The sequence below is a fragment of the Haliotis cracherodii genome, unplaced genomic scaffold (assembly GCF_022045235.1).
Source record: "Haliotis cracherodii isolate W230 unplaced genomic scaffold, xgHalCrac1.p SCAF_6, whole genome shotgun sequence".
Classification (NCBI taxonomy): Eukaryota; Metazoa; Mollusca; class Gastropoda; order Lepetellida; family Haliotidae; genus Haliotis; species Haliotis cracherodii.
This window is the reverse complement of record NW_027266319.1, coordinates 39003843-39071898: the sequence shown is the minus strand read 5'-3', so window position 1 is coordinate 39071898 and position 68056 is coordinate 39003843. Positions and strand designations below refer to the sequence as shown.

The 68056-nt window shown below is 40.0% G+C and overlaps 1 protein-coding gene across 1 annotated transcript; it reads left to right on the top strand.

The window, feature by feature from the left end:
- The first annotated feature begins 18228 nt into the window (after positions 1-18228).
- LOC139444671 (sacsin-like) lies at positions 18229-66832 on the top strand. The gene is given in 10 exon segments (XM_071225602.1): positions 18229-18321; positions 19273-19340; positions 30941-31047; positions 31563-31682; positions 33678-33825; positions 38621-38857; positions 38860-40140; positions 40506-51391; positions 58530-58824; positions 62567-66832. Coding segments are annotated over 8 exon segments (13083 nt in total). The 5' UTR covers positions 18229-18321; positions 19273-19330; the 3' UTR covers position 58824; positions 62567-66832.
- Positions 66833-68056: the final 1224 nt, after the last annotated feature.

The window sequence follows — 68056 nt, the reverse complement described above, 5'->3', positions numbered from 1 at the left end:
GTCAGCAACCCAGACAGACATATTTTATTTTTGTCTCACTGAGTGTACAGCATTATTGACAACAATGATGAAGGTACATATAAAATAGTACACACACCATTCCTTACGGAATTATGAGAGACTAAAACAATTTAAAAGACATTTATACAACGTTGAGAAGATAAAAGATATAGTGTAATACTTGAGATTTATAAACAAGGTTTCGACGACGTTAAGTCATGATAAAATAAGCGTTTTTGGCGACATGTTTAACAATAGCAACGGTGGAGAATAAAAAGCATAATTTATCTACATCATACAGATTATCACATTCTTCTTAAACGTCTCGAACAATATTTTCGAGAGAATTGCGGAGATTATCATACACCGGGCATTAAAAAAACACATGTATTTCATTTACTACATCATCACAACACATATTCGCTGTTCCAACGGCAGGTTTTCATAACGCCCTGTCTCAAGTTTTGAAGAGGCAACTCCGCACCTGAATTTAGTTAGTGCACTACGATGTGACTTTGGTAAGGCTGAGGTTACATGAGATTCTGCACAATATACATTTTTAAACCTTCAATACGTGCGTAATTTTCCTTCATAATGTTTTACATTATGCTCCCATTCACACACGACTCTTGTACAATATGCATTTAAAGCGTCAGGCACAATAGATTGTGGTTAAAACATATTGGTACTATGGTACATAGAAAAAATGCTTATTTAAGAAATCTCGTACACAATAGCTCCAGTTTCTACAGCTGCGTGACTGTTGGCTATCACTCCATATATAAACACACCTGTTTAGGCTTCCTTCATCCATGTTAACAAGACGTCTCCAGTGGCCGAGTGCAGCACTCCATTTACTAACCGTACAAGGTGTTCACCCGATCTCTCCGTTTACAGCGTTATTCGGGGTATAATTGGTCACTACACGATAGTCTTTGGTTCCCCATGGCCGCTCCATACGTAATATCTGGAAGGACGACAGATTCATAAAGTTGTATATGCTTTGTAACGGAGACCACCAATAGCTTTGCTTTTTGAAATAACCAATCCTTGAAATTCTTTGAGGATTTCAGTACTTTCTTTTTCTTAAATATTTCCAGTTTCTTCTTATTTGCTGACTGCCGTCTCTCTACCTTGGTGAATGTCACATTGGACATTTTCATACCGCCCCAAGATGGGACATCGCTTTTTGCAATGCTCTCTCCGCTGGTTTCTTGAATGTTCATGAGCACGATCATTAAATGTGTGTCATCTGTTACTTGCTCACTTACAGTTGTTCACGCCTTTCCGCGTCTTTCATTCGTTGATCGAGCTCGCCGACCTGTGTTGCAATCTCTGCTCGCACGATTTCTCCACGTTGTGTTGTTGTGAGTCTCTGTTCTCATGAGTAGGGGGCACGGGTGGCCTAGTCGTCTAAGGCACCGCAATTCGCTGTGCAGGCTTGCGTCCCTTGGGCACGCCAGAAACCTATGATTGTGGGTTCGAATCCCGGTTCACCCCGATTATGTTTCTTGGTTTGTCAGCACCATGCCCTTGCTCGTGGGTTTCACCGAAGTGGTAAACGTCTGAGACCTGCATCACTTCGGGCTTTCCTCTCACATTAAGAATACTGTTAAAAACGGCGTTAAACTCAACTCACACACTCACTCACTCTAATGTGTACAGCTTGACGTCGAAAGATTTCCTGAGATCTTCAATGGCCGCCAACACAATACCCGTCTGTATATATGCAACGCCATTGTTTTGCGTCACAGCTCTCTGACCACAAAATATTTTCCTTACATTAGTTTCTTCATCAGAAAAATGTCTCTTTCTACAACCTTGAGGTTGCTCTGTCTGTTTCTTTGCCTGTGGCTGAACATTGTAAATGTCCGCCATTACAAACTTCACGTAGTCTGAACTATCTTTCAGGCTGTCGATTACGATTTCACCCTCTATCTAGATGAATGTGGCAATAAGAATGCAACTTCGTTTAAATATATCACAAAATTCAAATATTTCCCATTTGATCTTGTTCTTGTCTTGTATTGCCTCGCTAAAAACCGCATAAAAAATCGAATTTGACAGAGCACCCGAAAACACTTCTTGTCTACGTGAGCGTTGCTGTAACGCCAACACCAGCGCTTTTATAACAAGACGCGGTTGTATAAGAGTTATCATTCGTCTTTAAAGTAGTGTCTTTAAAGCAGTTCTCGTGTTCCCATGGCAATATGGAAACCTTCCAGAGGGGCACTAGAATCAGCGATCCCACCCACTCACCCACCGAGACTACTAGCCGCCTCACTCTGAAAGTGTGGGCTCGAGTCCCGGATGTGACTCAACCCCAGAAAGTTCTAGAAATTGCACTTTACTAAGAAAGTGTTATCCCAAATATAACATTTGCTACACTGACAGAGAATATTATATAGAGGTAAAATGACTTCCCTTCAGCAACGTGTTTACTTTAACATGATGAAGTGACGACATTGTCACTGGGTATTTTAGGTACATATAACGCTATGTATATCTCTCCTTGAAAAATCTAGGAGGTTTTAGATGTTTTGTAGTTATGGTTGCTGACATTGGAGTTATAAACTGATAATAACGTTGGTCTGTCTTGCCCGGCTCGGGGCGACATGTATGCAATATCGTATTCTTTTTATGATTCTTGCCATTTCGTTACAAAAATTAACCACGCTCCGATAACCGGCTCTTCCTGCAGATCTGTAATGCTAGGTCACACAGAGACACCTTGACATATACAACTTGACATTCCCGACTTCACCTTAAACCATACAGGTTTCCAGGAAGGACTTAATACATGCAGGCGCCCTTGAATGGGAGACTTGAATTGAATTGAATTGGGCTATCGCGAGCTGTATGACAAACATTTCTTGGAACACCAGCCCGGTGTTCGTGGTGCAAATGGGCTTGTTTCGTTATTCGTGTTGTGATCGACTGCCGAGTTGTGTTTGATGAAGTCGTCACGAGCAGACCCGTTATTGTAGGGTAGTGATGGTGAATTGTAATGATGCACGTGCACGGTTGTTTGTTGTTTAACATATTTTTACTCCAGCTCTATGACGACAGTTGTAAAAATTAGTCTTCCGCAACCTATGCTTTTCATAATATGCGATTCCCGAGATGGGTGGTCAGGATCGCTTATTGCGTCATATAGCTGAAATATTGCTGAGTGCGGCAGTAAACAACAAACAAAAGAAACGGATCGCTTAGTTGTTTGACGCATGTCATCATATCCAAATCACTGGATTGTCTGAACCAGAATCGATAATTCATTACCGCCATCATATTGCTGGAATATTAGTGAGTTGCGGCGTTAAACAAACAAAGAAACAAACATTGTTGAGAGTTGATAATGTCTATGTTGTAAAATGTTGGTTGGATGGACAAGTAGGATAAGGCCGACTAGGAATGATAAACCTATTATGTTTGCTTTAAATACCACGATCTGTGATATTATAAAGAGGTAGTTAGGCAGATACAATACTATTCTAGTATGTACTTTGAACTGTGAAATGTGCAGCTGAATTCAGCGTCGTGCACGTATATGAGGGGCTTTTGTTCGCTTGGATCACATCCATACTTGTTGAAAGGCCTCTGAAACTAGTCACGTGGTAGGCCGCCATAACACGCGCAGATGACAGGCGTTAAAGTCGTTGCTCAAGCTGCAATGCACCAGTGCGCCGATGTGTATTGACAGGTTGGTTCTGGTGAGTACATTTAGTATTTGTGATAATGCAGTCATTTGGTTTACATCTGGCGTTGTAGTCTAATACGGAAATGAACACTGCAGTTACAAGAAAACCAGTCGTGACATGCGTTAAAGAGAAAGTATACCCACTCAAGTGTACACCTATGACATTGTACCAGTTTTATCAATACTTTCAATAAAATGTATATTGGTTGGATTTAACCAAGTGTTTTGCCCTTAAATACGAAATAAAGTAAAAACATATCGTCACTATTTATACGAAAACATTAGCTGCATTAGAATGCCATAGGTTTCTAAGTTACGATATGACGTGATATGTTATAGCATATGATATCAGCATACGTATAAAACATGTCTAAAGCTAGATATTAAACCAGCACAACGTGTTTATATTAATACCATACCGCTCCAGCAACAACAACATTACAAACGTGATTACAGATAGAAATTCACGCGGGACACGCCTACTCAGCGACTGTCTATTAATGCAAATCTGTAACCAGGAAGTGCTCACTTCGTAAACAATTTCAATTTCCTCGGAATGTTTCGTCTGCTGTAAGTAAGTTATTAATGTTTTGATACTTACTTCTGGCATCTTTTTTAAATTTTACCCCCGTCTATCAATGGCCAACGATATAACCCGCAGTTCCCCAAGTAAACTTTTTCTATCGACCTGAACTAGATCATCTGCATGTTCATGGCGACTAATAAGGTAACGGAAAGTGGATAGTATGCACATTGTTTCCCTGCTCTGTGGCCAGAATCTATTTAGGAGTGAGTATAGTTTTACGCCGCTTTAAGCAATATTCCAGCAATATCACGGCGGGGGACACATTGTACCCATGTGGGGAATCGAACCCGAGTCTTCGGCGTGACGAGCGAACGCTTTAACCACTAGACTACCACACCGCCCCGAATCTATTATGAGATCATAAGGGCCGTAATGCCATCATCAGAAAGACGTTGTTCGCTAGTAGCCAAATGATAAATACATACTTTTGGCATACAAGGACTGCTTTTTATATATCTATCGTTAACTTTTAACATTTTTTTCAACTTTGAGACAAGTTAATTGTCGTTCAATGTTTTAATCAAAATGTTAAGTATTATTTCTGATATTTTGTTTCTGATTTTTTAAAATGTTTTTTTTCTAACTTTTCGGTACATATTCTTTGAATACCTAATACTGATAACACATTCAGAATTTTACTTGTGCTGTCTTTGCACTTGTCTGGACAAATCACTGAGGTCGTTTCTTGTGCCCTGAGTTGGGCGTGGCTTATTTATGCACGTGACACTATCTTCCGCAAAGCTGTTGACGTCTAACGAACGCATCGCTGTCGTGGCTGTCTTTGCATGATACCATGTTTCACTCACAATCTGCACATCAGGTATATAACATGTAGTTTAGTGTCTTTGAAGATTGTGCTGTACTGTATTTGCGAGCTTCGACTTCGGACATATTTTCACATGAAAATTCTGGTACAGAAATTCGTTATTCGACACTGTTTTGTGTTCTAATATCATTAATTTTGATGTGCAAGGACGTTAATGTTTTTTGGATCACGTTCGTGACTTCAATAAAGATTATATAAACTTAAAACTATTAAAACTGGCCGCGGTGGTTTGAAGAGTAGTCTCCCTTTGACCCTTAACGCCTTAGGTTGTAAGTGTTACGTTTTGAGTTTTAAGTTTTGACATGACTTGTGCGACAAAGAAACCAAATAGTGTAAACCTTTCGGCATAATATTCGTTATGGTGTCTTTAGTTACTGTATACAGTGTCATTTTAGGTTAACAAAAGAATATGACATCGCATACGGCAACCAAAGACCATAACTAATAATATCTAACATAATAATCATTTAGTCTGCCTCATTGCAATTGATATGGGTTAGAACAGGAGGACCCCAGCACTCTATTCTAGTCATAACAGGCGACTAAATAGATTGGGCTGTCAGATTTGATGATTTTATTGATTGTGTGTCATCGTACCCCGATGGTGTGGATCGTTGCTCATAATAGGAATGGCTGATTTGTCTGGTCTTGATTTACATACACGTGGCTGGAACATGGCCGAATACAGCTTTAAACAAGAGTGAAAAGATATCAAATATAAACTATCATGTAGTATGCATATGTTGCTGTTAGCTAACAATTTCTTATATGGTTTTTTTTTCTTATGTGTCTTGGGTTTATCATCAATAATATACAAAGGTTGTTGTTTTTGTAATAAAACATCTTCAATGAACCTCATTTCTTTTGTCACGCTATGCTGAAATGTGCCCTGTGAAGTGAATACATCAACAACTAACCCCAGGAGGTGATGGATGTCTACATTCTGACTTCTCAGAAAATGTCCCCCATGACAAATGTACCTTGAACATGCTTATCTATGTTCAGCTATATACACTTCATTCTTGTATTAAGTTATCATTGCATGAATGTCCAATCGTGTGTCACAAACAAAAAGCCAATGTGAAGCTTAAATCATCTCTAATTACACTATTAGAGACACTATTTAGTTCCTACATAGGATTATTCTCTTCTTTCTTCAGATTTGAACACACAATTTAACAGCAGACAAAACGCATGTATAATCTGATGTCAAGAACGTGTTCTATTCATGGTAATACATGTGCTTCACAGCCAATGTATATTTGTGAGTGTAAAACTAATAATATACACAGATGTAGGGCACTGGTTCTGCTGACTGGTACTATCATTAGCTTGTGACACCACCCCGCCCACATGCAAATGTGTACACTTGGTGCCCTCTACAGTGATGTGACTGGCATTATGCTCATAGCAGCATTAAAACAAACTACCTCACTGCTGCCACACTTTACTTTATTTATGTTTTCACGGGATGTGGGGGAAACACTTACATAAACTAATGATGTCTTTTAAACAAACTGATACATGTGTGCTGTTTAATTTGCGTAACCTGTACAATGGGTAGCATGTCAGGTTTGCACCAGTCCCTCAGGCAAAAATTATTAGATTTAAATATTAATTTCTAGATCATGTAAAGAGTAAGAACATGTTGACATTGGATTCATCTAGACTTGCCCATTATGAGTATAGAATTACTATACATCCATGGACTTTTCTTTCAGTACAGCCTTGGAGCAAGGCTAGTAGCCTGTATACAATACTCCTCATGCATACCAAAAATGCAAAACTAAATTCCAGTTTATTGATTAAAAAACATTATACTTTATCTGACCCTGACATGAACCTCAAAACATAAACACCAGTTCCAACTGGGAAGACCTGCAAACAAAACGAAAACGAATTCAATTTATTTTTTTATGGATTTACAAAACTGATATTGATCAATCATCTTGTGTGTGGGTGACACATAACTCTTCCTCTTTCAAACTATCTGATGGGGAAGGAAAACCACTGACATTTAACCATAATTAATGTAATAAATATGAACATTATTAGCCTGGATTAGAGTTTGAAATTTTGAATTTAATGTTATACTGGATATGTTTTTAAGAAAGTTATTGTGTCCATATTTAGCCCATCTAAACACACCACAAGTTAGAACGCTGAAGGAAACAGGGAGTGCATGAGAAGTAGTTGATATGGAACTTGATATATACGTTGCTATAGGGGAGTTATGACACACTGCTAACGAGAAGGAATAATTCCCATTTTAATGCCCAATTCCCAGTATTTATTTTCCATGACACAATGGCAAAGTGAAAGGTGATACTGAGAATTAAATTCCTTAAAAAACACAATTGCTTACAAATACACCAACGTTTTACAAACATTTTGAGATATTTCCTCATACCTTTGCATAACATAATGATAGTTTGCAGACTGATAAAGAAGAAACGTTTCTTCAGGTTATGATGTACCGCAAACAATGCAGTCTCACCGCACGCTGTGTGCTGTCACAACTCGGCAGAAGCACGATGCACTTCCGGGTTCAGGTGAGAAGCAGTGCGTACGAAATAAGTGTCACTTGCACATATAAGCCACGCCCACTCATGAATATTGTAGACTTAAGACCATTGTAGGGTTAAGAGCACAACAGACGTTGTTGACGTGTAACGTGTTTGAAATGTTCTTTTCATATTGACTTTTGCTTATTGAACGGCTTCTGGCTTGACATTTTCGAGCCTGTTATGTTCACACAAAGACGCATATATACGTCATTAGTTCACATGACTTTGCTCATACTTTCATGGATAGAGTCTGAACGGTCGTTCTGAACAGCGAGTTCGTTTCAAAATGTGTTTAAAAAAGAATGAATGTACAGAAGACTTTTATGGCCTCTTTTCGAAAAAGAAAATTCTTGAAATTTCAAGATACGCAGTTCAATAAATTGCAACGTAATGTCTGATAGGCGTTTCTTTGAAGTTGACCGATGGCACAGTAGACACGATTTATGGACAACAACTTCTTTAATGTACTATTATAGCGACGTTTTGGTATGATCCATTTGCCTTGGCATTTGCATGACTCTACCGAAACGTCGCACCTGATCGTAATGCATTCACCACATCACACCTGGATAAACACCCAATCTTAGATTGAATAATTACCCCCCTCCCCATCCCCCCACCCCCCCCCCCCCCCCCCACCCCCCCCACCCCCAACCGCCAAGAGAAGGGGCTATTTGGTTCATTTAAATTGCTATATATCCCAAACTATAACTCCCGCACACGCACACACACACACACACACACACACACACACACACACACACACACACACACACACACACCACCACCACCACCACTACTGCTACTCCAGTTCTAGCATCTTGTTCCTCTTGGCCGCCGTTTCATCCTCTGCTGCGTCGTCACCTTCAACCTGTGTCGCCGATGGGGTCATTTTGCGTGGCCGGTACCCTGTGAATCTCAACTAAAATCTCCCAGACATCAGATTCTGGCTCTGGCTCTGGCTGGGTCTTCTTCACATGGCCCTTTGTTTTCTTTGGAGGCATAGCGATTAAAAGTTCGACGATGTGTACTCCTTGAGCGTTATTAGATGACTACTGATGCTGTTACACGATGGTCGCAGACCATCACGATTTATCGTACGATCCGGTGTGACTGTGGCTTAAGTCACACTTCAATACATGCCAGCTTGTCAGTTGTGAGTAGATATGCGGGGGCTGTGATCTCGATACGTAGAATGATACCCATTGCAGACACACACACATTCAAAGATACTGTTTGTAAAACTTCAAGTAAAGTACAGAAACTTCAGTAAGAATGTACAGGTTTCTGATGCATCGATATCATGTTCATAAACTGAAGTTTGTACATATATGTTATTTTGCCAATTGCCAATTGCTATTTGTAATCACGTTTGTAATTTTGTTGTTGCTGAAGCGGTATTAATATAAACACGTTGAGCTGGTTTAATATCTAACTTTAGACATGTTTTATACGTATGCTCATATCATATGGTATAACATATCACGTCATATCGTAACTTAGAAACCTATGGCATTCTAATGCAGCTAATGTTTTCGTATAAATAGTGACGATATGTTTTTACTTTATTTCGTATTTAAGGGCAAAACACTTGGTTAAATCCAACCAATATACATTTTATTGAAAGTATTGATAAAACTGGTACAATGTCATAGGTGTACACTTGAGTGGGTATACTTTCTCTTTAACGCATGTCACGACTGGTTTTCTTGTAACTGCAGTGTTCATTTCCGTATTAGACTACAACGCCAGATGTAAACCAAATGACTGCATTATCACAAATAATAAATATACTCACCAGAACCAACCTGTCAATACACATCGGCGCACTGGTGCATTGCAGCTTGAGCAACGACTTTAACGCCTGTCATCTGCGCATGTTATGGCGGCCTACCACGTGACGAGTTACAGAGGCCTTTCAACAAGTATGGATGTGATCCAAGCGAACAAAAGCCCCACATATACGTGCACGACGCTGAATTCAGCTGAACATTTCACAATTCAAAGTACATACCAGAATAGTATTGTATCTACCTAACTACCTCTTTATAATATCACAGATCGTTGTATTTAAAGCAAACATAATAGGTTTATCATTCCTAGTCGGCCTTATCCTACTTGTCCATCCAACCAACATTTTACAACATAGACATTATCAACTCTCAACAATGTTTGTTTGTTTGTTGTTTAATGCCGCAACTCACTATTATTCCAGCAATATGATGGCGGTAATGAATTATCGAGTCCGGGTCAGACAATCCAGTGATTGGGATATGATGACATGCGTCAAACAACTAAGCGATCCGTTTGTTTTGTTTGTTGTTTAACGCCGCACTCAGCAATATTTCAGCTATATGACGCAATAAGCGATCCTGACCACCCATCTCGGGAATCGCATATTATGGCAAGCATAGGTTGCGGAAGACTAATTTTTACAACTGTCGTCATAGAGCTGGAGTAAATATATGTTAAACAACAAACAACCGTGCACGTGCATCATTACAATTCACCATCACTACCCTACAATAACGGGTCTGCTCGTGACGACTTCATCAAACACAACTCGGCAGTCGATCACAACACGAATAACGAAACAAGCCCATTCGCACCACGAACACCGGGCTGGTGTTCCAAGAAATGTTTGTCATACAGCTCGCGATAGCCCAATTCAATTCAATTCAAGTCTCCCATTCAAGGGTGCCTGCATGTATTAAGTCCTTCCTGGAAACCTGTATGGTTTAAGGTGAAGTCGGTAATGTCAAGTTGTATATGTCAAGGTGTCTCTGTGTGACCTAGCATTACAGATCTGCAGGAAGAGCCGGTTATCGGAGCGTGGTTAATTTTTGTAACGAAATGGCAAGAATCATAAAAAGAATACGATATTGCATTCATGTCGCCCCGAGCCGGGCAAGACAGACCAACGTTATTATCAGTTTATAACTCCAATGTCAGCAACCATAACTACAAAACATCTAAAACCTCCTAGATGTTTCAAGGAGAGATATACATAGCGTTATATGTACCTAAAATACCAAGTGACAATGTCGTCACTTCATCATGTTAAAGTAAGCACGTTGCTGAAGGGAAGTCATTTTACCTCTACATAATACTCTCTGTCAGTGTAGCAAATGTTATATTTGGGATAACACTTTCTTAGTAAAGTGCAATTTCTAGAACTTTCTGGGGTTGAGTCACATCCGGGACTCGAGCCCACACTTTCAGAGTGAGGCGGCTAGTAGTCTCGGTGGGTGAGTGGGTGGGATCGCTGATTCTAGTGCCCTTCTGGAAGGTTTCCATATTGCCATGGGAACAGGAGAACTACTTTAAAGACGAACGATAACTCTTATACTATCCGCGTCTTGTTATAAAAGCGTTGGTGTTGGCGTTACAGCAACGCTCACGTATTCCTGATGAAAACGTATTGAACCTCTCTGTAAGAAAGATATTCTTTGCCATTCAATTAATTCATTCTCAGCTGTTCATCTTTTTTTGCAAATTAATAATTTTTTAATAAGATGTAAAACTAGATGAAGAAAAGTGACAAGACGAAGGTGGTTTTCGGCTTTAAATAATTTCTACAATGACTTAATCAGATACATTTCAGTTAAGAGTAGCAATTTTGACTGTGCAATTTCAATGATTCAAAAGACAATTTTTTAAAACTGAAATTTATCACTGAATTTGTCCTTTCATTGACAGAGATAACAAACAGTACACACATTTTATATCGGATATTACAATGAAATTAAGGAGAAATGCCATATAAGTATTTCTAAATATATACCAACAACATAGTGAAACCATTTTTACATTCAAACACTGAGGGATTCCCAAGTAGTACATGCTTGTCGTAAGCAGCTACTTACAGGTTGGAGTGCTCAGGCCCTCAGTAACTTGGTTTATTTGGTACCATCGCACCTCCAAGGCGTGGACCGTTGATTACAATATCAGTTACCGGTTTGCCTGGTCCAGATTTGATTATGTGAGAGCGGTGGTCACATACATCCGATGCGTCAACTAGACAAGAAGTGTTTTCACGTGCTCTTTCAAATTCGATTTTTTATGCAGATTTTTGCAAGGCAATACAAGACAAGAACAAGATCAAATGGGAAATATTTGACTTTTGTGATATATTTAAACGAAGTTGCATTCTTATTGCCACATTCATCTAGATGGAGGGTGAAATCGTAATCGACAGCCTGAAAGATAGTTCAGACTACGTGAAGTTTGTAATGGCGGACATTTACAATGTTCAGCCACAGGCAGAGAAACAGACAGAGCAACTGTAAGGTAAACCGAGGGCACATCCTAATTCCTAAACACAAGTTGTAGAAAGAGACATTTTTCTGATGAAGAAACTAATGTAAGGAAAAGACTTTGTGGTCAGCGAGCTTTGACGCAAAACAATGCATTGCATATATACAGACGGGTATTGTGTTGGCGGCCATTGGAGATCTGAAGAAATCTTTCGACTTACAATCAGCCAGTGCTGTTGGAATATGATCCTCAATGCTGTTCAACATTGCTTCGGTGAGTATCCTAATATTATCATGTTTTAATGCTTTCTTTTGCAACTTACGAGAAATAAATTTTATCGCTATTCCTGCCAGTCCTGAGACTCCGGACGCTACTTCCATGCCAAGTACGATAGGCGCGGCGATTATAGTTGATAATAAACCAACACCAGCTACACCGAGTCCCATTCCAGCTGTTACAAGTGCAGTGTCAACTCTGTCGAGAGCATTCACAGCTCTGCCTTACGTTTTATACAATCCAAGTCTCAACTCCCTCTCCTTCTCTATTCGATGTTTTATGTCGCTTATTCGATGTAATCGAAATCCATCAACAGTATCCATCTTTTCAGGTACCTTATCGAGCACGGGATATAAACACATAGTGTATATTATTATATCATATAATAATCTTTAATTGGTCTTGCTTCAATGTTTTGAGAGTATACATCGGCCTTATTAAATGTATATTATGTGGCATAAATATCTCAGTAAGCGAAATGCTGTCACTTTTATTAATTTGGACCCCCTCAAAGGTTGCAACGGGTGACACACCCATATAAATAATACTGCAACGTTGACGCTCGTGCTTCTTAAGCCATTTAATTGATAGACCTGGTAATATTTCAAAGGCATCTTCTGGTGCATCTCCAAACAAGACTTCAATAATAATTGTAGAAAGATCAGGTAAAGCATTCAAGTTATCTTTTATATCATTGAATTCAGTAACCAAATTTAAACTAACATTTTTTAATGCTGGACGACTCAATAACATATGACCTGGGTTTTCTGGCAGGGGAGCGACTAACACACTTTTTCGTTTTGATGGGATATAAGCCCCGAGTACGACCCCACTATTTATCATCTTAGTTAAATTATGTCCCTTACCCATCATCACATATGATGGGGTAATGACCATATTCAGTAGCCACTCGATTTTTGCTTCGACCAATAGTCCATTTATTATCATCATTGCCAGTAAGATTGTATGAAGTGTTTTTATTGAGTCTACTAACATCGACATCACTTAAATCTCCTAGATTAGCTGTGAATGTAACTTCTTTCCGCTTGTATACATTATCTTGTAAGTGTAAAGCGTATAACTTGCCATCGTTACCGGGTTTACCGATTATCCTTCTGTGTCTCCTAGATCGGAAAGCGCAATTGTACTACATTGTTTAAGGTTATGCAATCCAGGGCCTGATGAATCAACCATTATTTATAATATGGAGCGTTACACTCAAGTATCCTATATGTACAGGTTGGTGTTTTACATCTAATACAGAAATTTTGAGGTCTGAAATAATACCCCGCTTTAATTTTTTATATTGTAATGGTGAAAAAGATTTCCTTCTACCGCTATAATATTTTTCATCTTTGACTGGAATAGCTCTTAGCAGAGTTGAAGGACTTTCTAGTTGTATATTATCCGTTGTACTGATCTGGTCAAGATGGATGCACAACTCTTTATAGGGAACTAAATCGGGCAATTTAACTCCATGCAATGTATTGTTGGGTGGTATTATTATTACTCCTACTCCGCTGGCAAATCCAAGTGTATCTGCTAAGCCCCATCAAAGAAATACTTCCTCTTCTCCAGGGCTTAAAATAAGCATCCCATTCGACTCATTTTGTGTGAGACTCATTTTGTGTGACTCCCAAAGGCTTAAAAATGTTATCATTGAGTGAGCATACGCTGTAATACCCATCAGATATAAAGCGATTTTCTACATCTCCACTTATAAAAAACTCATTATTTCGTCTCGCAGTATTTATATTGGTCCACTTTCGCCCCTTTCGTAAACACATTAAATGGCTTGGCCGGCCCGTGTGCGAAATACGCATCAGTCGGAAAGCGCACGTTAAATCTCCAAAGTAAGTAAGTAAGTAATATTGGTCCACAGCGGGTAATACATTACATCGCATAGATCGACTTCAAGTTGACCAGCCGAGTTATCAATAGTATGAAGCAGTTGAATAGACTGGCCATTTGTTATTCCTGGGAGTGTAACATACATATTAAATATACAAAGATACTATACCATAACTTAAATATGAAATCAACTTACATTACGAATCAGTCGATTTTAGTAAGTGCCTCTGGTGCTATTTTTTTGGTTAAATTCCCTGATATCTTTGAAAAATACAGGGTCACCTCAATTAGCGATAAAATGGTGCATGATTGGTTCCACAATCCAATGCAAGTTTGACAAAACCAGTTATACTTTGCCGTATGGTGTGCCACAACAGGATGTGGTGTATCTCTTTATGCCCCAGGATTTGAACTAAATAAATCTGTTTTATTATTTCATGTGTACTATCAGATTAGACGTATAGATTCACTTAGGTGGTCGGCTAGATGCAAACTTTATGTAAGATTACATAATATTTTCTTAAAAACTCATAATTGGTATCACAACTGGCAACTTTTTAATAACGATTGGAGGGAAGATATTATGAGTTTTAAGAGTGGCTTGCCTTATATTGTTACAAAGTTTGTGCAACTGAACGATACAACAGACGCTTGGAATCAATTTCTTAATGATAAAACAGAAAATAATTTTACTAACCCAGGAGTTGTAAGAGTTAATGAATCAATAAGAACTTATGTATGGGCAATTCTTGGTGCACAATCGCAAACACGAACGGGAATAATTGGTACTGGGACAGTGCTCGATGCGCAAAAACAGTTTGTCGCAAACGTAGAGGATGCTATTAATTCACCAGTTGACATACCATCTTCTATAAAACGTTATCAAGATGTATTACAGTACATGGTCCGTATTATTATCTAGTATCGAGATCAAGGAAAGTAATGTAAAACGGAGACAAGCCTCGTCCAGCTTGTTTCCAGTTTGTTTCCAACGGCCCTTTTCAGGGCAACCCATCTCTCCCGAAAGAAGGCTTTCATCCTTTGCTTTGCCAATACAAACAACAACCCAAAAGAACCCACACCCTCCTCAGTCCTCTTGGAGGTAATCGCCTACGAGTGACACCACGCCTCTAAGTATGTATGTATGTATGTATGTATGTATGTATGTATGTATGTATGTATGTATGTATGTGTACACGAGTGGCATCACGTTTGCATGGAGACACGAGTAAAACAGCACGTATGTCTATCGATCTCTCTCTATCCTTATAAATATAAATATTATAAATAAAAATATTTATAAACGTCAGTTTGAAGACACACATGACACCCCGTTTGCATGGAGACACGCGTGACACCACGTTTGCATGGAGACACGAATGGTAGCACACATGTAGACATACACGAGTGCCAACACCTAGGCGTGGATGAACGAGTGACAACGTCACGCATGTCTATCGATCTATACCTCTATTCTTATCCATATAAATATTATATAAACGTCTGTTTGAAGACTAGAGTAAAACACCACGTTTGCATGGAGACACGTGTGACACTACGTTTGCATGGAGGCACGAAGTACATCACGTTTGCATGGAGACACGCATATGACAGTACGCATATAAACATACACGAGTGCCATCACCTCAGCGTGGATGAGCGAGTGACAACGTCATAATCATATTTATAAACGTCTGTTTGTAGTCACGCGTGGCACCACGTTTTGCATGGAGACACGCGTGACACCATGTGTGCATGGAGACACGAAGTACATCACGTTTGCATGGAGACACGAAGTACATCACGTTTGCATGGAGACACGCGTGACAGTACGCATGTAAACATACACGACTGCCAACTCCTCGGCATGGATGAGCGAGTGACAACGTCATAATCATATTGATAAACGTCTGTTTGAAGACACGCGTGGCACCACGTTTACATGGAGAGACGTAGTACATCACGTTTGCATGGAGACACGTAGTACACCATGTGTGTTTGAAGACACGAAGTATACCACGTCTGTTTGAAGACACGCGTGACAGTACGCATGAAAACATACACGAGTGCCAACTCCTCGGCGTGGATGAACGAGTGACAACGACATAATCATATTGATAAACGTTTGTTTGTAGTCACGCGTGGCACCACGTTTGCATGGAGACACGAAATACATCACGTAGGCATATACCTACATCACGTTCATGTCTGTGCCTGTCGATTCACCTTTAGAATTCAGGCGTCCGTTCCACAACATGATCGTAGCGCTAAGGTGATCGCAACTCACCTACTTTAACTTAGACGAACGACTGTCATTGCGCTACGATACGATCGCCTTGTGGAACGAAAACCTTGCACCTCAAAGTTTACAATCACATCATGACATGATTTGTGGAATTTTGTTGCAAGATCCTTCGCCGATGTGACGTCAACCTAGCAACAAAGTTGCTGGGTCTTCGACTGTGTATAAGCTCGTCTCAGTGATCTATCATCTCCACACGCAATCGCCACACCAGTAAGTGTCCTGTCAGATTGGTTGGTTGGTTGGCTTGTTGTTTTACGCCGCACTCAGCAATATTCAAGCTATATGACGGCGGTCTGTAAATAATCGAGTCTGGACCAGACAATCCAGTGATTAATATCATGAGCATCGATCCACGCAACTGGGATCGATGACATGCATCAACCAAGTCAGCGAGCCTGACCACCCGATCCCGTTAGTCGCCTCTTACGACAAGCATAGTCGCCTTGTCCTTTTAGGAGACGGGTGGCAGGCCATCCGTGCCTTTGCACCACAGCACGTATGTGGTTGAGGGAGAAATCTTCTTCTTCTTCTTCTCCAAAACGGCACTTTTCAGGGCCACCCATCTCTCCCGAAAGAACGCTTTCATCCATTGCTTTGACTACCCTCAAGCCAAAACATAGAACCCATCTCCTCCTTCCTCCTCCCTCCCTCCACCACCACCACCACCACCACTACCACCACATCCACCTCCCTAGCGCCACCACCACCACTTTTCTTTTAAAAATAGAAAAAAAATATGAAAGAATGATTTTACGTGCGCTTCTTATGGCCTCCTCCCCGGAACTGGATGCGCCGCCCTCTTGGAGGTGCGCACGCCTCCCTGTCCTGATGTAGGGCTACCAACTACTATACTCACCGATTACGATATGCACTTGTTTGTTGAGAAAGGATTAAGAGGTGGTATATGGCTAATTATAAATTTGTAGAAGGATATGATCCGAGTTAACCCGATACGCACATATTATATCTCGACGCCAATAATTTGTACGGATGGGCTATGAGTCAACCATAACCCACGGGTGGTTTTGAGTGGGTCGATGTGAATGATATCAATGTGAATAAAGGGTACATACTAGAAGTTGACTTGGAATATCCAAATTCGTTGCACAAAGACCATAACAGTTATCCGCTAGCTCCCGAAAGATTATGGTGAATAAAGATTGGATGTCGTAATATCAACACTCCTTGATGGGTAATACTAAGTTAGCTAACGTAGAAAAACTCGTACCAAATTTGATGGATAAGACAAAAAATTATAGTTCACTACAGAAATCTCCAGTTATATATATCGTTAGGTATGAAACTAAAGAAAATACACAGAGTTCTAAAGTTTATATTTGCCACATCGCTTGTTTCTTTAACCAATCCTTGGCCACATCTTTAGATACCTTAGCCGCGGTGGCTAAGTTTTGTATTGCTCCTATACCTTTCCAATATCCTCGTGGGCTATAGTAAATGTTATACATTATTAATTAAAATTGATGTTTTTTTTAATACGAATCATGACGATCGTGGAATAGCATTATCATTTTTGCATAAAATATTCCCTCTGTAGTAGCAGTATAGGTATATAAATCTGGCTCCAGTGGAGTTGCGGCAGAACCCCCATTACCTATACTACTCCTTGCACTGAAATAGATTTCTAAACAGCCTGCACACTCATCATTCATGACCAACTCGTGTTATTCCGGGACAAGCCGAATAGCGAATGATAAACTCATGTGTATTGCGCATGTATGGTTACCGTGAAGAACACCCGTATAAGGACTTGCTGTTGTTTCGTGGAAGTGCCATTCCTTTTCCCGGAATTTCGACTTTGGAGCTTGTCATGTGATATATCGTATTGATTCGGGATTTGTTGTGACTACGCTGTGAGTGCTAGCTGCGAAGAAGCACCTACCCATGTACCCGACACGGAAGTGAATTAAATTGATGCACGTTTGATGCGGTAGACAGGTAAGATATCATGTTGGGGGCACCTGGACATTGTAACGTTACCCTTTTGTTCATGAGGTGTTGTTTATGATAAGAAACAAATTGTCCCTTGGGATTGGAATCTGTCCTTCAGACATGGTAAGGAACAGCATGTACCATTGCCTCAGGAAGATGGTCGAAGTGTGTGTAGATTATGATACCACGATAGTATAGAGCATGCGATGATATAGAGTCATAACTATAATTCCTGAGGCATGGGTGATTTGGGCATTGTGACATGGTAGATATGTCAGTGTGACATGGTACATGTCAATGTAACCTGGTAGATATGTCAGTTATACATGGTAGATATGTCAGTGTGACATGGTAGATATGTCAGTGTGACACGGTAGATATGTCAGTGTGACACGGTAGATATGTCAGTGTGACATGGTACATATGTCAGTGTAACATGGTAGGTATGTCAGTGTGACATGGTACATATGTAAGTGTGACATGGTAGATGTCAGTGTAACATGGTACATATGTCAGTGTGACATGGTACATATGTAAGTGTGACATGGTAGATGTCAGTGTGACATGGTACATATGCCCGTATGTGATAGAGTTGCACCGGATATGAATTTGTGTTGATGTTACAGAACTTTGCAATATAATCATTTAGAGCTTCGGCCCTCAAGGCTGATATGGGAGTCTCGGGTTGATATGGGGGCCCGTGAAGATCCAGGGTAGAATACATGCTTGCAGTAAAAGGCGACTATGCTTGTCGATCAGGTGGTCAGGCTCACTGACATGGTTGATGCTTATCATCATATCCCAATTGCATGGATCGATGCTCATGATGTCACTCACTGGATTGTCTGTTCCAGACTCGATTACTTTCAGACCGTTGTCATAGAGCTGAAATATTGCTGAGTGCTGTGTTAAACAACAAACAAACAAACAAATCTTATTTATCTGCTTTAATTTCAGATACAAGGAGTGACATTTTTGATGTAGTACAGTGGTGAGCCATCCAGGGAGGCTAGCCATGAGTCAAGGTAGGTGGAAGTCTAGTCAAACTGACAGCAGTTTTAGACAGGTTATGTGCCAAACATTTATTGTGAAGTGTATATTTCAAAAAGCAACCTATGTATCAAAAGTTTTTAGTTGACTCATAGTAAGAGACCCGCTATTTAATATTCTGCTTCAAAACACGCAGTATTTTCTGTGAAAAGTGGAGCTGATCTATATAATGTTTTTCGGATACAGGGCATGTCAAATTCACAATATATTTTGTGTCTAAAATCTATGTTTTAGTCTGTTTTCAGTCGTACAAATGGGTATCTCTCATACCCTCATGTCTAGTCGCACGTTTAAGAGGAAGCCAGAAGCTGGAATGTAAACATTAAACTTGTTTCCGTCCGGTTGCGCACGCACCTCCCTATGACATGTCACAAATCTCTCAGCGCGCCTCTGAGCTGGTCGCTCGAGAAAGTCTTTCACAGTAGACTGCTAGTTTGTATTCTACTAGTACTTATCGCTTATCTACAGTTGTTCTAAAAAAGTAATAATAATCATATGTCTTACCTGTAGACTCCTGGAATGTAATCCTTGGTAATCCATTGTTGTGTTCAACGCGTGTTTCGCTGTTTGACAGTGATTCTACATGTGGCAATATGTCGGGCATTTGTGCTTCGTGTCAACGAAAACTGTCTAAAGTGGACCCTCACAAGTATTGTCCTTCCTGCATCATTAAGGACGGGTTTTCAACGTGTTCGTGGGATAAACGTTGTAAAGAATGTGAGAACTTGTCTTCAATAAACTTTAGCTTGTATCTTTGTGCGTTGGCGAAGCGGGCCGCTGACCAGCGCTACAAGCAGAGACGGACATCAGTTGGATCCTTGGACTCTGCACCCTCCACATCAGGCCCTGGGGGTGGCAAGTCGGCCACACCAAAGAAATCAGTTGATAAAGACCCGCCTCAGTCAACTTCTGTTTTCGACAAGACACGTGACTGCTCGCCTGCTGATGATACTACCCGCATGACTGCTCTTCGTCAATCGGTTGATCGAGAGTGTCACTCAGCCTCCCTAGTTACGACGAGACCGGGTGGTGACGAGGACCATGGGGGGACTACGGTCCCCAGTCGGTCCGTATCTCGTTCTACCAACGACGATAGGGACGTCGTACGGGACGACAGAGGACACAGAAGTCGTTCCCGTTCAAGTCGGGACGACAGGTCGAGTGCCTCGTCGAGAGACAGTACGCGACACGAGGGCGTTCATCGCCATAGTGGTCGTCGTAGGTATGATTCGGACGATAACTACGATGGGGATCGTAGTACTTCTACAGTTAGAGTTCGTAGCCCTCGTCCCCACGGGGTCGTGCGACTTTCTCGCAGGGAGTTCAGCTTCATAGTGAAGATAGTGACAGAACGATGACCTCGTCTCACTTTCATATCAACCCGGCTTTGATAGCCCAGATCACGGCGTCGGTCCTCACCTCGACGGCGTCAACCAAGAAGGATACGACTACGTCGAGGGTCCATGGCCCGTCAACTAGTACACCAGCTCTTTCATCTACGCCTCCACAATCGACGTCGATGATGGATTGTGACGACAGCCCTCCTAGGCCTCCCAAAGACATTGAGTTGTTTGCTTGGCTATCTAACTTTCTACCTGAGTTATCACAAGACGATGACAAACAGACGCGTGCAGGCTTTACGGTCGGAGAAACACCGCAGTCTCTTCAGTTTTCTCCTCCCGATGTCTTCAGAGCCATGGCTCACGATATTGACCAGAACTTTGCCTCTGTTCTGCCTGGGCAGAGCTTCTGCAAGCCGCCTTGTCGATCTCGTTACCCGATCTATGGCATGCCGTTTTCGTCACCCATGACTAGGGATTTGGATTGGGGGCTACTCTTCAAGAAACCAGCGCCCTCCAAAATTCTTGTAGAAGACAGGCATTTTGAATCCATGGACACTGCTGTTCGTCACCAACTACAACAGCTTGCTATGCTGTCGACAGCGATAGAGGCCCTCTCAGTGTACTTTGAGGAGAAAGAACCCCAGGACGAGGACGACAGGACGGTGCCATCGGTTCTCACCTGTATGCAACGGTGGATCTCGGACATCCACGCCCAGTCCCGATATGTATCGGGCCAGATTACTACAGCACGTCGCCATGGTTACATCGACTGCACTGACCTACCTGATCGTCATGACAGGTCACTCTTACGGGCCCGTGGTCATCGCAATAGTTGTTTGACGGTCGTACCAACGACGTTCTGGACAAGTACTCCAGGGAAGCCGAGCGTGACATCATTATTTCGACTTCACACAACCTGTCCAGACGGCCGCCGGTTTCGAACGCCCCACGACGACGTTACCGAAACGAGAATGTGCAACGGGCCTTCCGTAGGGACGTGCCTCGACAGCCGTCCCGCAAGAGAGATTCCGACAGGAAAGGTCGCCAGGTCTCCTTTTCCAAGTATCCCAGAGGGGAAAGTGCCAGCGGGGGAGGAGGTGAGGTCCCTTCCCCTGCCGTCGCCGTGGTTGGAGTCTCTCCTTCCTTCCTATGGCAACGAGAGTTTCGGAAATACATGCCATTGACGTCGGTCGGATTACGTTCGATCAGCGTAACCATGGCAACGTCCATCTTGGTCTCAGATGGGATTTTTTAGCGAAAAATCAACTTCCTGGCCAAGATCCGAGAATGTTCCACATTCCTTCCTTGTCTGCCATTATGGGCCCTCATGATCACGCTGATCTCACCCTGTGCCCAGTTCGTGCGCTTCGTATTTACCTGCAGCGTTCTGAACAGCGACGACAACATTTTCGACGGCTGTTCATCCCGCTCTCAACCAATGCAAAGAAAGAGATTACACGTAATACTCTCTCCTTTTGGTTGCGAGCGGTAATTCTCAGAGCTTAAGAGGCGCAAGGACTTGCACCTCCGGCCTCTCTCATCCGCACGAAGTTTGAGCCATCGCTTTAACATTAGCACTCCACAGTAATTGTTCGCTACAAGCTATTATGGAGGGCTGCTTTTGGAGATCTACATCAGTGTTTGCTTCGCATTATCTTAGAGATATCTCCACAGAAGGTGTTGAAGGACTCAATCAGTTTGGTCCACTCGTGGTGGCACAACTGATCTCTCAGAAAAGACAGTGAATTTGTGTTTTATTCACTTTGGAGTTTTTGCTCGACACTTCGTGCCATATGACATGTTACAATAAAAACTGTTGGTGAATGTACGCATTCTTATGTTTTTTTGTTGCGTGCAGTACTTGTGGTTTTTTTTATTATGGTTATTTGGTGTATGCATCGTCTTCCCATACTTTATAGTACTGCTCGTATTTTTTAGTTGCCTTGTATACTGCGAGTTGCTCTGTAACTAAATTATGCGCCGACCTCACTTCGATCCGGGTGCAACTGATGTGTGCAGTTGTCCTGACGCATCGATAATTAGTTGTGTGTCGAGGAGAATTAACCATGCTATTTTTAGTTACCTTGACTACGACGAGTTGTTCTGTAACTAAATTATACGCCGACCACATTTCGATCGCTATTCAACTGACGTGTGCAGTTGTCCTGTCGCTTTGATAAATAGTTGTGAGTCGAAGAGCATTAAACATGCTGTTTTAGTTACCTTGTATACTGCGAGTTGCTCCTGTAACTAAACTATTCGTCGACCACACTTCGATCGCAGTTCAACTGACGCATGCAGTTGGCCTGTTGCATCGATAATTAGTTGTGTGTCTAAGAGCGTTAACCATGCTGTGCGTTCGTGATAAACAACTTGTCTCGTCCGTGCATCTGGTCGAATGTTCTATTGTCACTACAGGGGTGAGGAACTTAGTACATTCGACATGCAAGTGGTCACTGCCTGATTACTTTCCGGAACCCTCCTTCCAGTGTTCCGTTGAATTCTACCCATTTGTACGACTGAAAACAGACTAAAACATGGGTTTTTCAGATTAAAAACGATGTTTTATTGGTCTGTTTTCAGTAGTACGTTCCCACCCAGCCATCCCCACAGGGAAGTAATCCAGTCCAATCCTGCTTGTTGGCTTATTCTTCGAGATTTGTGACATGTCATAGGGAGGTGCGTGCGCAACCGGACGGAAACAAGTTTAATGTTTACATTCCAGCTTCTGGCTTCCTCTTAAACGTGCGACTAGACGTGAGGGTATGAGAGATACCCATTGTACGACTGAAAACAGACCAATAAGACATCGTTTTTAATCTGAAAAACCCATATATTTGTTTTCAACGTTTAACTGGGCCATCATTTTTTTTTATAAATGTTGTGTGTGCGTGCATTCATGCATGTTGATACCAGTGAAGACTTTGCTAAAACTTGTGAGTACAAGTGTCTAGTGAAGGGGATTGTGCTGAGTTTGGTATCTCAATTTATTGCAATAATGATTTATGTATTGTGATACGTACCACAAAATACTGCATGTTCGTTCATCTGTAATTGGTTATGAACCTGAATAGAAAATAAAATACACTCATTCTTTTACAATTTCATATTTTGTTGGATGTTGCTATGGCCACAGATGAAGTAATAGTCACACTATATATAGGAAACAAGTCGTTAAAGTTTCACTTTTTCGATGACAGTTGAAGAATTTCATAATTTCATTTTGACTTGTCCATTGTTGTAGATATGCATGATTTTAAAAAACACAGCATTCCATTTTTTTCCAAACATATTGTGATATGTTTTCATTGGTATTTCATATCACGGTGTATATTCTGAAGGGGGGTAGATTTTGGCACCTTACACCGGTATACCGGTAATATTGTGCACATCTGCAAGTGACATGATAGACTTGGCAGAATCAGACATTCATGATTCCTTCTGCTATCTAAATGGTTTAGTCCAGTCAAGTGAATTCCTACGACAGTGAGTTTTCGATACATGCCCCTCCATGTACGGCCACCTTGGATGCAGTGCAGGGCATCCCTTGGTAGGGCTGGGACAAGTCCAGATTTACTCCCCGGGTACCCAACCCCCTATTATCCGACCCTACCCGGGTACCCGCTGTAGGTCTCAAGAGATAGGTCCAAATGTTCGACAGGGAATAGTTTGACTGTAGATACGCGTCATGCATAAACTGAAGTTGACTGAAGTTTTATTTTTATTCATACATATAAAGTCAGAAGGATTGTGTGCATAGTCAAAAGAAATGTAAACATTAGTCAATTATACTGTAACCATGGAGTACTAGATAATTTTTTGTCATTAAACAATATATCACATGACTAACCACGGGTCCGGGTAGTCCTGTGGGTACCCGGCTCCTACTCAGTACCATCCCTACCTGAGTTACCCGTCCCAGCCCTATCCCAAGGTCTTCAGCAACCCATGCTTCCCTTAAAAGGCGACTATGCTTGTCATAAGAGGCGACTAACCGTATCGGGTGGTCATGCTTGCTGACTTGGTTGATGCATGTCATCGATCCCAAATTGCGTGGATCGATGCTCATGATATCAATCACTGGATTATTTTGTCCAGACTCGATCAGTTACAGACCACCTTCATCTACCTTGAATATTACTGAGTGCGGCGTTAAAGAACAAACCACCCTTGGCACCCCCAAATTCATCAACAATTCCCCTAAAATGTGTGACCATCCAGTAAAAGTGAGAAATAAACTAATGAGATTTTACTCCCAGTCGCAGTAATTGTAAAACAAGTACATTTGTGATGTGCGGCTGCATGTGATCATAACCATTCTGCAGTTTGCTTTGGTTGTGAAACACATAAATCTGTATATACTGCAATAGAATCCAAAACAACAACCAAGCCTCTGTTACGAAGGGCCTCACACAAATGTGTATATACTGCAATAGAATCCAAAACAACAACCAAGCCTTTGTTACGAAGGGTCTCACACAAATGTGTATATACTGCAATAGAATCCAAAACAACAACCAAGCCTCTGTTACGAAGGGCCTCACACAAATGTGTATATACTGCAATAGAATCCAAAACAACAACCAAGCCTTTGTTACGAAGGGTCTCACACAAATCTGTATATACTGCAATAGAATCCAAAACAACAACCAAGCCTCTGTTACGAAGGGCCTCACACAAATGTGTATATACTGCAATAGAATCCAAAACAACAACCAAGCCTCTGTTACGAAGGGTCTCACACAAATCTGTATATACTGCAATAGAATCCAAAACAACAACCAAGCCTCTGTTACGAAGGGTCTCACACAAATCTGTATATACTGCAATAGAATCCAAAACAACAACCAAGCCTTTGTTACGAAGGGTCTCACACAAATGTGTATATACTGCAATAGAATCCAAAACAACAACCAAGCCTTTGTTACGAAGGGTCTCACACAAATGTGTATATACTGCAATAGAATCCAAAACAACAACCAAGCCTTTGTTACGAAGGGTCTCACACAAATCTGTGTTGGTTAGTCTTGATAATTTCAATAAAGGCAACCACTGCTACTAAATATAAGCGACAGGCATGCATTATTCAAGACAAATTAGAGGTTTTGAAGCAGGTCAGAGAAGGTGATTCCCTGAGGGATTCCTGTAGGGCCCCTGCGGGGATTGATGCTCATGATGTCGATCACTGGATTGTCTAGTCCAGGCTCAATTATTTACAGACTGCCATCATATAGCTCTAATATTGCTGAGTGTAGCGTTAAACAACAAACAAACAAATCTTTTTTCATCATACTTCCCTGTGTTTGAGTTTGATGCATCAGTAGAGCCCATTAGACCCAGTGTATGTACTGTACAGTGCTACTGACTCTAATCTAGGAATGACTGTTCTTTGCTAGTCAGATGTCTTATAATTATATCCTCCAAATTTAGCTCTCCTTCACATCGCATGAGCTTGTGTCTCTGATTAGCGTTCGTCCATCAGTCATTCCGTCTGAAAACTAACATCTCTTCACATAAATTTACTACTGAACCTATCAATAGATGTTCACAGTTCATGTTCTACATATCTTTGGCTACTTAATTAGAAGACATTTCATTTGGAAAAAAATATAATATGGCTAACAGAGCAGCAATTTTTTTAAAAATACAGCCTTCACACCAGCCCCTTGTTCTCAGAAGCCATGAGACATATTGTCAGCTAACCTGGTCCTCAGGACCAAAGTGAGCTTATGCCATAACACGACGTCCGTCGGCGTCCATTGTCCGTCCATCGTCCATCCATTGTCTGTCTGTATGTCAACAAATTTTTCAAACGACTTCTTCTTCTGAACCACTAATTGGAAATAAATGAAATTTGACTGGAAGCATCCCTAGGTAGTGAGGATTCAAAATTGTATAAATGGAGGGGCTGACACCACAAGGCGCTGAGGGGCGGGGCCAAATAAATAGTGGTAATTTGGCTATATTGCTTTAAGCGACTTCTCCTCTGGAACTAAGAGATAGATATCAACCACATTTGGGTGGAAGTATTCTCAAGTGGTGGGGATACAAATTGGAGAAATGGAGGGGCTGAACCCAAAACATAAAAACATAGCAATAACATATGATCCCCACCCTATAATAAACAGATACATTGTATACATTTGTTTGTTATGAAGAGAATAATACATTTATGCCAATAGGATTCGCCCTGGGGTCCAGCCTTGCCTCTGGAAACTTAGATCCTGGATCATAATATGGAAATGGTTCAGATCTTTATAAATATTATAAGAAGTACATTTTCATGCAGTCTGATTTGCCATCCACCCCTTTTAAATGCTGACAGAGTCCAAATTATGAAATATTTGCAGTATTGTATACATGTACAATGCGCATGTATATTTTGTCATGATTGCGTAAATATCCAGGAGAGCCTATGGGCCTCGTGTTTTCAAGTGTTTACAATGTTCCATTATATAAATCATGAGTTAAAGTTGAGAACATGACTGCAAAAAATAAATAGAGATTATGGTATTAGCAATCACAATGGTATTATACTAGGCTTTGGGGAGCAAAATACATATTTTTTATGATTATGATATTTATGGTATGGAGGCACATATTAGGGTATTATTAATCTCTTTAGCAGTTAATGTGATTCTTAAAATAATTTTGTTTAAGACGTAATTTTGCTCAGTGAATTAACCTTAGAAATCACATATGAATAGAGCGGTGCCAAATGGTTTGCATCCATGTTTGTCTGCAGGAATACCCACACAAGGGGAAACTCCTATCAACACTTACTGGGAATGAACTTAGCCAATAGTTTATTGAGCAAGCAGGCATTGCATCTCTGTGTGGAGTTTAAAAGTTGTTACATGCAAGGTGACCTCAGTTGCATGTCTATCGAATCATGCCACTAAGTATATATGCATCACTATCCATTACATGCTAAAAGCAATTATTGTTTGGCAAGTGTTGCACAATGGTTGGTTGGTGATTGTCAATTACTGTGGCTGTGAAATAATCACCAGTTGTGAATAAATAGCGATAAATTGCATAATCAACTGCAACCCATGAGATTTATGACGATCACTAGCATTGTTCATAAGAGGTTATTTTAACCTTTGCATCGATAAGCCTGACTTGTATGTTCGGTGCTGTACAGTTTTGTTGGCCTTAGCAGTAGTTCCCATGACAACAAGCATAATGGCTGGCATGAAAACAAGGGACAACATGTCAACAAAAGACAAATCTGATGAAAATGAAAAGATGAAGATGAAATCTGCCCAGCAATGAAACTAATGTGCAAAGATGTGCATACCTTTGGAGATATGTGGCTGACAGATTTTAACTGGCAGTGCTGTGATTAGTGCAGACATTTCATGACAGATTGAGGGTCAATTGTGCACTATGTGATAAAGGAAGAAACTTGGCACAGTTGTAAGGAATGACATTAGTGCATACGTTTCATGACAGATTGAGGGTCAGTTGTGCACTTTGTGATAAAAGTATGAAACTTGGCACAGTTGTAAGTAATGACATTAGTGCAGCCGTTTCATGAGAGATTGAGGGTCAATTGTGCACTTTGTGATAAAAGTATTAAACTTGGCACAGTTGTAAGTAATGACATTAGTGCAGCCGTTTCATGACAGATTGAGGGTCAATTGTGCACTTTGTGATAAAAGTATGAAACTTGGCACAGTTGTAAGTAATGACATTAGTGCAGCCGTTTCATGACAGATTGAGGGTCAGTTGTGCACTTTGTGATAAAAGTATGAAACTTGGCACAGTTGTAAGTAATGACATTAGTGGAGCCGTTTCATGACAGATTGAGGGTCAATTGTGCACTTTGTGATAAAAGTATGAAACTTGGCACAGTTGTAAGTAATGACATTAGTGCATACGTTTCATGACAGATTGAGGGTCAGTTGTGCACTTTGTGATAAAAGTATGAAACTTGGCACAGTTGTAAGTAATGACATTAGTGCAGCCGTTTCATGACAGATTGAGGGTCAATTGTGCACTTTGTGATAAAAGTATGAAACTTGGCACAGTTGTAAGTAATGACATTAGTGGAGCCGTTTCATGACAGATTGAGGGTCAATTGTGCACTTTGTGATAAAAGTATGAAACTTGGCACAGTTGTAAGTAATGACATTAGTGCAGCCGTTTCATGAGAGATTGAGGGTCAATTGTGCACTTTGTGATAAAAGTATGAAACTTGGCACAGTTGTAAGTAATGACATTAGTGCAGCCGTTTCATGAGAGATTGAGGGTCAATTGTGCACTTTGTGATAAAAGTATGAAACTTGGCACAGTTGTAAGTAATGACATTAGTGCAGCCGTTTCATGACAGATTGAGGGTCAATTGTGCACTTTGTGATAAAAGTATGAAACTTGGCACAGTTGTAAGTAATGACATTAGTGCAGCCGTTTCATGAGAGATTGAGGGTCAATTGTGCACTTTGTGATAAAAGTATTAAACTTGGCACAGTTGTAAGTAATGACATTAGTGCAGCCGTTTCATGACAGATTGAGGGTCAATTGTGCACTTTGTGATAAAATTATGAACTTTGGCACAGTTGTAAGTTATGACATTCAGCCCCCAAAAATCCAATATGGCCACCATGATCAAATGAAATTCTAGTATAGCTTACACACAACCAAAGGTTTCTCATAGGCTTCTATAGTAACGTTATGTTTTTGGTTGAACTAACAGAGGCTTCAACAGCTGTTACACGTACATGTGAGCACAGTCTGGCCTTAAAGCAGCAATAAAAACAAAAACAATTGACTAGATTTGTCAGCTCCTTTTCCAAGTACAGGAAGCTAAACACACCACCCCCAGTTCCACTCTAAATGTCACTTGCTTGAAAATATCTCTGGTCACATTCATCATAAGTCATCATTACAAAAGACAGCACTAAATATAGAAAAACATGGTCAGTGTTAATTATTGTATGGATGTACATTTAGAAAACATAAAAACTTTACACAAAATCATCCAATCACTGCTCCCAGATGATTAAATCTGCACTGAAGGCTCTACAAAAATGGCTTGTCAAACGACTGATTCTGATTTGGCGTTGTAAAACCTGTATCTCGTATGAATATGATCCACAACCTAAATATATAAAGAAAAAAAGAACATTCTGGAATGTATTTACCCAACACTAGATTTGTTAAGTAAATAACCTTATCATAATAGACTATGTATCTTGATTATAATAGGTAATTTAACGTGCGAAGAAATAAAAAAAATATGCATTTCTTTCTTCTTCAGCATTTCTTTAAGACATGCTTCATCAAGGCCAATTATCTATTCCAATACTTTATTCTCATATGTTGAACGCAGTGACAACAACAGAATAAATATCTAAAGAACAAAATTTTATATTTATTGAAATATGCTGTAAATGGCTAATTGTTTGGTTGGCAAGGGACAATTAAATGTGATCACAGTCGCCGCTACATTTGCAAATCGGCATACTAATCAAAGGTGGCACAACACAGATCCTTCCACCTTGCTCTGCATCCTCTCTCCGATTTACAACTGCATCTCAGAAGCTAGCCTTGCTCCAAGGCTGTACTGAAAGAAAAGTTCATGAATGCAGAGTAATTCTATCCTCCTCAAATAGGCAAGTCTAGATATGTTGACAGGGACAACTTGTTCTTATTATTTTAATAATCTAGAACTTATGATTCAAACTAATAATAATAATTGCCTTAGAGACTTGTGCAAGTCTAGTCAAAAGCCCTTGGCATGAGGAAGAAGCTTGTGATAGTGATCATAATGATAGGTCTGCAAATGGAATGGTTGGTGAATTGATTTCAAAAGTTTTTCCAGTCCAATCTGCTTAATTCTTAAGTCATGCAGTTTGTGGCAAAGATTAAATCTCGTCATTTATTTATTGTTTGAAGGAAGTACACAACTGACTATTAACAAATCAAAATGTGAAATTTAATTACAAAGCATTTCTATTTGTTTAATGATGGTGATATCTACAGGATCATCAGTACTTTCATCCTTATGGCCACAAATACTTACAATCCAATTCATGTCCCATTGGATGCAAAAGAGGTTGGGTGTTGCAATGATTGAAACTATTTAAATAAAAACATGATGATGTTTGATTTATCTAACATTTCTCTTGTGACAAATAGTGTTGGGAATTTGTTGTAAAAACATGACTGATTGGAAATAAAGCACAACAGTGTCAATATGTTATTCTAACTTGTATATATTTCAGACTCCGAGTCTGATGATGATGGGTATATGTGCATGGAGCTGCCCACCCTCATCAAGCAGCTCAAGTCTGTGCTGGACCAGTACCCTGATGACGGGCAGATACTCAAGGTGAGTCCGTGCTGGACCAGTACCCTGGTGATGGGCAGATACTCAAGGTGAGTCTGTGCTGGACCAGTACCCAGATGATGGACAGATGCTCAAGGTGAGTCTGTGCTGAACGAGTACCCTGATGGTGGACAGATACTCAAGGTGAGTCTGTGCTGGACCAGTACCCAGATGATGGGCACATACTGAAGGTGAGTCAGTGCTGGACAAGTACTCTGGTGATGGGCCGATATGCAAGATGAGTCTGTGATAGACCAGTACCCAGATGATGGGCAGATACTCAGTGTGAGTCAGTCATGGACCAGTACCCCGATGATGGACAGATACTCAATGTGAGTCATTTATGGACCAGTAACCTAATGATATAATCAATATGAGTAAACATTTTAGGATGACATGTCATCTTTATGTGACTAAAATCAAATCTTGTCACACCTGAAACTTTAAAACGCATTTATCCTTAAAGATGTCTGTCTCTACAACATCAATATGGAGTGTGACTTTGTTATTTTTACCAGGAGTTGATCCAGAATGCTGAAGATGCCAAGGCCAGTGAGATGAAAATACTGTATGATGTCAGACATATTGACCCTGATCCCAGACTACTGAAGAAGAAGCGTTACCTAGCCTCATTACAGGTGAACTTACTTGACAGAATGTCAATGCAGTATCAGACTAAATCCATAGGGTAGCTCTTACCAGCTTTTGAGCATACGCCAAGTGACCATTAAAAACCAAATGGATGGAAATTTAACTACAGAATTAGAAGAATAAATGTTTTCAGTTTCAAAAGAAAACATTCCTATTAAATCATACATAGATGTGAAATGAAAAGCTGTAAAATATGACAGATACTAATAATTGCATCAATGCCTTGTTCACAGGTAATGTACTGAACAATGTTTCAGGGCCCAGCCCTGTGTGTGAACAATGACATCCTGTTCACAAGTAATGAACTGAGTTATGTTTCAGATCCCAGTCCTGTGTGTGTACAATGATGCCTTGTTCACAAGTAATGTACTCATCTATGTTTCAGGCCCCAGCCCTGTGTGTGTACAATGATGCCTTGTTCACAAATAATGTACTGAGTTATGTTTCAGGCCCCAGCCCTGTGTGTGTACAATGCTGCCTTGTTCACAAGTAATGTACTTAGTTATGTTTCAGGCCCCTCCCTGTGTGTGTGTACAATGATGCCTTGTTCACAAGTAATGTACTGATCTATGTTTCAGGCCCCAGCCCTGTGTGTGTACAATACTGCCTTGTTCACAAGTAATGTACTGAGCTATGTTTCAGGCCCCAGCCCTGTGTGTGTACAATGATGCCTTGTTCACAAGTAATGTACTGATCTATGTTTCAGGGCCCAGCCCTGTGTGTCTATAATGATTCCCTGTTCACAAGTAAGGAACTGAACAATGTTTCAGGCCCCAGTCCTGTGTGTGTACAATGATGCCTTGTTCACAAGTAATCTTCTTAGTTATGTTTCAGGCCCCAGCCCTGTGTGTGTACAATGATGCCTTGTTCACAAGTAATGTACTCAACAATGTTTCAGGCCCCAGTCCTGTGTTTGTACAATGATTCCGTGTTCACAAGTAATGTACTGAACAATGTTTCAGGCCCCAGTCCTGTGTGTGTACAATGTTGCCTTGTTCACAAGTAATCTTCTTAGTTATGTTTCAGGCCCCATCCCTGTGTGTGTACAATGATGCCTTGTTCACAAGTAATGTACTCAACAATGTTTCAGGCCCCAGCCCTGTGTGTACAATGCTGCCTTGTTCACTAGTAATGTATTGAGCTATGTTTCAGGCCCCAGCCCTGTGTGTGTACAATGATGCCTTGTTCACTAGTAATGTACTGAGCTATGTTTCAGGCCCCAGCCCTGTGTGTGTACAATGATGCCTTGTTCACTAGTAATGTACTGAGCTATTTGAGGCCCCAGCCCTGTGTGTGTACAATGCTGCCTTGTTCACTAGTAATGTATTTAGCTAAGTTTCAGGCCCCAGCCCTGTGTGTGTACAATGATGCCTTGTTCACAAGTAACGTACTGAGCTATGTTTCAGGCCCCAGCCCTGTGTGTGTACAATGCTGCCTTGTTCACAAGTAACGTACTGAGCTATGTTTCAGGCCCCAGCCCTGTGTGTGTACAATGATGCCTTGTTCACAAGTAATGTACTGAGTTATGTTTCAGGCCCCATCCCTGTGTGTGTACAATGCTGCCTTGTTCACAAGTAATGTACTGAGTTATGTTTCAGGCCCCAGCCCTGTGTGTGTACAATGCTGCCTTGTTCACAAGTAATGTACTGAGTTATGTTTCAGGCCCCAGCCCTGTGTGTGTACAATGCTGCCTTGTTCACAAGTAATGTACTGAGTTATGTTTCAGGCCCCAGCCCTGTGTGTGTACAATGCTGCCTTGTTCACAAGTAATGTACGGAGTTATGTTTCAGGCCCCAGCCCTGTGTGTGTACAATGCTGCCTTGTTCACAAGTAATGTACTGAGTTATGTTTCAGGCCCCAGCCCTGTGTGTGTACAATGCTGCCTTGTTCACTAGTAATGTACTGAGTTATGTTTCAGGCCCCAGCCCTGTGTGTGTACAATGATGCCTTGTTCACTAGTAATGTACTGAGCTATGTTTCAGGCCCCATCCCTGTGTGTGTACAATGATGCCTTGTTTACGGAGAATGACTGGCGCGGAATCAAAATGCTACATGACAGCGTCAAAGAGGAGGAACCTCTCAAAGTTGGACGGTTTGGGCTTGGATTTAAATCTGTGTTCCATGTCACTGGTAAGACCTTGGTGATTGTTATATTTGATCAGATGTTGGAATCAGAAAGATAACATAAACAAATGTTAGGATTTAGATTTTTGAAGATTCTTTGCATGAAATGAGTGTCACTTGATAAGTCATTGGCTTCTTGACAAGTAAATGAACATGAACATTGTGTCCAGATTAAACTTGTTCCCTTTCACAAAATTTAATGTTCCCGTTTTTGATTTCAGTTGACTGTTGTGCGCGACCTAATTCTTGTCCGTTTATTGAAAACATAAACACAATTCTCTTTCAGATTAAATCCTCCGTGGGGCACTTATTGCATTTCCCTTGCTCACGAAAATCTACATGACATAGTTGTAACTATTTTCCTTAATAAAACATGTTACCACACAAAAAACTTTGTTTTTGTATGATATAGGACCACCCTTACGGGGCCTCACCCTCCACGGCGCCTCACGCCAGGGGGAGCAACTCTTACCCAAATCACTTTCCTTATGTCATCTGTAAGAGACAGATGTGCTGATTTTTCACACAAGACAAAATAAGAGAATAACTATCGTTCGAATAGAACCATGGCTGACCAAACTGTATGTATGGTACATTTCTTTCATTGCAAAGGCGTAATACCTCGCATTGTAAAGTAATAGAGTTGTAATTATACGCCACGTGTACGGTTGAATTCAAATGGCCGTAATGGCGTCCATATTGTAGTTACATGTAACACCAAGGCCATTGGAAAAACAGCTTGGGGTTTTGTTATATCATACAGCATTGGTCTACACTTACCTTTTTTACGGGTTTTTACACCTTCGCGCGTAACACGCCCCCTTTGGTGTTATAACTATACTACGACATTGGCTATTAGTATCGCGTTACAAATCGCATTCTACATTACGTCTTTGCTTCTAGATGCACGTATCTTTCCGATCTTTATATCGCACTGATACACTTTAATACCCTTCCCGCCAACCTCAGAAATTGCGGTCTTTTTTACAGACCTTCAAACTGTGTACAGCTACCATCATTCCCTTCCCCCCCCCCCCCCCCTCCAAAGACCCCCCAAAGACTGGCACGAACGCTGCCTAAAATGTCTGGTCTGTCTAAAATGATGGGTCATGCCCGATATGCATTGCCTTTACCCTCGGCCCCATAAAAGAGACAAGTTGACTTGCTCCACTTTAAAGGTCTCTTAAAGGCGGGGGTAGATATCAGACCCCCCCAACTAAAAGTGTAAAAAGAGTAAAAAAGCTGCTGAGACTGTCTCCCCCACTCCCTCTCTGGGGGCCGGGGGAGAAGGCTCGAGGGTCCCCATAGTAAGCACTGCACCCTCTCCTGCACCGTCTTTGGCAGACTTTTCTGTCGGCGCCGGACGCGGCTTCGAAACCTTGTGTTATGCCCGGCATCCGCCAAGGCAGACCACTTGGTCTCGGGGACGATCCGAGACTGTGCTTCGGCTCCGGCTCGAGGTCGGAGGGGTGGCGGGCGCAGGCCCGTGCACTACCGACGCACAATTTTCCCTGGTGGAGCCAGACGCCTCTTCCGAGGCCGAGGCTTCCTAGTGGATACCTAGCCCAGAGCCAGGTGGGTTCCCTTGAACCCCCAGCACCTCGACACCAGGACCTATGCCAGAATCAAGCAGGGGGGGTGGGGGGGTCGGGTAGCCAAGTGGTTAAAGTGTTCGCTCGTCACGGCGAAGACCCGGGTTCGATTCCCAACAGGGGTACAATGTGTAAATCCCTTTAAAGGCCGGCGGTTGCCCCCCTTTCCCGTGTGCGGTGCGGAGTTGAAGGCTGCTTACATATGCTTCGAGGAGCAATATCGTAATGCATGCCCGTACACTCAGCGTATCTGTCGGCTGTACAGAGGGAGTTAGCGGGAGAGGGGATGGCCGACTCTTCGGAGTTGGCCGCGCAACTAACAGAAGTTCAGTCATAATGTGCGGGACGCTATTTATAGCTGTGCCTCGCACATGATGTGCGCTGGTATGGTCATGCGCAGGCTGTGGATGTCGGTATCTAAATACTCGACTTCAACACGCCAAGACCTCCTTGCTTTGCCGTAAAAGATGGGTGCCACCCTCTTCCCTGGGGCTCAGCAGGTGGTCCGAGAGGCTGCTCAATTGTATCCTTCCTTATAAACCTCTAGTGACGTCACTCTATTGTCTCGCCAGGGTCTTCTTTTACTGACTAAACCTCTACTGGTAGTTTACCGGGCATTCCCAGAGTAAGCCCCGGGCATTCCCAGGGTAAGCCCCGGGCATTCCTAGGGTAAGCCCCGGGCTTTCTGCAAGAAATCCCGGGAGATTTTCTACTGAAAGCCTGGTTTTTGTCCCGAAGAATACCCTCTGTATTGAATTACCTTTCTGCATGAAAAAACAACAACAGAACATGGCTCAACTATTTATTGATATTAGTTGAAATTGAAATTGAGCGTCACAGTTCGATTTAGTTTGTCTTCAGGTCTTTGGTCATCTGCTTTTCGGATCAGCTTCTTCATGTGATGGCGAGTTCATTTTTTTTTACATACTAAGTATGTCAGAGACCGTTGCCTTTAGGTTGTCAGAAGTTCTCTTGTAATTTCGAACGGCGTCGCTCCGATGTCCTGAAACAGATTGTTTAGATGAGTGAAAGTATTACACATACAGCATACAAATACACTTAAAAACTATTACAGATTCCAAAAACACCAATATTACCATATATATCATGAATAAAAGACCATCTTACTGGTTTTGGAAAAAATATTTCTTTGATATGTTATGACTTTTGCTGAAAAACAATTTCTTATTACAGCAAGGCTAAAATGTTTGTCAACCTACCGGTAATTTCGCAAATCATTTGTTCATCAACGTCACCTTGATACAACTGAGTGGCTGCCGTGGCTCTCAAGGAATGGTTTATCTTCATGCCCTCAATACCGGACGTCTTGCACAGTCTTTTGACGGTAACTTGTAAGGTTATTTCACGCTCGGAGAGTGGATCTCCTAAACGGAATTTAAAGTCATCACTTTCCTTGTCTTCTTCAGCACAGGATGCCGATTCTTTAAAAACTGACTGCGTCAGAAATATATCGTTGTTGTCTGCGTCCATCCTCTTCAGTGGAATTCATTCCAACGTGCACCGTGCGGATGTACTCCCCGCGTATTGCAGTTAAACTCTAACAGTAAATATCAATGAAGTCATGTTAATACCAATTAGTAAAATTATTTCTAAATCATATTATTTGATCAGTTCATAAGTGAGATCCAAAACTTGCCCTCGGTTTTGTTTGGGAAGTATGCCCTTGGCCTCGGGAAAGGGGGTCGGGCCTATCGGGCACACTTCCCAAACAAAACCTCAGGCGCGGTTTTGATCCTACACACCAAAGACTCTAAGGCCTTGTTGGAGGTACCAAGCGTTAAACCCCGTAAGCGGACCTCTCCACTTAACTCCTCCTACGCTGATGCGCCGGGTTAGAAGTCCACACCTGCTTGGAAGCAGCCGCTTCCTTCAGGTAAGGGTGCCGGGAGGGGCAAGAGAGGCAGGGGTCCGTAGGCGGCCGACTGGCTCTATTCCTGAAGGAATGGGAGACAGTTACATCACAATCCCTGGACCCTGTCCACTCTAAGGGATGGCCATATGCCTCGGTGGAAACATCATCCGCCCTCCTTCTCCGGGATAAAGCACACTCCAGTGCCTGCTACCCGAGAGAAGGCGGAATTTCTCCGTGCCAAGGTTGACGCACTTCTTATGAAAGCTGCGATCGAACGGGGTCCCGAGGGACAGGAAAGCGAGGGCTTCTACTCGACTTATTTCCTAGTCACCAAAAAAGACGGAAGGTTCAGGCCTATTCTCAATCTGCGGTCGATAAATATCAGTCCTTACTACTCGATAATACTCGTGTTTTGCACACGCACTCCTTCGATTGTTGGTGACCCTCTGGCCTAGCTCAGCGCGGGTTATAGTCTATCGTGATCTACGCCCCTATATCACTTGTTCAAAAAAGTGTGGGGGGTTGGGAGGTGTTTCGAGTTCTCAACTTTTGACAAGCCGCAAAAACAGGCTTTATCATAATATATGGTCGACCACGCCCTGTCTCTAGCCCCCGCCTTTCGACGGTGGTGCCTCACGATAAGGTTGGTTCCATTTATTGAACTCTATATTTTATTCTGTTGAATAATCAAATACGATGTATTTATTTACGCCTGTTGCTGATGGATGCCACTTCCTAAATTATCTTTAGGAGTCTGTCTTGATACAATAAGTGCCCCAAGGAGGATATAATCTGAAAGAGAATTTTACAAACCTGTAGAGGTTATGAATTCTCTGATGAAATCCTCCTTGGGGCACGACCACCCACCTCCCCACATTCCGTCAGCATTAGACATATGGAAAGTGATTTGGGTGAGAGTTGCTCCCCCTGGCGTGGAGTGCCGTGGAGGGTGAGGCACCATAAGGGTGGTCGTATATCATACAAAAACGAAGTTTTTTGTGTGGTAACATGTTTTATTAAGGAAAATGGTTACAACTATGTCATGTAGATTTTCTTGAGCAAAGAAAATGCAATAAGTGCCCCAAGGAGGATTTCATCAGAGAATTCATAACCTCTACAGGTTTGTAACAATTTATGGCTTCGTTAGCCAATCAAATGTCACAGAATCACTTGTAATATATTTTTGAAGATATTACCACAACTTTTGCAATTTACATTTTGGAAGATTCCTTACAGATATTTGAATCTTCAGTTGTTATGTTGTGAAACATTTGACATGCAAGTGACATCACAAACATTATTTCATCATTAAACTTTCTTTCACATAACTTTTCAGATTTCCCATGTGTCATAAGCGGGGACACAGTGTTGTTCATCAACCCTCAGGAGAAGAATAGTGACCGAGTCTGCTACATGAAGAAGCTGAGAGAACTTCCCGGTGAGATCAAGAAGATGATCCTAAATGTCTTCAGTGGCATCTTTGACTTCACATCAGACACAGTACACAAGGGCTATTACAGTGGAACCATCTTCTGGTTCCCTCTCAGAACCAAAATCTCAAAGCTGTCGGACAACCTTACACAGAGGAGAAGGTCATGGATCTTTTCCAAGCGTTTAAGTTTGAGGCGTCCATCACTCTCTTATTTCTGAAATCAATAGACAAGATACAGTTGTACCAGAGACTGAGCGGAAAGATACAAGTCCAGTTCTCACTGCAGCTGTCTCAAGACTGTCTCCAGCATGTGAGGACAGAGAAGCAAGATTTCATGAGAAAAGTGAAGCAGGCACAGGGAGGAATACCAGCAGCATCTGTAGAGAGTCAGTTGACTTTAACTGTGGAAACAGTGGATGTTGCAGGGCCTAAGTCCTCACAGCAATGGATTGTCATCAACTTCTACAAAGGAGGAACTATGAGTCCAAGGTTCAGAGATCTTTGCAGTGACAAAGCTCTTTCCTACGCCCCCTATGTGGGTCTGGCTGTTCCTCTGGGTCAACAGTGTAAAGGTCATGTGTTTTGTTTCCTCCCACTCCCCCTGGAGAGTCGCAGTCCCACAGGGCTACAGGTTCATGTGAATGGTTTCTTTGCTTTGAATCAGAACCGGAGACACATCAAGTGGCCAACAGCAGATCAGCTTCAAAATCAGGCTCACATCGACAAGGCTATGGAGTGGAACAAGTGTCTTGTGAGTGAAGTTCTGCCTGAGGTGTATATCAGAATGCTAAATAGCCTTATTTTGTACAACAGCACGTATGGTAATTCAGATGACCTCATTCAGCAAATCTACAGAATGATACCAGACGTCGAAGAAGTTGATGTGAATTGGAAGCCGCTTGTTTTAACATTGCTGGAGCAGCTACACAATATACCTTTACTGTTCACACCGAGTGACCAGAGGATGGGGATCAAGATGAAGGATGCCTTTCTTGTGGATGTGGCCAGTGACGCTTATTCATTAATCATTGAAATATTTACTTTGTACAAGAGATACATCGTCCCAGTACCTTCGAAACTCATGAGGACTCTAGAAAAAAATTTCAGCTCACACATTCACAAAGTGACACCTAAAGATGTCTGTGACACACTGAGATTGAACAACCATTTTACAACATTACCAAGACAGAAGAAACTCATGCTGTTGAAATATCTCCTGGAATCTGAACAGTACAAGCACCTGGAGGGTCTGTGTCTTCTTCCAGTGGCTGATGGCAACTTTGTGGCGTTCGGAGCACCTGCTGCTGTGTTCATCTGTGACCAGCCAGAGGATGTCAAACTCTTCCCAGGGCTGGAAAGTCAGTTGGTTTCACTGGACCTTCCTGAAGATTTACAACAAGCTCTGATGAAACGGGCATCTGGCGGTAGGTTGCTTTTATCACTGGATTGTCTGCTTCAGACTCGATTATTTACAGACCGCCGTCATATAGCTGGAATATTGCTGAGTGCGGCGTTAAACAACAAACAAACAAACATAATATTTTGGTGCCCATAAGTTATTCTCTCCATATGCATTCTGTATGCTGTGGAGACACAAGTCCAAGGAAGATTACATTTTGCAAACATGTTGCTAGTACTGATTGTTCATTAGTTCATATTTTGAAATCTTGTCTCATGGTCTGATCTTCCACATATTCCAGAAGAAATCAGCGAAACTACACTCAACTTTGAGGCTCTATGTGTGATGACACTGATCTGATTTGACTGATTTTTCATGCTTTCCTTTTAGGATGGAAAGGCCTTTTCGAGATGTCATCTGCTGCCTTCCCTGGCCTGCTCCAGAAATGTCTGTTGAGGCATTTCCCAGAAGGTAATGCTAAACTCCCTTCCCCATCCTTGGATGTCAGCTGGCTCAGGCAAGTGTGGACCTATATTACAGCCCATGGATTTGATGTTGAATCTGTGTTCAGTGGTTTTCTTATTGTGCCAGATATTGATGCTTCTGGAAGAGGAAGACTCCGCAGCATCGATGATGTCTTCATTGCTCAGTCAGTGAGGCACTCTGAATCTTTACCTCCAAATGTAGGTGCAGCACTGCAGAAACTAGGCATTGTCCATTTAAAGTATGTTCCTGACTTTGTGCTGAAAAATTCATATGTTCTTGGGACAATCATTCAGTACTCAAATCCAGTTGGTGTCGTAAGAGCATTAGAGAAAGTATATGGAACAAAACAGAAGAACACAGCTGTACAACTGTTCAACTCCGAATCCTCCAAACAGGAAAGGTCTGCTTTGGTGGCCTACATGAGAACCTGCCAGCGCCAGTTGTCCAAGGGAAGTAAAGCAGTGTTGAGGAAGTTACAGCTATTTACTGCGACAGACAACAGTGATTGTTCAGTGGAAACCTTATGTACTCTGGCTCCTGATGAACAAATACCTGTACCCTACCCAGAGAGGTATATTCAGTGTTCATCTGCTGCAGTGAGACACCTGGCCCTGACACTCGGTGCAACAGAAAGGCCATTTCTTGATGTCAGTCAACGAATCCTTCAAATGATGCAGGATAACAGAACAGAATATACAGAAAGTCATATGGTAGATTTTATGGAGTTTCTCATGGAGAATCACCTTCATATTGTGAATGAGACCAGGCAAATTGCTTCAGAGATACGGTTCCTTTCATCCAGTGGAGAGTTGTCTGGACAGAGAGCTTGTGATCTGTTTAGCCGAAATGATCCATCCCTGAGAGAGTTGTTTCTTGGAGAGGACAAATTCCCAGCAGAGAGGCACACACGGACAGACAGACTGAGAAGAGGATTAGAAGCAATTGGTCTTAAAACAGCGAAAGAAGTTTCAGAAAGTGATGTAAGAACATCAGCAAAGAAAATTGAGGAGCTTGTAATCAGGGGAATGGAATCTAAAGCAGGCCGTAAAGTAACAGCATTCATCACTTTCCTGGAAAGGAGCACAGACAGAATGGAACTATCTGACCTTCAGCATGTGCAATGCATCCCATGCATGCAGAAAAGAATATCAGGATATCCCAAGTCTCTGTCATGGAAAGGAGAATCAGGACACAATATCTTATCGTCAGGAAAGGTTTTCAGTTTAAGATACTCATCTATCATTGGGTCTGTTAGTCCAGTTGCAAAAGAAACAACAGCTGCTGTTGAAGCAATTTTAGGACTTGATAGAGTTCCTCCAGTGTGTTCAGTAATGGAACATCTTCATAATCTTGGGACATCTTATGACAGTAAAGAATGTAATCCTTGTATGGACTTACTAAAGGACATTTACAGCTTCCTGAGTTCTCAAGATGTATCAAGTACAGAGAAGAACATGATGGAGTCATCACAATCTGTGTGGGTGGGAATAGAAGAAGGTTTCCACTCTCCCCGGTCAGTGTATTGTGAAAGATCTGATGCCGACCTGGACCTGAAGCCTTACAGATACCAGCTGCCATCTCTGTTGCATGGCTGGGGTTCATTACTGTGTAGCTATGGCTGCCACCAGAGACAAACACCTGACATGTTGGCCACTTTCCTGGAAGAAATAAAAGAAAAGCATGATGAATTCAGAATTGCCAACTTAAAAAAACCAACAGTTGTGCGACAAGATCTGAAGCTTGTTCTTCAAATACTGAATGAACTACAAGAACACCCTCAGAGACCTGACCATGTGTTGGTGCCAGTGCACCAGGCATCTGATGATTTCCTTCTTTTGTTGCCAGCAGAATTCTGCACCTACTGCAATGCAGACTGGCTTCAGGATCAGACATCTGATGATTCAGATGACGATGATGAGGAAATATTCTTTGTTCATGCCAGTGTATCAGAGCTTACTGCAAAACTGCTAAGTGTTAGCTCTCTGACTGACCGTGTAATGGGTGACACTGAAGACTTTGATATGAACTATCAGCAGACTGAACCATTAACGCGAAGATTGAAAAACTTGCTCCATGAATACACAGATGGTTTTTCTGCCCCGAAGGAGCTGATTCAAAATGCAGATGATGCTGCAGCTACAGAAGTTTGTTTTATGTATGATGAGAGACAGAATCTGAATGCTAGAACCTCTCTTATGAATGAGAATATGGCTGATCTGCAGGGCCCTGCTTTCTGGGCCTACAATGATGCAACATTTCAAGAGTGCGATTTTGATCACATAAAGAAGCTTAGTGGAGCAACAAAAGAAGAAGACACAACTAAAGTTGGCAAGTTTGGTTTAGGATTCAATTCTGTCTACAATCTAACTGATGTTCCAAGCTTTATTAGTGAAAACAATGTGGTGATATTTGATCCTCATAAATCATACCTAGGGAGACCTGGATTAAGAGCAAACCTCAAAAGTGTGAAAAATGGGAAGATGTTGAGGAAAATGAGTGGACAGTTTAAACCATTCGAGGGAATATTTGGTTGCAATTTTAGTGGGAATGCTGACAAAATATGTCCTGGAACACTTTTCAGGTTCCCTTTAAGGACGCAAGAGCAAGCTGATAAAAGTGAAATAAAAGACTTAGTCTACTCAAGGCATGAGATGGAGAACTTTTTCCGAAAATTTGTTGAAGGATGTGGAAATCTTCTCCTTTTCACACAGAATGTGGAGTCAGTGAAGTTCTTCCATATTCCACCCAGAGGAGAACCCAGCCAGCCAAAACTGCTTGTTCATGTCCGAAAGACTATCCAAGATCAAAAAGTTCTCTCGCCTTCAAATTCCTTTCTTAATGGACCTAACGTGCTGTCATATGCAGCTGAAGAATGGATAAAGCAATCAGGGCTGTCCCTGAAAATAAGTGAAAAAAGTGATGTCCAGCTTGAAATATGTGACACAGACATGACGAGAATGCAAAAGCTTAAGGCTGGTGTGACCATTGTGTCATGGCTCATAACATGGGTAACTGGTCAGGGAGAATCTGAGCAGTTTGCTCGGTCTGGAAAGCTTAAAGGACTGCTTCCATTAGCAGCTGTTGCAATTCCACTGACTTTGGAAGATGGAAGACAATGTATATATAAAATGGACAAATGTCCTGAAGGGTTCTATAGAGAAGGACATTTCTTTTGCTTTTTGCCTTTACCAGTGCACATTCCTTTTCCAGTACATATCAATGCACCATTTGCCTTGACATCAGACAGAAGACAACTGTGTACACAAACAGAAGATGACAAGACAAACTCTGAAGCTGAGTGGAACACTGCTTTGTTTAAAGATGCTACTTGTAGAGCATATGTAGCTGGTCTGGAACAATTAGAGATCACTGACCCTTCCACTGTTGGTCAATATTATGACTTGTGGCCTACCATGCAAAGGGGGCAGGACTGTATGGTACGAAGTTTCTATGAGCTTATAACACATGAGGCCCATGATGTGTTTCTGCATGATGACAATGGTAATCTGGAATGGTTGTCATTTCAAAGAATATATATTCTTGAGCCAACTATTTGTGGCAAAAATCGAAAATTGGCTTACAAGGCAGCAGCCAACTTTTGGAATAGAACTAATGAGAAAATTATTGATCTTCCACAAAACCTTCTTGAACAGTTTTATTTGTCTGGGCTAGAATCTAAGGTTAGTTCCAGACTTATCAGAGAATCAGAGTTTTTTAAGACAATCTTCTTCCGAAACATACATGACAGTTACTGGTCCAACAGTCAAACAGAGAGAGATAGCTTGGTATTATTTGCTCTCAAATGTCAGGATGAAAGTGTTCAAGACCTGATCAAAAGTACAAGATGTATTCCAACAGAACCATCAGGCACTCTGAAACTGCCAGGTGAAGTAATTCACCCAAACAGTCCATGTGCAGATTTGTTTTCAGAAGAAGATGAATGCTTCCCAAGAGGATTTAAGATTGGGGAAACTCAATTCTGTGATTTGAATGTGATAAAGATTCTCTGTAAGCTTGGAATGATCCAAGACAAACTCCCATTGGAAATTCTTGTTGAACGGGCAAGATCAGTGGAAAAACTAGCTGCACAAGATGCCAAGAGAGCCCGTGAGAGAAGTGGTAGGATTCTAAGGTATCTTGTCATCAGGGACAAGCATGGAAAGAAACTTTTTGATGATTTTAATGAGGATATAAAATCTACATTACAGGGTATTCCCTTTTTGCCTATTCTGAAACATCCTACATCTTGGCATTTACGTTGGAAAGCAGATGAAATTCCAGAAACATTGTTTGCATGTCCAAATGAACTGCATGATACAAAATTGTCAAGTCTGGTAGCTTGTTCCCAGTTAATGCTTGATGACTCATTTGACTGTAACATGCATGTTGACGTGGAAGTTCTGTCCTGGCTTGAAGTTAAAAGAAAAGAAGATGTTGTTCTTGAAGACGTAGCCAAACAATTACTGTTTGTTTCTGAGACCATTAATTCAGGGACTACACCATTCAATGAACTGGAGAAAATGTGCAAAGATCTGTATGCATGTTTGAATGAGCAGTGTCATAAAAGTAAGTTCAGTATCATACGTGATATTTTGAAAAATTATGACATTGTAGTAGCTGAAAAAAGATTGCTTAAACCACAGCAAGTTGCTTTTTCTCTTCCGTGTGACTTATCACCAGATTTGTATCAAGTTGACAAAGCATTTGATATCTATAAACCATTTTTGCAGAGCATAGGAGTAAGAGAGAGATTTAGACTGAATGACATACTTGCTGTTATAGGCAACATCACAAAGGAAGAAGGTACAAAACCCCTTTCTCAAAGCAGATTGAAATGGTTTGGGTTAGCTGCACAATACATTCAACATCTTGATCATGTTGATATATTTGATTTTAGACCAGAAGACTTTGATATTTCACTTCCAAATTCAGAAGGGATAATGTCTAAGGCAGTATCACTTTGCATTGATGATTGTGAATATGTTGTTCATGATGAATCAATGACGTTTGTTCACCAAAATATTCATCCAAATGTAGCCAAATTGTTTGGTGTCAAAGGAAAACGAGAAGTTGATTTAAAAAATCACATTAGTTCATGCTGCTCTGAATTTGGACAGTGTGAAAAATTGACAACCAGACTGAAAGGACTTCTGAGTGGATACCCATGTGATTCTTCACTGATGAAAGAACTGCTACAGAATGCAGATGATGCTGGAGCTACTGAACTGATGTTCATAAAGGATTTCAGACATCTGCCAACAGAAAAATTGTTCTGTGATGAATGGGCTTCCCTGCAAGGTCCAGCACTGTGTGTCTTCAATGACAGTTTCTTCACAGAAGATGACATTGAAGGTATTCAGAACTTAGGTGTAGGAAGTAAGAGTGACGATCCTGTAAAGACTGGGCAGTACGGTGTTGGGTTTAATGCTGTTTATCATCTCACTGATGTGCCCTCCTTCATCACTGTTGGCCCTGGGATGGAAAAATCTATATGTGCCCTTGACCCTCATATGCAATATGTACCAGGGTGCAAACCTGGAAAACCTGGAGTGAGAATATCACAGCTTGACAGGATAAGAGACACTTATGCAGATAGCTTCTCTGGCTATCTGGAAGATATAGTCAGAACTGACACAAAAGGAACACTGTTCAGATTTCCCTTGAGGACGCAGGAAATGGCAAAACAGTCAAAGATCAAAGGCCAAGAAGTTGACCCAGACGATGTCAAAAAGCTCTTAGAGGAATTCAAGAATGATATGTTTGACTCTCTCCTATTCCTCCACAATGTTAAGAAGATATCTATTGCCAGAGTCAGCCGAAATGGTATATTCAAAGAATACTGTGTTGAAGCAAGTATGAGTGAAGCAGATATGTCTAAACATAAACAGTTTCTCTCTCACTTGAGGAATCAGACAAAAACGATTCAAGATTGTTCATCTCAAACAGGCCTCAATGCTGTTTCTCCATTAAAAGTTCAGTTATCTCTCAGAGTCAAGGATTCTCAAGGTAAACAACAAGATTGGATAGTGAGTCACCAATCTGGTTTTGTAAAGGAAAAATCTATTCCCGATGTTATTACAACAACTTGGAAGAATGGAGACATTCGACTTTTACCAAGAGGTGGTGTTGCAATGCCTCTTGCTGATGCAGAGAAAAACTTCCAGGGTAAAGCATTTTGTATTTTACCTTTGCCAATCAGCACTGGGCTACCAGTTCATGTCAATGGCCACTTTGCCCTTGATCATGAAGCAAGAAGAAACCTTTGGTATGGCAGTGATGACTACAGGTCAGCCTGGAATCGCCATGTTGTTGATGCAGTCATAGTTCCAGCCTATATTTCAGCTGTGAAATTAATAAAGAAGAGTACAGAAATAAACCATAAAACAGCTTTCAAATGTCTTTATGACAAAATATATCACTCCTATTATACTTTCTTTCCTGATAAAAGCTGCACAAAAAGTGAAGTTTGGGGGGACCTTGTGGTTTCATTTTACACAGATGTTGTGTTGAATAAAAGAGAGATTTTCAGTGTTATTAAGCCAGCAAAAGGATTGTTTGCTGAAAGAACAAAAGGGACAAAGGAGAATAGGATGTGTAAAGTCGAATGGGTTCCAGCTGCATGTTCGAAAGGATTCCCTGGCTATTTCAATAACCTGGAAAAGGAAACAACAGATGGTGTTCCCCCAGGATCATCGCAGTGCTGGAAACAGGAAAATGAGAATGCAGTTCGGTTAAAAGAGATCCTTAAGGACTTGAACATGAAGGTTATAGATTCTCCATCAAGAATTTATAAAGACATTTTGGCAACATGCAAAGAACCAGTAAGTGAGGTAACACCAACAAATGTTATGCATTTTCTGAAAACACATTTCTTGAAAGTTAAAGATGGATGTAGTCTTAGATTACCAATGGAGTTGGCCCGTACATCATTAAGGAATGTCAAATCACTTCAACGGCTGACACAATTCTGCAAAAAGCAGCAGAAATTCTGTTCTGAATTGCAGTCTCTGCCACTTTCGCTGACTGCATCCATGAATCTGTACAAATTTGATCCTTCTAAGCCTTTCTTTGTCACAAAGTTCACAGAGCTCCTCGCTGGGACTCCGGATCAGGTACTGCACAAAGATATTGTTGACTTGTATGAATGTTATGAATCACCTTGTTTGAAAGAACTTGACATTTGTTCACTTGCAGCTTTACTTGGACAGACACTTTCTGCTGGTGTTTTACAGACAGGCAAACCTGTATATTGGAAAGACAACACAACATTTCCTTCAAAGCAGTGGATTTTTTGCTTTTGGGATTATTTAGCTACACAAATTTATGGTAGTAAATCAAATCAGACTTTAGGGACAAAAGCAACTTTGACTGAAGTAGAAGACTGGTCCCTGTTACCTGCCACAAAGCATGGGGATGGCAGTCTCATGCTCTACCCAATAAAGGAGAGTTGGTGTGTCATTGATATGAAGTCTGTTAACGAGAAAGCACATCAAACAGCTTTGCATCACATGAACGTTCCACAATTTGAGAGAAATGTTCTAAAACATAAATATAGTTTGCTTTTTGACAATCACGCATGTGCAGTTGCTTCATCCATTCTAGCCAGTTGGGAGAATCCTGGCACAGTTTTAAAGTTGATATCAAATTTGGATTTTAGTTCATGGAATAATGTAAGTCCACAAGACTGTCAAGCAATTTTGGAGTTCTTTAGTAGAAATGTGGACAAACTGAATGACCCACAGGCAGCAAAACAGTTAAAACAAATTCCATTTTATGAGTCATTGGGTGGACCACTGGTTGATTTACAAAATCATACCACTATATTTTCAGTAGAAATTCTCATGACTATGCCCAGTGAAGGTTTCGATGATTGGACCTCTGGTTCTAAAATGTTACTTCTAAAATTCTCTGCTTCATGCCGGAAGCTTTATCACTTCTTGGGTGTACAAGAACTTACAAATGAGAAATTGTATGTACAATACATTCTTCCAAAATTTAACTTTTTGCCAGACTCAACCAAACCAAAACATCTGAAATACATCCGTGATCAGATGTTGAAAAAAGCTACAAAGTTTAGCCCAGAACAATGCGAACTTATAGAGCAGTTAAAAGAACTAAAATTCATTAAAGCAGGAGATGGAATGCTTCATTGTGCTGGGAACTTTTATAGTTCCGATGTTGAAGTTTTCAGAGAGATGTGTCAGCCAAATAAGTTCCTACCACCACCATATGCTGCAAGAGAGTGGCAACAGTTTGTGAAACTTGCTGGCTTGAAAACAAAAGTTACTGAGGAGCTTTATTTGTCATTTGCAAGGAAAGTTGAACGTTTGGGTCAACAAGGGATCACTGAAAATATTGAGAGGAAGTCTAAAGCTTTGATATCGTACCTAACAAGGCATTATAAAGATTTCGGAAATTTAACAGAAATTGGGAAGTTCAAATTTGTGTTGCCGTACTCTGTCAATGAAGAGTTAACAAGTATATTCCCACAACCTAATGAAGGAAAATATCTTGTGTCCTACTCAGAATCACTGTCCCCTTGTCACTGCCACTATGTTTGGACAAGCTGTTCTATCTTCAACCAAGATGCAGATCCACGTTCATGGCTCAGTGCAGACAGGATCCAACACTTAAACTCTCTGCTTGGTATTCAAACAGTCCCTACCTCAGAAAGAGTTACAAGGCATTTACAAAACATTTGCACATCTCTCATTAATATTCAAGACCAAAATGTTGGAGATAAATTATCTAAGCTAGATCACTTCATACAAGAGGTCATGAAAGCAAATTACAAGCATTTACTTGATACTTGTGTCACTGATGAAATGAAGATTCAGCTTCAAGACTTTTCCATCATTTATGTGCCAGCTGACAAGTGTATGGTTTCAGCTGACAGAGTTGTTAAAAATATTCATTCTGATGACATTATGAAAGGATATCTTTATGCAATTCCAGATGAATTTTTTGAATTTCATCAAATCTTTATTGATCTTGGAGCCTCAAAGGATGTGAATGCAAACCTGTATGTGCGTGTGTTGGAGAAACTGTACAAAGAGACTAATGGCAAAAGTCTTCATCTTAATGAACTATCCGTGGCAAAGAAGGCTATTGACCGTATGTTTTTTTTTATGCAAAGGGAAAGCATGCCAGACACACGCTTAACGGAACAACCCTCATTGTACCTACCTGACAATAGCTTGGTGCTCACAGACTCTCGGAATTTGGTATATAACAATGACAAGCGTCTGTCTGAAAGAATTGAGTTCCTTGAATTACCATATTTCCTTGGATTTCAGAAGTTGGAACTGAATATGGATGAAAATGCTCTCCTTTCAATGCTGCCAGAATGTTATAGGTTGAAGTTGCTGACTTCTTTTGTAAAAGAACATGTTACTGAAGAGAGCAAACAGAGAGCATACACTGGTGATTTAGCTCAAAAATACAAAAATATTGTACAGGGATCAGAATTTGTTAGTGCAGTTGTTAGACTTGTCAATCATGAAAATACTCAAGGTTTGGGTATTTCAGAAGCGAAGGACATTGAACAACGTCTAGCACTTCTAGAAATTCAACAAGTGAACAATTTGAAAACAGAGCTATGGGAGAATGAAAATGTTGTTCCTGAGAGCCAACGCAAAAGGAAGTTTTTACGGGAAAGAAACAAAAGAGACAAGAATGTCTGTCTATTCATTGATAGCAAAATTAACTCAATCACTTTATTAAGTGCATTAGTAGTCACAGTGGATAATCTGACATCAAGAAAATTGGGCAGTTGCATTTCTTATCTGCATCATTTGCTTGGTTCTAAACCAGAAATATTTAATGGTTTTTTGGATGAATTTGAAATAAAACCATATGGTCATGTTGGCCAACAGAGAGAACAGACAGCATTTCCTCCTCCTGGGACATTGATCCCAGAAGATATGCACTGGCTCTTGGACAACAGTTTCCATGTCTTTGATGAAGGGGAGTATGTTGGCCTGGAGGTGTATGATCCACTCGTTGACACAGACTCTCAGGATGAGGAGGATGCAAATGCAAACCCAGTTTACATTTATGCCATTGTGAAAAAAGTTGTTTGTAAGGAAGATATGTTATTCAGACAAAAGTATGTGGTTAATGTTGGAGATGACCGAGAAGAAGAAATACTGGGATTAAAGCTGTACAAATTTTGGAGAGAGAAGACAAATAAGTGTAGAAGTCTTGTAACCACTGAGACATCAACATCCCAGGATGAACTGCAGAATACTGAACAAAGTGATCTTGAGTCAGTTCTGAAAGATATTAGACAGATTCTTACGGACACTTGGAGGAACTGTTCAGATCAGAAGGAGAGGAACAGAGTGAAAAAAAGATTATACTTAAAATGGCACCCAGACAAGAATCCTGGCAGGAAAGATTTCTGTACAAAAGTATGTCAGAATATCCAGAAATATGTGATGAGACTTGAAAATGGACAGAGTATTGAGGATGTTGATGATGAAGACATAGGGACACAAAGAACCTCCTATGGTGCCAGTCGAACAAATTCATCCTTCTTTGAACACATGAACAGAAGAAGTTCAAATCAAAGGAATCATTATGAAAGGCACAAGCGCACAGCTTCATCAAGTGAAAACTATAGAAGTGAAACATTTTACAAATGGCATCATTCTGCAAGAGATGATGCTCATCCTCAACCTCAAGAAGCCAAGCGTTGGCTGAGGCAGGCCACATTTGACCTACAAGCAGCAAGGCAAAGCTCTCAGCACTATAATAGTAATAACTGGGTTCTCTTCAAAGCTCAACAGGTAAATATACATAAAGAGGTCATACATCAGCAGTTAATGTTTTTGTTTGTATCAGCTTAGAAACTTAAAACTCTTTGCAAGACTGTGTTATCTATATACACAATACATATAGAGGATGCTTAAATATTGATTAAACATTTTTGGACACAAGATGAAAAGGTGATGTGATAAAGAAAGCCGAATATTCTATTCATTATGTATTTTAACAATATAATTATAAAGAGAATGAAAAATATACCATTTTATTAAATTTCATCTCTCATCTGATCTCGAATAATATCAATTTCATGTCAGGAATTGTGTTATTTCTCTATTACATTTAGAAATATACTAAACATGTGTATGTTAAATGTATTAAACTTCCAACAACATAATATGATTTGTCTTATGGCTTATGGCCATAAAAAGCAAGTTCTCACAATGTTAATTTCTACTGTAACATGAAAGATCACATGCAAAATTGCTGTAATTATTTATTTTATGATGGCATGATCTATCGAGCTGATAATTCTTTAGCCAATGACTGGGACCTGGTTACATTGATATAAATGATGGATTAATGTGTTTTTTAGCCTCCATAAACAAATGGGTCTAGTTTGTAGGAACCAAAGTGTTTTACACACCATCCTGACATCAGGTAAATCAGCATTGTTTGGTAGGCATTACCTAGAAGTTGATGGATGACAAGGTAGACACAATTTTATGGATAACAACTTCTTTAATACTGTAAAAAGCGACGTTTCGGTATAGATCCTTATACTGTTGTCAAGCAAGACTGAGTGAGGGACATTGTACAGAATATATATAGTGGATGGAGGATTAACAGTAACAACAATCACATACTTGAGTGGGTACCATGCAGGGGTAATTAAACCAAGTATACCAGACAATATGCACTGAACTTGGTAATTGTTCAAATGGAGAGGTCGGACTGAAAACTGTGTTTTCAATAGATGTTACCTTACTGGCATAAAAGATGAGTGAGTTTCTTAAACCAGTTTTTGCATTAGTCCACCATATAACAGATGGGGCACCAAGTATTTATTCACTGTACCTATGTTGGATGGGGCACCAAGTATTCATTCACTGTACCTATGTTGGAATTGAACCTGGGCCTTTGGTATGTCAAGCCATTGCTGTAACCACAGGGTTCCTCATCGCCTCCATCACAAAATGCATGTCGGATGTGTAGTGTAGTGTAGTTAAGAGAAGGGCTAATTTCACTGCTATTATTTGGTTTTCACTGATAAGGGAAGAATAGATGTCAGAGTATCTGCAGACAATCATGCCATGCCTTTTTACAAAAGGCAAAGGCAGTTAATGTTATGTCAGGTCTTTAATGGTAGTGATTTCATATATGTGGCGGACAGGTACCTTGTTTTTGTGAATGTTAAAACATCATGTTCAGATGTTTCATTTAATAAATTATTGATGTACAATATACAATGTAAATATTTAAAATCTCAACGGCAAACAATAACCAGTCTCGATTATCTGTCAGAACAGATTCCATTGCAAGTAAAATGCTGAATAGCGGTGAAAATTATATATATGTGTCACTGAAAATCAGTGATGACAACTGGTGTTCGAGAAAGGAATAAAAAATGTGTGAAATCCCCCAAACGAATAAAAAAACCAAGAAATAAATAACATAAAATATGACTGATCACAGATACATTAAAGTTATTGATCTTGGAATGTTGCAATATTTCATTTTGATGAAAATGTGTCAATTTCATTTTTATCAAAACAAATCCAACTATTTGGTATTGTTTGAATTAGACATAAAGTATTTAGTTCAAATGTAAGACTTCTGGTGTGAATTCAGTGATAACCATATCAGGGTAATTCTATGAATTGCTAATAATGCATATAAGTGTATATTTTCATTGTGCATAAACATGATGACACAGGCTAGGGTGTAAGGTCAGTTTATTAGTTTACTGGAATGTATGTGGGTGATTACAATGACTGAATCCCCGATATAACCTTTGAATTATGTCTCTTTCTCTGTCCATTGCAGAGTGAAGTGTAAGTGAAAAGTGCTGGGGTCAAAACAAAGGGTTTTAAGTGTAGTACACTGAGATTTAAAACTAGCCAATCAAGAAAACACCTGATTGACCACCAAAAATTACTTGTCTGCCCCATAATGCAGATGACAGACCCAATAATTAAAACCAAACAAAAGAGTAGAGCTTTAATGATGATGCTTAACTTACAACGACTTAAATATCTTATGCAGCCTAAAATGAGAAACACAATTGTTGTAGATACATCAATTAAGGTAAGTGCGTTATGCATCTGAAATAAATACAAATAATTATTGTTAGTTACTGCAGTATCTGAAATATACAAAATAACATTATTGACAACATAGTAAGTAAAACAGCTAATTAATAAAACATGATCAATATATAACTACTCTCTACCTCTCTAGCATGCTGGTCTCATGACATCAATGTCTGATGGTATATTACTTTCAATCTTTATTTGTTGACAGAATCAACAGTAGACACTTCTTTAAATAACATCACCACAGACTTACACGTCTGCTTAATAGTTTTCAAAATACTCATATAAATGGGCCAAGTTCTAAAACTACATGCTGCACTGCTGTTCTTTCTGTTTTTCAGATTATCTCCCTTATTTTATTGATTTTTAAACTTATCCTATCTCACACTCGCATCTTATCCTTCTTCTTCGATCCTGGTGTGGAAGCACTCTTAAAACAAGTTCCAGCTTCCCAGTCATCCCTACACATCCCAGTCATCACCATGGTCACCACCATAAACATTGGGTTGATGAACACTGCCTGAATCCCATGCAACCTGATCACATGACGTACCCACACTCACTCTCTTTGTAATTGCCTTGTTGTGTGGACATGTTTTAATTCTAGAGAATTATAGATCTTTTTTTTATTCTTTTAGTCTGTCTCAATAAACAAAACTACAGAGGTTATGAATAAGTAACTTGTGAGAATTCTAAACACACTTTTTCGGCGTCTGAAGCTCACTCGTTGTGTTGTGATTGTCGTGACCAATGCACTAATAAGAGGGTCAAAAACAGTGTGTCTACTTCTCGTTTGCGGACTTCAGTCTTTCCACTAGTACATATCAATAAGAAACTAACGATCTCTGTTATATTTCTATGCCTTAAAGATATGGAACATTGTTTCATTGTCTCATTGTCTCAGGCTTCCCACCCGTCTGCCACAGGATCAACATCAGGATTGGGTTTCCCCATTACGGGATCGTTATGACAGGCGTGCTCTAAGTCAGGCGACAATACAGCAGTCAGGATTGGGATCGTCATCATTCATCACCCTCATTCATTAATGGGTTTGGAGACATTTTGACAGTCAAGATCGCACAACATAGCACCACTCAATCATGAGAGGGTCGACAGGGTCGTCATGTGCTACCCCTGTCCTGGGATTTTCGTTTACAACCATTATTTTCACAAACGGATCCAAACCCCGGGTAATGTTATAACTGCACCAGTTATAGAGTTTCTCTGATTTTCAACATTTTCAAGACTTTTTTAAATGCATCAAATTTCACGACGATCACCTTACTAATGCACCGGTCTGATCCCTCATCCTACAGGGACCTGGTTGCATGTACACTGCCTTTACACCATTATTCTTTGGAACCCGGGACACCTCTTTGGTCTGTCTGACATACAGTTCGCACTGAATTGTCACGTGATGGGTTTTTGTGTATGGAGCTTTGACCATGTTTTGAGCAAGAACGTATTTTTCCATGTTCCTGTACAAGGGAGATTTACATATCAGATGTTAAGACTTCTCTGATTTGTAAAGAAACCGGATTATTCTGGAATAAGAACAGACTGACCTAATGCGAGCTGTTTGGTGCTCTTTACAGGTTGGTTTGCATGATAATTATACATACTGCTGTAGCCGCCACAGGCACCTGACGATATCGAGTAGTACATCTAATGATGGTGAGTTGGTGGATCTGGACACATTCATTTGTCGTTCGCCCTCAATAATCTCCATGTTCCTTCAATGTACAGTTGGGTGGAGGGGGTAACATAGTGGTTAAAGTTTTCACTCCGCACATGGGTACAATGTGTGAAGCCGATTTCTGGTGTCCCCCCAATGTGATTTCGTTGAAATATTGCTAAATGCAGCGTAAAGCATACTCACTTAATTTTGACAGGTTCTTGAAACACTTCCGCACTTCCGCATGGTCTCAATCACCCTGGTACGTATGGTCATTTGGCCAGGGGATTATATAATTAACCCCACCAATGCATCGCCTGTTTGTCAGTGACTCTCCTATTGGTTGGAGAGTGCACTTATTTGATCTACATATGGCAGGATGTTGCTCGCAGACAACAGAATCTCAAACTTGGAGGTCAAGTCCTACGAGCATCCTGACTGATGGTTCATTTGAACAGCAGATCAGTTGTGAGTATGGTACATATACATCAACAAGATGGGATTGACAAAATTCCCATCGCTAATATGAATGCTGATCCCGTTCTTCCAACAGTCTTTCTATTCATGTTCAACCCAGGCACATCCCGGCTTCAAACTGGGACCCAATATCACAATCAGATCAACTGTCACTGAATGAGAGCCTGCTTATTCAAGAGATATTTCAGTGGTTCTGCCAGCTCTACTGGAAGCCAGAAGTAAGTCTGTTTTGCAAGCAGATACAAGGTTCATCTCCCCCCATCCCAGACCCCTGGGTATGGGATTACGATCTGCTAGCTATCTCTTTGGAATTTAGGACTGGATGCTTACTTGTGTTTGTTTTATTTGTTGTTTACTGCTGCACTTAGCAATAATTAGACTGTGTGACGGAGGTCTGTAAATAATTGAGTCTAGACCAGATCCAGAGATAGATATCATGAGCATCAATCCACGCAATTCGGAAACGATTATATTCGTCAACCAACACAGCTAGTCTGACCAGCAGATCCCGTTGGTTGCCTGTTACGACTAGCGTAGTCACTTCTTACAACAAGCATGGGTTGCTCAGGAGACCTATTCTATTCTGGATCTTCGTGGGTTTTTTTGGCAAGCAAAAGGTTGGTTCACCATTCTCATAAACACCGCAGAGCAATGACTTCATTGTCAGACTTACTACTTCAGACACACTCAAGCTAGCTATATCCATCACCAGAAGTGGCAGACATTCATTGGTTGTTACAAGTCACGAGACATTCAATCGTCAACCACCGCATCTGAATAGCTGAACACCTTCAGCACTTGCCTACCTGAAGGGATTTACACTTGCTATTTATTTGGCCGAAATCAACTCGCAGATATCCATGGTTACAGAGGTACAAGCCTGATTCAATCTTATAAATTAGCAGACAATTCGTCTCAATTCGGACCACCAGCTTGGGATCTGAACATCACATTACATCGTATATCATCTGAAGCTTACAAACCCCAGGCTGGTAAAGACTTTGAGCATATCCATATCAAGACAGTCTTCCTGTAGGCCCCAACTACAGCAGCACGAATCAGTGAGATCCATCCACTGGGTTCATTTTGAGAGACAGCAGCATGGTAGAGTCTTCTGTCTTTACTGCCAAGAACCAACTCCCTGGACAGCCAGACTGGTTATTCACTACTCCTTTGTTCTCTGCCTTATAAGGCCCTGACGATCTCGAAGATTTCTCACTTGTGTCCAATGAGAACCTTACAGATCTACCTTAAAGCTTCAGATAGCATACGTTGCTTACGCAAGAGTTTGTTTATCTCCTTGTTGACCACTGCTGAGACAAAGTATCCCGGACCATGGCATTCTTTTGCCTATGCTCGGCCATCTTACATGCCTACACTTTCCCGGGGTAACTGTCCCAGTGGTTTCCAATCAGCATGAGACGAAGGCAGTGGCGTCGACCGTGGCTCTTACATAGCAACTGTATGTTATCGTCGATAATGGAAGATTGCTTCTAGAAGTCAGGCACAGTGTTTGACCTTAGGGACATGTCGGTTTTAGATGTACAAGGCCTTCATCAGTTTAGACCACTGGTATAGGTGTAGATGAAGATCCAAACGGATCGCATTCCCTATCATATACTTACAGAAATATATAATCAAGTACATGTGGCTTGTTTATTGTTTCTTATAGATAGGGTTCCGAGACTTGAATTCCCAGTGGAGGGAAAACATGCTTGTCTGAAGAGACTTCTTCATAGACGTCACTATAGGGTCTGGCCAGTTGTATTAAGGTGTTCTCATCTTCTAAATGCTTACCTCTGTCTCTGAGCCTTTCAAGTGAGTGAGTGATTATGGTTTTACGTCGCTTTTAGCAATATTCCAGCAATATCACGGCAGGGGACGCCAGAAATGGGCTTCACACATTGTACCCATGTCAGGAATCGAACCCGGGTGTTCGGCATGACGGGCGAACACTTTAACCACTAGGCTACCTGACCGCCCAGGAGCGTTTCAATACCACGATGGAAGAAGAAAGATAAAATGTATAGTGTGAGATTGAATAGGTATATAAATATACAATTTATTGTAAAATTTACAAATTTAAAAAAAATGAACTGTCAGTTTGTCGCCCCCACCTCTTTCATTGTGCCATTTTTTCATGACACCCATGTTCTACATGTTTCTGTATTCCTCTCGATAGTAGTGGGTATTTGGTGGTCCCAGTGGGGACTTTGTAAGAATAGTAATTGGATAGGGGACCATTTTTGGAAGACCAACTTAACTAGATCTAGATAGATATCACATCTAAGAAAAAACAAAAATGTCATCTCCCACTGTTCTATACCCAGTCACTAAAGCAGTAACACTGTTAAACAAAATGGAAATTCTCAACATATTCAGTACACTACAGAAACTGAGTTAAAACTGCCAATAGTGAGATATTGATCTTTAGATCATTGTATCTACTGTTACCTTGGTTTTGAATTGTTTAAATCCTTGGGTGGGATTGGGTGGTCAGGCTCACTGAGTTGGTTGATACATGTTATCGATTCCAATTGCGTGGATCTATGCTCATGATGCCAATCACTGGATTGTCTGGTCCAGACTCGATTATTTACAGACCTGGAATTTTAGCTGGAATATTGCTGAGTGCGGTGTTAAACAACAAACAAACAAATTCTTTGTTTTCCATGTTTTGTTTTTATTTTTAAGGCTGCTGAGAAAGCTATTAAATCTGTCTGGTTCAACCGAAATGCGAATGTGGCAGACAGCCTGCGAAACCATGACATAACGATCACATCACGAGGATTGAACAATCCCCAATTATCAGAGTTGGCATCCCTGCTGCAATGTTTAATCGGTGACTTCAACAGAATGCGCTACCCAGATAGACTTTCCTTTCCAAGTATTCCTGCTGATGTGTACACGGATGATAATGCAAGGCAGGCATGTCAAGTTGCACAGAAAATTCTAGACCTGGTGAAAGAGTTACTGGATCATGATTGAGGTGAGATCTTTATACTGGACCAATTTAGCTATAGTTTGCCTTTTTTGTTTAGCTCATCTGGTCTGAGCGGTCATGTCAGCTTTTGTCATGAGTTTACCGTCATATTCCATCGTCGGTGTAGGTTTTTACAATTTTGAACTTTTATGGGATTTTTTTGTTATTATCAAGGGTTCAAATTTGTTCAAGGAATTATAATTGGAATTCCAATATATCCACCAGGTATCCATCTTTGATTAAGAAAACACAAAGTTAAAAATTGTCTCCGAAAAAAAAAGAAAAGTGGTGGGATGAGATGGTCACCTTGTGCAGTATGAACTTTGTTAAAGGTATTTTGTTCACATGTTGTAGGATGAAATTTAGTACTTGTCATCCTGAGGCTGTGGCATTACAAGGGACTTTCAGGTTGTCTCATATTAGACATGTTTTTTCCCCAAACATTTAAAGTACTTATTTAACCACAATTCATATAACTTTTTTCATATTGTTGTTAAAGACAGGGTACTTTCTGTTTTAAACATTACATGTATACTTCTAAAACAGAAGTGATATTCAACTTGGAAGTCTGTACAGCTTTCACATTAAGGTAACTGGAGGCTGAGGATTTTCTGTTTTAAAGTTGTCTTGCATTAGAAATGTGAAAGGGAAGTTATAAAATAGGAATTATACGATGAATTTGGGATTCTGGTTGGTCATTTTTACAGGTATCAAATCACAATAATCACCTTTGATTGAAACAGCTGATTTCATGATCACATCACTCTGAAAGATAATAGATGATCTATTTATTGAAACAGGCAGATATGAAGGTACAATGTATTGCAAGAGATCATAGACTTTGTAGGATTAGTAAAACTGATTGCATTGAAGATGAATATCACTTTTTATGTGTATGTCCAGTGTATAATGATTTAAGAGCAAATATCTAAATAACTATTTCTACCACAACCCAAACTGTAACAAATTTTGTAAATTAATGACTTGTGATTGCACAGAAACTATGAGAAATTCATCAATGTTCATTTTTCATGCTATGAAACAAAGAAAATGTATGAATTTGTAACACGCCCCAGACAATGCACTACGGGCCTTTGGCCTCATCAGTACCATGAATAAAGTTTGATTGAAAGATAACAGAACAGTACTTCCTTTCTCAGTTATTGATGATAGGCATTTAAGATAATTACCTAGAAGTACAATTATAGTTTATATAATGCAGATTTGCGGTAATAAAACAGTATTCTGTTGCAAAACATTTTAATTTAATTTTGCAGTTAAGGACCTTCATCATGTAATGAAAACAAATTTATCCATCTAAAATGTTTTCCACTTGTTCCAGGGTTTGTCAATTTCTGGACTATCTCATAATGAAGTTTAAATTTAGTCGCCGAAGAGTTTTTATTGATGGGAGGCAATCAATAGGTTCTTACAGGTCACAAAATTATAATTAAGATAGCATATGCCGTCTGAATTAGTTGCAACTTGGACTTCAAACAGAATCAAATGAGCAACATTTGTAGAGGTTGTCAGTAGGATGCTCCAGCAAAACTTTGACATCTTGCACATTGTGGTAAAGGAGAAAATTGCAGAAAAAAATTTGAGTAGGTCAAAGTTTTTCATGGATGACAAAATGGCCACTGCAAAATGGCCATTGAAGCATAAAGGCAAGGCACCTACAGCCTGTCAAAGAGGTGTCTTTCTTTGTGTGAGACTACTTAAATGGTACATGACCGTGAAACCTCCGTATTACCAAACACTGTCCTTTGCAGTGGAAAGACCTTTGTACTTTTACCATCCAATATAAAAACTATGTTGTTTTACATTCTTGAAAATCAAATTTTACAAATATTTTGAAAAAGATCTAAATTTTTAAACTGATCATTTCTCACACTTTGCGTTTCTTCTTCTTCTTCAATTATTTGTTGAAACGTGTTTGAACCATGTTTCCAATTTCTGAAATAAAGACATTCAGCTGAAAACACTCCAGCGTCTCCATGTTTACGTCCAGCAGCTAGGTCAATTACATGCTACCATGCATGGATATAACTCTGCCAAATCATTTGGGTCTCATGGCCATTGTGTGTTTGACGTGTTTTGACATCTAGGAGAAGTTTGTTTGAACTGTTGTGTGAATAAATACACAGCCTACATACATGGGCGAAAAGGGCAGACAATGGCCAGCATGCAAAGTATGTAAGCGCACATATTCAACATTGGACCCTCATTCCTTGTGTTGTGATTTTCATGGGAACTCACGAGTCCCATGCTTCTATCTTCAGCGATGTCGTTGTAGATTATCAGACCGGTGTTCTAAGGCCAAGGATTTAACTTTGAAATCCCAGACCGGGTCTATAGCCAAATCAGTTGCATCCATCACTGATGATACTATCTCTGACAGCATCCTCACAGATGACATTTCCTATTTACCGATCCCGCTCTTGCTCACACTCCTCTTGCAGCAACCGATTGCGCTCCCGTTCCCGACACCACACTTGGAATCTTCATGTTCCCCTCCTACAGGCGATTGCGAGAAGGACGATAGTTCTCCTCTCCGGGACACTCCTGATCATCATGCTCAGGATCAATTTGATTCTGATAACAAAGATAGGCGTTTCCAGGATCGCCATTCAAGATTGGGCCACAGCTCTCGCTCTCACACTGTACGATCGCCTGATAACGAACATTCGCACTGTTCCTATGCTCAGCGCTCTCCTGAAGGACGAACATCTCAGGACGATCGTCATAGCTCATCACAATCCTTGTCCACTTCGTATGACCACTCCTCGGCTCTCTCACCCTCGGGAAGCTCTTCTTTTGATGGGTTTGGTTCTCCAATGTTGGTGTTTACAACTATGGGAGTTATCAGAGATTCGATGCCTACACATATTGTAGACAGGGATTAGATACCGACTCGGATCGTAGACAATGATACGACCGTGATACCTGTATCCACCAAGCTTTCCCGACTACCGCTCTACCACTGGCTACGGTTACTCTCCACTTTGCCATCCTCCTCTGAAACCTAAGGATCATAGGTCATCAATGCATAGGGAACTGGTACATCGAAGCCATGAGGTATACACATGGTTGGCTGAAGCAAGCTTGCCGTGCACGGGAGCAGGCAATTGATCCAGCTGCTAGTCGGAACCATGGAGGTGTGTTCGGGTGAATCTGTTTATTTTAGAAGCTTGAAACATGTTTCCACATAGGATTGAAGAAGAAGTAATGCGAAATGTGAGATAAGATACAATTTATACTAAAATGTCCAATATTCTCAAGAACCACAAGGTGTAGCAAGCTGACATTTTGTGTGAATGGTTATTGCTAAAAAAAATCAAGATTCAAGGAATCATGATTAGCACTCAACTCCAAACCTGGTGCTATAGACAGTGCTTGAAACATAAGGTTTTTCATTTATCTATTTCATAAATTTTGCTAACTTGATAAATATTGACCTTTATCACCATAATGAGGATGAAGCAACATTGAAATATTTCATCATAATTGAGGTGAGGTACAGAGCCTTGTGGATTTTCATGGTTCAAAATGCTGTAAAGGTACTATCTAGAGCTATGTTACCTCTAACTTTTATGGCACTAAATCAAACATTCTTCACCTTGGCCTATTTTTATTTCCTAATTTAGACCAGAATCCTACATTTTGAGAAATGTGTAATACAGGTATGTGATATTATGATCAATGGAAACGTAATTGAATAAAATGTAATTTCCTTTTTCATCAACAGATTGACAAACTCATTTCAAGATCTTCAGGAACCTGGACAGTTAAGAAGTATAGACCATCATTTTGTCAGCAGTCTGATCAAATGTTGAAATATGTTTTGAATGTTTTTTGTCAATTTTTTTCAAGAGTATATTTATTGTTCTTTGCATGTTTGATTATATTCAAAATGGCCAAGAAGCTAGTATACAAATATGAACTAATTCATGAGTTACCTTTAGTACATATTAGAGATACCATTGACAATGGATGTTGTCCTCACCAGTTATTTAACACTTCATAACAGTTAAACAGTTGATAATATTGTTAAACAAAAAAAACCAATAAACTCTCATTAAACCTTATGTTGCTCTATGTTAACTCAACAAAGTGTACATTTGGTTAAATTGATAATCAATAGTCTTGTGTGTCCCACGTGAACCCTGTCAAGTGTAAATACAGTGAATGAGCCAGAAGTTTTGTTTTGAGTTGGTTATACATATTCCTATCAAATATATATAGTCAAATGGATACTTTGGGATCTTGTTTTATCCTTTGCTCACCGTCTCAACCCTAAATACCTTGAATGAGACAGATGATTAGTGTTCTGAGTTCGTTATACATAACCCTATGAAGTGTAAATACAGTGAATAGAACAGACAGTTAGTGTTCTGAGTTTGTCATACATAACCCTATGAAGTGTAAAAACAGTGAATGAGATCAATGTTTCATGTTTTGATATGGTCATGCATTAACTGGATCAAGTGTTAATACAGTAACAGAGATACCTAGTGGTCTTGTTTTGTCTTTTGCTTACTGTCTCAACCCTAAATACCTTGAATGAGACTGATGATTAGTGTTTTAAGTTGGCCATACATAACCCTATGAAGTGTAAATACAGTGAATAAAACAGACGGTTAGTGTTCTGAGTTGGTCATACATAACCCTATGAAGTGTAAATACAGTGAATTAAACAAATGGTTAGTTTTTTGAGTTGGTCATACATAACCCTATGAAGTGTAAATACAGTGAATATAACAGATGGTTAGTGTTCTGAGTTTGTCATACATAACCCTATGAAGTGTAAATACAGTGAATAGAACAGATGGTTAGTGTTCTAGGTTGGTCATACATAACCCTATGAAGTGTAAATACAGTGAATGAGATCAATGTTTTATGTTTTGATATGGTCATGCATTATCTGGATCAAGTGTTAATACAGTAACATAGATACCTAGTGGTCTTGTTTTGTCTTTTGCTCACTGTCTCAACCCTAAATACCTTGAATAAAACAGATGATTAGTGTTTTAAGTTGGTCATACATAACCCCATGAAGTGTAAATACAGTGCATTAAACAGACGGTTAGTGTTCTGAGTTGGTCATACATAACCCTATGAAGTGTAAATACAGTGAATAAAACAGACGATTAGTGTTTTGAGTTGGTCATACATAAGCCTATGAAGTGTAAATACAGTGAATAAAACAGACGATTAGTCTTTTGAGTTGGTCATACATAACCTTATGAAGTGTAAATACAGTAAATAAAACAGACGGTTAGTGTTCTGAGTTGGTCATACATAACCCTATGAAGTGTAAATACAGTGAATAAAACAGACGATTAGTGTTTTGAGTTGGTCATACATAAGCCTATGAAGTGTAAATACAGTGAATAAAACAGACGATTAGTCTTTTGAGTTGGTCATACATAACCTTATGAAGTGTAAATACAGTAAATAAAACAGACGGTTAGTGTTCTGAGTTGGTCATACATAACCCTATGAAGTGTAAATACAGTGAATAAAACAGACGATTAGTGTTTTGAGTTGGTCATACATAAGCCTATGAAGTGTAAATACAGTGAATAAAACAGACGATTAGTCTTTTGAGTTGGTCATACATAACCTTATGAAGTGTAAATACAGTAAATAAAACAGATGGTTAGTGTTCTGAGTTTGTCATACATAACCCTATGAAGTGTAAATACAGTGAATAGAACAGATGGTTAGTGTTCTAGGTTGGTCATACATAACCCTATGAAGTGTAAAAACAGTGAATGAGATCAATGTTTCATGTTTTGATATGGTCATGCATTAACTGGATCAAGTGTTAATACAGTAACATAGATACCTAGTGGTCTTGTTTTGTCTTTTGCTTACTGTCTCAACCCTAAATACCTTGAATGAGACTGATGATTAGTGTTTTAAGTTGGTCATACATAACCCTATGAAGTGTAAATACAGTGAATAAAACAGATGGTTAGCGTCTTGAGTTGGTTACACATAACCCTATGAAGTGTAAATACAGTGAATAAAATAGACGGTAAGTGTTTTGAGTTGGTCATACATAACCCTATGAAGTGTAAATACAGTGAATAAGACTGACGATTAGTGTTTTGAGTTGGTTACACATAACCCTATGAAGTGTGAAAAAAACAGATGGTTAGTGTTCTGAGTTGGTCATACATAACCCTATGAAGTGTAAATACAGTGAATAAGACTGATGATTAGTGTTTTAAGTTGGTTACACATAACCCTATGAAGTGTGAATAAAACAGATGGTTAGTGTTCTGAGTTGTTCATACATAACCCTATGAAGTGTAAAAACAGTGAATAAGACTGATGATTAGTGTTTTGAGTTGGTTACACATAACCCTATGAAGTGTGAATACAGTGAATAAGACTGATGATTAGTGTTTTGAGTTGGTCATACATAACCCTATGAAGTGTGAATACAGTGAATAAAACAGATGATTAGTGTTTTGAGTTGGTCATACATAACCCTATGAAGTGTGAATACAGTGAATAAAACAGATGGTTAGTGTTTTGAGTTGGTAATACATAACCCTATGAAGTGTAAATACAGTGAATAAAACAGATGATTAGTGTTCTGAGTTGGTCATACATAACCCTATGAAGTGTAAATACAGTGAATAAGACTGATGATTAGTGTTTTGAGTTGGTCATACATAAGCCTATGAAGTGTAAATACAGTCAATAAAACAGATGGTTAGCGTCTTGAGTTGGTTACACATAAGCCTATGAAGTGTAAATACAGTGAATAAAATAGACGGTAAGTGTTTTGAGTTGGTCATACATAACCCTAAGAAGTGTAAATACAGTGAATAAAACAGATGGTTAGCGTCTTGAGTTGGTCACACATAACCCTATGAAGTGTAAATACAGTGAATAAAACTGATGATTAGTGTTTTGAGTTTGTTACACATAACCCTATGAAGTGTGAATGAAATAGACGGTAAGTGTTTTAAGTTGGTCATACATAACCCTATGAAGTGTAAATACAGTGAATATAACAGATGGTTAGTGTTCTGAGTTGGTCATACATAACCCTATGAAGTGTAAATACAGTGAATGAAACAGATGGTTAGCGTCTTGAGTTGGTTACACATAACCCTATGAAGTGTAAATACAGTGAATAAAACAGATGGTTAGTGTTTTGAGTTGGTCATACATAACCCTATGAAGTGTAAATACAGTGAATAAAACAGATGGTAAGTGTTCTGAATTGGTCATACATAACCCTATGAAGTGTAAATACAGTGAATAAGACTGATGATTAGTGTTTTGAGTTGGTCATACATAACCCTATGAAGTGTAAATACAGTGAATAAAACAGATGGTTAGCGTCTTGAGTTGGTTACACATAACCCTATGAAGTGTAAATACAGTGAATGAAATAGACGGTAAGTGTTTTAAGTTGGTCATACATAACCCTATGAAGTGTAAATACAGTGAATGAAACAGATGGTTAGCGTCTTGAGTTGGTTACACATAACCCTATGAAGTGTAAATACAGTGAATAAAACAGATGGTTAGTGTTTTGAGTTGGTCATACATAACCCTATGAAGTGTAAATACAGTGAATAAAACAGATGGTAAGTGTTCTGAATTGGTCATACATAACCCTATGAAGTGTAAATACAGTGAATAAAACAGATGGTTAGTGTTCTGAGTTGGTCATACATAACCCTATGAAGTGTAAATACAGTGAATAAAACAGATGGTTAGTGTCTTGAGTTGGTTACACAAAACCCTATGAAGTGTAAATACAGTGAATAAAATAGACGGTAAGTGTTTTGAGTTGGTCATACATAACCCTAAGAAGTGTAAATACAGTGAATAAAACAGATGGTTAGCGTCTTGAGTTGGTCATACATAACCCTATGAAGTGTAAATACAGTGAATAAGACTGATGATTAGTGTTTTGAGTTGGTTACACATAACCCTATGAAGTGTGAATAAAACAGATGGTTAGTGTTCTGAGTTGGTCATACATAACCCTATGAAGTGTAAATACAGTGAATAAAACAGATGGTTAGTGTTTTGAGTTGGTCATACATAACCCTATGAAGTGTAAATACAGTGAATAAAACAGATGGTTAGTGTTCTGAGTTTGTTACACATAACCCTATGAAGTGTAAATACAGTGAATAAGACTGAAGATTGGTGTTTTGAGTTGGTTACACATAACCCTATGAAGTGTAAATACAGTGAATAAGACTGATGATCAGTGTTTTGAGTTGGTCATACATAACCCTATGAAGTGTAAATACAGTGAATAAGACTGATGATTAGTGTTTTGAGTTAGTTACACATAACCCTATGAAGTGTGAATAAAACAGGTGGTTAGTGTTCTGAGTTGGTCATACATAACCCTATGAAGTGTAAATACAGTGAATAAAACAGAGGATTAGTGTTTTGAATTGGTCATACATAATCCTATGAAGTGTAAATACAGTGAATAGAACAGATGGTTAGTGTTCTAGGTTGGTCATACATAACCCTATGAAGTGGAAATACAGTGAATGAGATCAATGTTTCATGTTTTGATATGGTCATGCATTAACTGGATCAAGTGTTAATACAGTAACATAGATACCTAGTGGTCTTGTTTTGTATTTTGCTTACTGTCTCAACCCTAAATACCTTGAATGAGACTGATGATTAGTGTTTTAAGTTGGTCATACATAACCCTATGAAGTGTAAATACAGTGAATAAAACAGATGGTTAGCGTCTTGAGTTGGTTACACATAACCCTATGAAGTGTAAATACAGTGAATAAAATAGACGGTAAGTGTTTTGAGTTGGTCATACATAACCCTATGAAGTGTAAATACAGTGAATAAGACTGATGATTAGTGTTTTGAGTTGGTTACACATAACCCTATGAAGTGTGAATAAAACAGATGGTTAGTGTTCTGAGTTGGTCATACATAACCCTATGAAGTGTAAATACAGTGAATAAGACTGATGATTAGTGTTTTGATTTGGTTACACATAACCCTATGAAGTGTAAATACAGTGAATAAGACTGACGGTTAGTGTTTTGAGTTGGTCATACATAACCCTATGAAGTGTAAATACAGTGAATAAAACAGATGGTTAGTGTTCTGAGTTGGTCATACATAACCCTATGAAGTGTAAATACAGTGAATAAGACAGATGATCAGTGTTTTGAGTTGGTTACACATAACCCTATGAAGTGTAAATACAGTA